The 72,089-nt window shown below is 32.7% G+C and overlaps 1 protein-coding gene across 1 annotated transcript; it reads right to left on the reverse strand.

Annotated features, from left to right (window-relative positions):
• Positions 1-1,020: 1,020 nt before the first annotated feature.
• LOC129224605 (pyruvate carboxylase, mitochondrial-like) lies at positions 1,021-59,419 on the reverse strand. Its single transcript, XM_054859089.1, has 16 exons — positions 59,298-59,419; positions 52,875-53,013; positions 51,965-52,149; positions 44,252-44,417; positions 37,242-37,387; positions 35,166-35,283; positions 34,692-34,798; positions 25,436-25,599; positions 22,381-22,543; positions 20,794-20,976; positions 18,387-18,621; positions 17,446-17,670; positions 5,604-5,760; positions 4,356-4,462; positions 2,977-3,110; positions 1,021-1,275 (listed from the first exon to the last, which is right to left on the reverse strand). The coding sequence occupies exons 2-16, from the start codon at positions 53,005-53,007 to the stop codon at positions 1,021-1,023; spliced, it is 2,478 nt and encodes an 825-aa protein (XP_054715064.1). The 5' UTR covers positions 53,008-53,013; positions 59,298-59,419.
• Positions 59,420-72,089: the final 12,670 nt, after the last annotated feature.

The raw sequence follows: 72,089 nt of genomic DNA on the forward strand, positions 1-72,089 counted from the left end.
AGCTTGAAGAAAATCATTCAGACGAAAGATATATTGCTATTTTCTTTCTCGAATTTGAAGAAGTAAAATTCTTGATTTTGTTTTAAAGGCTTTTCTTGTAATCAGGGGATTTAATTTTTTTTGGTTCAAGCCTGAGTGTTGAACTCGCGTCACTTGACATAACTTTTATTTTCGAGGTGGACCGTGCAAAGCCGGGCGACGCAGCTAGTATAAAATGTAAAAAGTGTTGAAAAGAATGGTAAATTCAAAACGAGTGACGTCTAAAAGCACTTTGAAGAAAAGACGAGCGGCTGCTACAGAAGTGGATGCAATGAGATTTCAAAATTCAGATTTGTTTTTAGAAATTATTACTTTATCTTTGCCCAGGACTCCATGACTTCAGATAATTTTCCATGACTTTGAATAAAAATTTTAATTTACCATGACTTTATGACTTTTCCAGGTTTGAAAAATTTGCTTATTTTTTTTCCCATGACTTTCCAGGGTTTCCATGACTCGTACGAACTCTGAAATGCAATCAGATTTAAAAATTCATACAAAAAATCAGGATGCGCTTATGAACAGCGGCTATAATGAGAAAAACATTTAAGATGTATAATATACAATATATATATATATATATATATTTTAAAGACTGAATGGTTGGCCTTTTAACATTACTTTTTTAAATTTATCCTTCAGGTCATTGTCATGATGAGATAGGGGGAATGGGGGGGGGGGGTGAATGGGTTCTAAAATTATAGGCTACAAAATTTGGTACCTAGGATTTGAAATCTAGGTGTCAAATCAAAATTTTTGGTTGCAAAATAAAAACACCTTATTTCTAACACTGCTTTTCAACATTAACCTAATTTTATAACTCAAATTGAAAAATTTTGATTCAAAACAGCAGTTCTTTTATGGGAACCTTTTACTTCAAAAACAGTTCAGACCCTATAAACTTTAGAAACAGCTTTGTCTTAACATATGCAATATGAATTATATTAACAGCTATTGTCCTACAAATGTGAAAAAACAATTCTAACCAGTATCATAATCAGTGCCTTGAAGGCATGCTACAACTGCTCCCATACTAGGTTGAGACGTCATGCCAGACATAGAATCTACCGCAACATCCACAATGTCAGCCGACGCTTCAGCACATGCTAAAAGACAGGCAACACCAGCTCCAGCTGTATCATGAGTATGAATGTGAATAGGTATGTCTGGATGGCGATCACGAAGTGCTGTAAGTAAAAGTTTAGCAGCTCGAGGCTTCAATAGGCCGGCCATATCCTACATTAAAGTACGATGAAGTAAAGTTAGAATTTTTGGTACTACATAAGGTTAAAAAAATATATATGTTTTATATGAATTGAAAAATGAAACAAAAGATAACTTTTCATAATTTTTAAAATCCTAAGAAGTTTAAAGATATTTCTAATAATGTAAATACAGTGAAGCACCGTTTATACGTTTATGAAGGGACCGTATGAAAAAGCATATAAATGAAAAAATGTATAATAGGTCTATGCTAATGTGTATCAGACTCTGCAGGGACCAATTCAAAAAACGTGTAATTGATAAAAAAAAGTATAAAAGAGAAACGTATTAACGGTGCTTCACAGTATATTATATAAAAAATTTTCCACAATAGTACAAGCAAAACATATTAATTTCTGATTTACACACATGAAAATTGAATGTATAGGATGCATACTCTTTTCTCAAAGGCAAATAAGTTTAGCAAAAAAAAAATTCATGTTACAGGATCAAACAAAGAAACTTCCAAGGGCTTATTTTTACTATAAGTTCTTTAAAAAAATCATTAATAATAGAACCATCAAGTAGTACTAAAAGAGATTTCAAGTGCTTATACCATCAACAATTACATATTCAATTTCTTACATTCCATATACTAAAAAAAAAGACAAAAATAGTCACTGAATTCTGCAACAGATAAAATCAAATTGCAACATCCATCTTTAAAATAAACTTACTCATGCATTGAATGAGTAATACAATCTTTTTCTCACTCCTACAATTTTTCTTATCATTTCTAATTTTACTAGCATATTATTTATTAGATGGCTATAGTTGTACAAAAAATGTTAGTTTTGTGAAATCTATCATACATATTAGTTCTGTAGCCTGTGTTTTTGCTCCCCCCCCCCTCCCTCCTCCCACCCAATATCTTCCTTATTTCTTGATCAAATTCAATAATTTACCCCTCATTTTAAAGCTTATCGTGCCAGCTATTGACACAAAATAGACCCACAATATAAAATTGTTTTTTTACATCAAAAATCCTGTTTAAAAGCATCGGACTGGGTTTCTCGGTAAAATTAATAAGTTTACCTTGCACTGTGACCGACAGAGCCGAGTAGCTCAATGGGTAGAGCATTCGGCTGTTAACAGCTGAACTGGAGTTCTGCTAGTGCCTGGGCGGTCTGATGGCACCGAAAAATTAGACATTATCATGCATTTAACATACAATAAATACCACACAAAGGCAAGAGAATAAATGAGACAGGAATGCTCTCTGCTGTTTTGAAAGCTTGATGCAGAACTCTATGCAGTAGTACTTATCTAATGCATAATGAAATTGAGAAAAGGTGCTTTAGCAGAAGCCTTTTTTTTTTGCTTACGTTCCTCTTTTGTAAAAATGTGCGAATTACAAGTTTTGAAAAAAATGATGTATTAACAACTCATCATGGTTATTTTAAAAGAGAAAATATTATCTCAGAAGAGAATTACATTACAGATAAAACCAAAAAATGACATTAGAATATACCAGAAATGAGTTCAGATAGAACAGGAATTAAGATTTTTGAAGAGTTACATGCTGAAAAATAAATATCACTGAAGAGTCCTATGCAATGAATACATTTTATGAAAAGTCAATTTTTAGCCCCAAAAAAAAAAAAAAAAGACTAAAATCTATGGAGTTTTATGTCTACAAAAGATTTTCTACAATTCCTAAAAAGAAATTCTTACTTTAATGGCAAGTATGTGAGTTCCAGCTTTTACGAGTTCATCAGCAAGTTTCACATAATATTCAAGATCATATTTAGTGCGGTTAGGGTTTGAAACATCACCAGTATATGAAATAGATGCTTCTACAACACCACCTATGATTTAAAAAAATATATTTCAGTAATAGATTAAATTAAATTTACCAACTTCAACTATAACTAAAAATAGTTCGTTCTCAAAATTTGAAAACAATTCCTTAATTCTTTAGGGATACTTCATTTCACTACACAATTAAGTAATTGTTCCTATTCAACTGTATTATTCCTAAAATTTCAACTTAAATTAAGCTTTGCAAAGTAAAACATTCATCATACAAAATATTTATAACAAGAAGCAAAAATGTTTTTGTTTTTTTTAATACATATATGCACAAATATATTATATGTGGTGCCTCGCCTCCTCACTGAGTGAACTCCTCGTGGAATGGTTTAGAGTTGCCTCATGCAGATTGAAACAAGCTTAAATGTAAACATTGCAGCACCATATGACGTCATAACGGATGACTCGCTCAAAGGAACTGGGGTTTGGGTCAAAGTTCTAAGTTCCTAATTTTTCTTAACCAGGTGAGTTTCTTCTGATTTTATTAGTAGCACACTTCTCACCAACCTTTGTCTCAAACCAATAAACAATATTCAATTTTTATGTGATCCACATTTTTACTATTATTGCATATATATATATATATATATATATATATATATATATATATATATATATATATATATATATATATATATATATATATATATATATAATATATTAGAGATAGCATGTCTTTTTCAAACATGATTTTCTTTTTTTTCCATTTGCTCCTTGCAAACCATTTTAGCTAAAATTGTAGGTCAAGCGTTGATTCATTGAAAAATCTTATTTTTAATACAAAATGAGGAACATCAAACAAAACTCAGGAAAGAAATTGTGATTTGAAAACTTGTTCTATGATAGAAATTGCAAACAGAATTTTTTTCTTAAAGCTCTTGTCTTTACCCATCATTTCAGTAAATATCATTTGTTTTTTTGGATAGGGAATGAGAATTCTTTCATCCCTAACTTCTTAAGTGATTTTGAGCTATGCAATTGCTTTAAGAATTGACATTTTAAGTACATTAACACCAGTCAAACATGAAAACAATAATAGACAAAAAGAGTTAGCCAAAAAAAAAAAAAAAAAACTTGCACTATTTGACACTAATGATGCAAAAATCAATAAATAAAATAGAAAATAAATAAAATCAAAATATGTAAAATAAAAATAAATAAAATCAAAATAAATGAATAAAATAAATAAATAAAACAAAAATGAATAAATAAAATAAATTTATACACAAAAAAATATTTACCTGCTTGTCCAGCTGCTTCCATTCCCAATAGTAAATTTGGTAAATAATTAAGAGAATCAAATACTCTGAATATATCCATGCCATATTTTTTAGCCATCTCACAGAATCTAAGAAGTGGAATCTTTGTTACATGCAGGTAAAAAAAGTACAGAAACATAATGCAAAAGATTTTGCTAAAACTTTACAAGTTTAAGCATATACAAGATCAACAATAACCTATAATGTAAAAGTCATAAAAATCAAAAAAGTGATCAGAATATCAATTTTATTAGAGCTTAAATCAGTTTAAAAGGGGATATTCTCATGCATATTAATTTACAGAAAAGGCAACAGTTTTGTTTATGCTGTAAAAAACCTTAACATTTCTATTTTTTTCATTTGCATGCAGAGATTGAAAACCGGTAACTAAAAAAATACAGTAAAATTCAAAATGATTTCCATCCCCTGAATTTGATCAGCAATAGGGACACAAAGAGGAAGGGGGAGGGGGATTAATTTCTATAAAATTACATTTAATTTCTGTGCAATTGAGACATAAAACATCTCAAAATAACTCCAAAAAACATATTTTAGTTTGATAGTGAATCAAATAATTGCTATTATTGGAAGTACCATTAATCAAAACCATCAGTCATTTTCCTCAAAACATGGTTTTTAACAGGAACTGATAATCATTATCTTCTCTCGGAAAGTTGAAATGTAGCAAAAATTAACTGAACAACACAGTCTCCTAACCAATGTGTACTTGTAACAGTAAAAGGGAAGGACAAAATATTTGATTAAGACCCAAACCATTATTAACAGACCTATTTTTATGGTAAAAAATGGTTTTTGGGATTGCATGGTTGGTGAGGATAAATTGCAAGTATAATTAAAAAAGTATAATCAAAAATTAATTGTAGAATTCATTTTTAATTTTAAAGAGTTTATTTTGATTCAAGCCCCCAAGAAAACATCTTTTCCTATCAGAATGGGAAGGAAATTAGTAAATTCAAATATTTTCAATGCTTGAAAAACTTAACTATAAGTTTTTTTCTTTTTCTGCAAAAATATCAAAAACTAAGCACTAAAATATGAGAAGCAAAAGCACACAATATAATTTAAAGTACAAATTAAAAAGAGAGAAAGCAAAGCCAAAATTTAAAAGTTACTTTCAAAAAATATCAGTCTTTCTCATTTGTACTTTTAATTATGATGTATCATTTGGCTCTTCATACATGTTTTAAATGGATTGTAATAAAAGCTTACTTGAAAACAACATTATCAGGATATGATGTATAACCAACAGCATTAGCTCCTCGCAGCAACATTTGAAATGGAACATTAGGAATAAGATTTCGCATAGCTTGCAATCTCTCCCATGGACATTCATGCAAAAATCTCATTGAAACATCAAATGTGGCACCTAAATATTTCAACCAAGTTTTTTTTGATACAGAACATGATTTTAATGACTTAATAACTTACAAGTACCAAATATTTCAGACAAGAAAACATCCATAAGTTAGTTAATAATTTCTTTACTAAATACAGTGGCATTCTTAGGACGTGTATCACCTCCTCAATGGTAAAAAAGAGTGTTTAATAATGTTTATAAACAAGTAGTTTACGGGCAATTGAACGGGTAACTGACTGACATTTACAGAGCAAAACAATAAGTATTTTGAAACATAAACCACAAAATATTAACTTTTAAAAAGATATTTTCCCCTCGCTTATTGTACTTTTTAAGCGGAATTTTATGGTATCATTGAATTTCCAAAACACATATTGGATGATTTTAGAAAAATTGTTAAAAGCTTGGTAACTGACTGACATGAATGCAGCCTATTAGTACAGTAAAAATAGGGGTCGGACCCAAACATCCAAAAAAAAAAAAGCTAAACCTGGTGCAAATTGTTTATTACCCTCCCAATAAGAACAGGTAAAAAGTCCCACCCCATTGTGCGTCGGGTTTTTGAATGGGGGGCATCTAAAAATTGCTGTTTTGGGTATTTTTCCAGAATTTTTAGAGTAAATTTAAAGTGAGAATATTATGTTATACTAAATTTAAAAGCATGAAATTAAAGGTGTTTGACCCCCAAGAGGGATGACATAACCCACCAATGCTACAGAGCCCCCCTATCCCCGTTAAACGAAGCAGTACCCCCGAACCCCCCTCCATACATTTCATATGGAAACATTATTTTATGCTAAGTTAAAGTTAGAAATCGAGTGCGTCCATCCTCCAAGATCGATGGTGCACCTCAAAGCTACAGCACCCCCCCCCCCCCCTCCGTCAAATAAAATAAATCCTCACCCCCCCCCCTTTTATTTCAAGTAGAAGTATTATTCCATGCAAATCTAAAATGCATTAAATCAGGACTGTCCACCCCATAAGAACATAGCTCATCTCCCAAAACAAAATTATATACTAAAATATTATCCTCCCCCCCACCCTCTCTGATGGTGCACATTCGATTAAATAACCAGAAAAATTACGCTGACCTGTTTTTTGCCTTCAAATGATTTCTCCTAATCTTGTAACAAAAAGTCAAGATGTTTTTTGGAATCTAGATCCTCAGCAAAATCGTTATTGTTGCAGCTATGTCTAACACAGTTTGAGCATATAATTGAGCACTTCAGTCCATTTTCAGACTTTTCAAACATTCACTATATCCAATGAACCCTTCAGAGCAAGTACAAGATTTGAGACGCAGAAAGTCTTCTAGAGCAGAAGGCTTGGCAGTTGTAACAGGACGCAGATTATATTTCTGTGTTGCTTTCTTTGCACCTATCAAAAATGACACAAGCTTTCTCATACTTACAAGTTACCTATACACTGCATTGCTGGAATATTTCCTTGAAGTTTACAGATCATTACCAAAAATATGACCAAGCAGGTATCTTCCATTTATTACATATGAGACAGTGAGAAGCAAAGGGATGTAAGTGGCAAAATTAAAAATTTGGAGATAACCAGTACAAATGGTTGGTGAACCTCTCCTCTATCTTGAGGCAAGAGATGGTACTAGTAGACCTGGTAGTTGCTTCTATACAGCATGATTTAGAAAAGAAAATCAGTGAAAGCCTACCTAGGATGCTATCTTTAAACGAGTTTTATTCAAAACTTGAAAATGTCCACTTACATCCCTTTGCTTCTCACTGCCTCATACATGACACCAGTTGTTCGTTCTGTGATGGTGGATGAACCTTTTGCTTCAGATAATAGCACTTTAACGATACAAGATTTCTTTCCTTCTGAAACCAGATTCATCGAATACTGATGGAGGATCAGCGCATAACTCGTACCAGAAGTTTTTAACAATTTGTTATTCCATCTTTACTGTTCATACCATTCGGTGTAAAAGATGGTTTGGGCTTACACATCTTTACAGATAGTAACTACTCTCGCAACAGAAGCTAAAGACATAACTGTTTACCTCCTTTGCAAAGAAATGCCACAAAATTGTTTGCCTTCAATATCCTTTGTACCCGTACGTTAAAGGTCTCATTGCAACTCACCTTATCATCAGCGAGCAATACCACTACCAACTTGAGAGGGAAGAAACTTCTGGGGGCTTTTGAAACGGATTGTGATTTCCAAAATGGGAGACAAAAAGGTGTAAATATTTAGCATTCTATTGTTGTATTGCTCATTGCTCTCATCAAGACTTGTTCTATCGTTGAATCACTACAGGTTCTAGACCACCTGAATTTGTCACTGCATTAGATGGTTGGATAGCTGATGTTTTAGCTGATGTTTGATGTGATCAAATTTTTTTTTATCGCATAATGTACTCAAAAGTTTGAGATAGTGTTGCAAGTATATGTCTGCATATTTAGCATAATTCACATAACCAGCTGCGTAAAAGAGAGGTAACTCGGTGTTTGTCAATGAGAATCCCCACCGACTTAGAGGGTGCAGAATTGCAACATTGCCCATCTCACTATTGGCAATTTTGGTTTGTCCCCCCTTACGGTGATGGCAAAAGATTGTAGAAAAGTTGAAGTAAGTTAATCAAGAAGTAAGGAAACTTTGGTCAATTTGGACTTTTTTAAGCTGCACAGGAATTTTGTTTTCCAGCGCTCTAAACAGTTTAATAATTTCAATCACAAATAATTTGGTTACTGAGCTCGCTTAGATCTTTTAGAATTATCATTCTGACATTACCATATCATTGTGTGGCATTTTGTACTTCGGAAAAGTTTGAATCAGGGAAATTTCTTCGTGAACTTCACTGCAACAGTTCATTTTAGAATTTAAATTCAGGGTCCTCCCCCCCCCCCAAAAGCGATGGCGCACCCCTTAAGTGTGACGGAGTATCCATCCAGAATAAAAGCCCTCAAAAAAGAAAGAAGTACCCCTTGAAAAAACTGCCTTAAAAATTTCAATGACGCAAAGCTGATCCATGAGCCCCCCCCCCCCCCCCCCGCCGGTGCACCCCTCTGTTAATTAGATTTTTTTTCCGGGAGAGTTTATTATTTTACTATTATAGAGTGTGATTTCTGCGACTTTTGAGTATTTTTTTAAGTAATAGAAATTATTTTTATTTAAATAGAGGATTATTTCGTCCCCCTCCCCCTTCCCCCCAAAACCCGACGCGCAAAGTGCTGGGACTTTTTACCCCTTCTTGCTGGAAGGGTAAGAAGTAATTTGCAGCAGGTTTCACTTTTTTTTTTTGGATGTTTGGGTTTGGCCATTTTTTGGCCTAATTTTACTGTACTATATGTGAAAAGTAATACTGATTCAATCAGAATTTTTTCTGGAAGTAAAAGGAATTTTTATTACATTCAAATCAGGATCAAAGAACAATGAATAAACTTTCGGCCTATGGCATTTGAGTTGGAAAATATTGCTACAATAAAGAATTACAGTAATTACAATTGCTTCGTAAATGACTGACATTTCTGAAATTTTCTAAATATACTAATGCAAATGTTTAAAATTAAACAGCAAAACAAATAAATAAGTTTATATAAAAAGGCAAGCAAGGAAAATATATTTGTTAGATTTGATACAGTGGACTCCGGTTAATTGAATCGGTGAAAAATTGAATTAACTGCTTTAATGAATCAAATTGCCAAAAACGGAACAAAATCCAGCTTTATTGAACTAGCCGCTTTATTGAATCAGCCTCTTCATGAAATCAAAACTGTTTAAAACAAACGGGATTCATATACTCAGTGACCAGTGTATTGCTAAAATAAAGATTTGCAGTATTTACGACAAGTTGGTAATTCACTGATTGATTGGCAATTGACTGATATCACAAATATGAAACACAACGTATCTATTAAAAAAAACATTTTCTCCTAGTTTATTGATTTCTTCAAGATGAATTTAATGGTATAATTGAATTCTTAAAATGCAATTTAGATGATTTAAAAAAATATTAAAAGTATGGTAAATGACTACATGAATGCAACCTGCGGGAAAAGTAATATAGATTCAATAAAATATTCTCCTCTGAAAGAAAAAGGAATTATTAATAAATTTCAGTTGGGATCAAAGAAAAATGAATCGCCTTCTGGCATACAGCATTTGATTTCAAAAATATTACTAAAATAACAAAATTAGATCAATTTTAATAGCTTCGTGAGCCAACTGACTGACATTAGTAAATTTCCTATATATCCTAACATAAAAAAAATCAGAATTACTCAGTTAAACATACAAATAAGTGTACACAAAAGCAGAGCTTTCTTTGCCTTTAGGGACCCTCAGCTTATAAAGACCTCAGGGCATATTTTAAAGAAATTTGACTGTGTGGGCAACTCCAACTTCCTCGGAAAGGGGAAGGGGGATTGTAAATGTGCAGTTTATGTTAGTTGAATAATCGTCAGAAAAGAGTTGGGGTGTGAGAATTGGCATTAGGGAAATTATTGCTAATGGTCGTTTTGTTCGATAGGAAAAGAGTGTAAAGAACATAAACGCTGTGACTCAGCGTTTAAAATAGTTCAAACAGCCACAGAGTGTTTGAATTCTTTTAATTTCATTCATTATAATACAACCATTAGAACCATTTGAATCTAGTTTCTTTTTCTTAGGTTCACCAAAAAATGCATCTTTAATAGAAATTTGCTGCTGTGATTTTCTTTTAGCATTCATACTTGCATACTCGATCAAATGCAACTGCAACACAGAATATAATAGAGAGCGTAAAAACGAATGTTTCAAATGACCATGCACTACAAGCTTTGTACAGGACACATGGGGCGGGTTTCACCTAAAAAAATGGCTATGGAAGATTACGTGACGTCAATCCACAAACTCTGTTTATGTGCTACGTTTTGCCATCGATGAGTTTTGGAGTGTGAGACATCGTTGTTTAATAGTTTTATTTATTTAAAAAACTTTTGCTTGTGGGAACGATTAGGGGTCAGGCTTCCATTTTTTCACAGAAAAATAAAAAATATATAGAAACACATAACCGATGGAAACATTTAGGAAAATGTAGGTGGGCAATTTTATTTGACTGTGTGGGCAATTGCCCGAAAAAACCCCATTAAAATATGCCCTGAAAGACCCCAAAAATAATAGACCATATAGAAAATTACTACAAAATATAGTTTTAATATGTTAATTATGAGGTTTAAAAGCAAGGGCGATACAAAACGTATATAAAGATTCATTTTTAACATCAAAATAACAATTTTGTGCTACCTTGTATTTTGTTAAAGTAGTTTACCCCTCAGTGTACCCTAGCTGCAGTATATGAAATAACAAAAACTATAGGCGATTGCAACTCTACAACACTTGCTTCGATAGCATTTTTTTGTAGCATCTATAAATGTGTTTGACTGAATTTCTAACAGCCTTAAACTTTGTAAGTATAAAAACATTTAAAAAAAAGAAAAAAGAACCAACTTCAAAATTGATCTAAAAAATGAAAAATAATTTTATTCTTTAAACTCCATCGATAATACTTTTAAACATAATTTTTGAAGTTGGCACAAAAACAAAAAGTAAAATCCAGTGTAACCATGCTCCATTCATATTTTTTTCAGAAAATCATCCAAAGTTAGGAACGAAACATTTATATTGTTGCTCAAATGTGCTGTCATCAATGCATAATGAATGTGGTAGTGAAGAAACTAGGCCTGGTTAAATTTATAGTTGTAGTTGAGTTATGGCTGTGAATGATCTTATCTATCGTTTTTGCGCCAACTTCAAAAATTATGTTTAAAAGTATTATCAATGGTGCTTAAAGAATAAAATTATTTTTCACTTTTTAGAGCAATTCGAAATTGGTTTTATTTTTTTCCTAAAACTTTATTTCATTCTTTTTAGTGTAAATGTAGGTATTTCAGTAAAAGTAAGAAATTACTATCACGAAACTTCACCATATTTTTTTCATAAAAATGCTCCATACTAAAAAAAGGAAGAAAACTATATGCATGCCTTAAACTTTAAGCGATTGGCACTAAAAATGTATCTTTGTTCCTCTCTGGAATTCATAATTTGTGTGTTAATTTAATTATAACCATTTAAATATTCTGTTTTCCCTAACTAATTTGCATTTCACAGCATACAAGTTGCTTGTGACACAATCCTGTATAGTTCATGTAAACCTAACCTGGTAGTATTGTGAAGGTTAAGCAGATTCTGATTACTGCATCCCCTTGCTTCCAGGTTAGGTTAACCCCCATTATGGAGCAATGACACTGAAGAAAAAGGTGTTAAAGGTTTAATGGGCGAAACTCGTAATTTCAATTTGGTGTAGCATTTTTTCACTTATACAAAAGGTCGAACTCTGCTATGAGAAAAATATACATTTCAGCATACAATGAAAAAGTTTTATTTGCACAAAAAAGATTCCCTTGAGAACTGAATTTTGAAATCTAATACTTTTTTCATGCTTACATTATGCTTAGTGGTCTGAACGGAGTCAAAGCTTTAAAAAAAAAGGTAAGAACACCCTTCGATTAATAGTCAACTTATCTGAATAATAACTGTATCCTGCGTAAAGGAGTCGAAATGCCAAGTAGCATTTATGTCGTATTTATTTTATTGTCTTAATGTGTGCTATCTGTTGTACGTTATGAGTACATGTAATGCGTAATATTAATCTAAATTAGCTATAATGTCGGACAGCCAGGGCCCGAAGTTCAGCTAGTTTATAGCCGAACTCTCTACCGAAAAACTTATCAATTTAAGTGAACAACTAGTCCAGTGCTTTTAAGCTTTATTAAAGAAAAGAAAAAAAAAACAGGTTAATTGTATATTTTTGCCAAAAGCGACGCAAAAAATTAGAAAATTGTACTAAAATTTTGCTTTAAAAAATCTGCATAAGAACAACAGGCTGCATCAAGGTTTTACAACAGCAAATGGCGATTCCGAAAAATTGATTTCTAGACAGTAAGTAAAATTTTCATCATTAGTTGCCCGATAAGCTTTAAAATGAGGCGGGAATTTCTTCAAGAAGTAAGAAAGATCTTGCATACCAACAGAAAAAGAATCAACATAAATAATATATATAATAAGATATTGAAGAGAAGTGTTTTTATTTTTTAAAATTTATACAATTTGTTATCGCAGGCTGCTTGAACCATTATGGCTTAGATGGCAGCACGTGGTCGTCATTTAACAGAACGGTTAAAATACAAAATCAGTTGAACTAAGTTTGTTTTTTAAGCGTAGCTTTTGGAATGTAATAAAAATGTGACTATCTATTTGTTTTTTGCCGAAAGAAGAAAAAAAATATATTTCACCCATTAAGTTGTTAGTAATTTTAATGTTTTACTTCATATTCTAATAAATACTCATAGTTTAACTCAACGAAAAGTGTAATTTCAATTTGTGGTAGAAATTTTTTTATTTGTACAAAGGGTCAAAAACTGTCATTAGAAGAATCTACATTTCAGTATATGCATTATTTATTTTTTTTTCTGAACAAAAAACAATTCCATTGTAGTCTGAAATCTTAAACCTGATACTTACATATTTTTGCTTACATTATGCTTTAGCTTTCTGACCGGTGCCAAAGCTTTAAAAACAAAAAAAGAAAAAAAAATCTACAATTAAGAATCAATATAGCAACATATGCATCAAGTTTTCGTAACAGCAAGGAGTGTATTCATCACATTTATTTTATGGCCTTACTTGTGTTATTTATTGTTTTTATGTGTTCATGTAATGAATGACATTTGTCTAATTTTATGATGCAGATCGTCTAGGCCGTGCCCAAACAGTCGTTATTCTGGTTACCATTCAAACGCTCTGCTGATCGAGCTATTCAGCTCTGTCGGTTACAGCGCTAGTTAAACTTAATAATTTAACCAAAAACCTCAGTCCGGTGCTTTAAAAGTTTATTTTGATAGAAAAAGCAATTTTTAGACCTTGGGTCTGTTTTTCGTCATTAACCTGCACTATAAGCTTTAAAATGAGATGTAAATCAAAGAAATCAATCAAGAATTGAGGAAGATCTTGCATAGGAACAAAAAACAGGCTACAGAAATAATGTATAAGGATACATTGCAGCTATTTTAAAGTTAAACAGGATGTCAGTCAGAAACCAAAAAATTTTCGGTGTTCTGGATGTAAACTTTCAATTCTACTTATTCAGCATTTAAATACTTCTGATGTAGGCAGTAAATATCTGAATGTTAGAAAATTTCCACCAATACATTTCATGCTGAGGGGAAAAAGTGGATTTTTTATGGTAACTGACTGACATTTATAAACTAATCGAAACACTATACAGATATTTATTGATATAAGCTTCAAGTATAAAACTGTATTATGAGTACAACAAAATACACTAACCTTCTTATCTTTTAGCTAGAATTTGTTTTAGAAAAGAATTTGATTACAACACATCAAATTTTCCTTAAAAAATCCCAAAAGAGATAGGCATCTGTTATGACTTATTTAAAATATGAAAAATTATAAATTAAAATTTAGTATGGTACACTTTAAAAAATATATATTTCAAGCTTTTAAATGATAGACAATACTTATAGTTTTTTTAATATTGAGATTTTGATGTTCAGGTTGATATTTTCGTGGAATTGCCCTTATATAACTATCAGAATCTCATTATTTACGTTGTAGAATGGAAGTTTCAGTTAGCTAATGTACATTAAATGGGAAATATAAGTTAGAAATGCATTTTGCACAAAACTTGTCCCAGACCAGCGGTTCTTAACTTTTTTAATTGTGAGGCTCACCAGTTTTGTATAAAACACCATTGAGGTCCACTAACTACTATATATTACTTGCACAGTCAAAATTTACTTTCGGGAGAGGGGAGGGGGCTTCTGCTCATAACTGTCCTTAAGTGAAAATAATAAATCACATTATGTTTGAAAGTGTGTTACAAGAGCTATGGAGATGTTAATGCCCTTCTCTCCTCATGTTGCACCACTGATGTAGATATGCTGTACAAGAACAATTTTCAAAATAATTTTTAAGAAAGAAAATTATCTTATTGCATTCACTTACAGCTGGCATAGCTGTAAGAAAACCAAAACTCAAAAAGAAGACAAAGCTTGCATTTGACGAACCTCACCAGTCGACCGGTGACTAACCACAGCGTTCTATCATCTATCAGTTACCTCACCGGTTACCATTTTAAGCTGTTGATTTAAACACGTGATCATTAGCTGTAACGTGATTGGTTAACCGGTAGCGACCGGTTGAGCTCGTCGAACGCAAGCAAAGTTAAAGCTCCATGGAATTTTTGATGCTGTTTTTTCTCAAGGAGAAAGTTAATATCTGGATTAAAACTGGATAGTTTTAGTCCAAAATAACTCGCAACTATATTATTTTTTTAAAAAATGCAATGAAAATCCTCATTCAAATAGGTAGGTTGTTTAAAAGCCCCTCAGGTGTCTCAATTCACTGATTAGTTATGCTAGTTCAACAAAAGAGGATCTTTTTTAACTTGAAGCTAATACTAGTTTCTTCGACAATTTTCTTTAGAGATGTTTCTGACTCATTCGATTTCATCTCTTCAATTATAGGAGAATGTTCCTAAGAAATATGAAAAATCTTACAAGCTCCTTATTGGCTATAAGTTAGGGAGAGCTTCTGGGTAACTGTATGTCTAATAAGCGAACTTTTTCAAAAAAAAAAAGCGAAATGAAGACTCAAGATTTACCTTGGTTCATATTCTTGACCAGTGTCCACGGCCCAGCAGAACGCTGTTTGCAGCCCATTTGGGGGCCGCGGCTGTGATATAGTAATCACATATATTTTCTTAGATTCGCATTTTAATTCATGCGTTCGCATTTTCTGATTTAATGGCGTTGTTTCTGAGTTTTCGGCGACCATGTTTTCCCTTCTTCCTCCCGTGATGTGGTGTCTCCCGCCTTTTTCGCTCATTGGCCGTAGGCGTGGTCTCGTAGGTGATGTCATTTTCCCGCGTTCCCATTCGCTGTGCTAAGTGACGCCGCGTATGGATATCTGTTTTTCACGCGGCCGCGTGGGTTTTTAGCTTGATGTCTCATGAATGTTTTCGGGAAAAAAAGGGAGTAGTGTGCTAGCCGTGATACGTGACTGAGCGTGGGTTAGGAGCGCGGACGCTTGACCTGAAAATGGGTCATATGCAATGGCGACGACTGCGATGCAAAATCTGGATGCATCTGCATAAAAAATGATGTAAATTGTAAAATAATTGCACAGGAGCCTTAGAGTCCTGTTTCTCTAAAAAAAAATGATAAGTTAGTTACGAATGAGATCCTGTATTTAATCAAGTTTTTCTAAAAAAAAGATTGAAAAATGTTCGCGTCCACGTGGAAGTAGCTCCGATCATGCACGGATGAAAACCCTTTCTTTTTATTCGATGATCATTGCATATGATCAGAGAAGGTTGGTGATGCACCTGTAGCTGGTGAGACCCGAATAGCGAAAGATGTACGCGGTCGACATAAATTTAGTCCTGATTCCCGCTGCATCATTTTCGTCCTGTGTAATTGTGATTTCTCCGTCATCGCCGTGGTATAGCGGCCGGATCCATGTGGTTTTACATCATCTTCCTCGCTGATGTCCCTACGATGAGTTCTTTCACTGCAACAACAGGCCGCGCCTTTTTTTAAGCCTCTCCATGTACAACGCACATCCCTCTGCTGTGACGACATAATTCCCTGCAATAGACTGGACTGTGAACTTAACTTTCCTAAATTTTTCATATTGTAATCTTTTATATTCCCTTCCATGTTTTGATTACGCCGCGGGAGCTCCCTAGGATCTTGATATTTGTCGTGTAAGTGATAATCATCAGAACAAATTTTCACAAGTGACGCGAAAGGAGTTGTGCTTATTGTGTTTCTACTACATGGGGGTAAGTCATACCTTTTCTTTGTATTCCACGTAGGCACCAAGCATTGAGACGTCCTGGAGTTTTGCGGAATCACTTAAATTACGATCGGCCTAAAATTGTTTTCCTCATTTTGTTTTTTTTATTTAAGTTAGTGGTTCATGTTTTCTAACAAATTCGAAAGAATTACCCGCATTTCCACCACAGCGGCACATGGGTTGAGAACCACTGCTCTAGTAACCTGAACTCAATTATCCAAATGCCATAACCACAAAACAATAATCGCTTTAAACCGTCAAATAGATATCCAGAAGAGGAAAGTTTAAAGTTACTATTACCCACTCCAAAGTAAAACAGATCTCTACTTGATTGTTACTTGTTATTCCATTTTCTTGCTAAGTTTCAATCAAGTTAAAGTATTATATATTGCTATCTGGAGAGAAATATTTTGTATAACTCAATGTTGACGTAATTAAACCAATAATCAGCAGTAAGTTACCACACTACAGGGATTGAGAAGACCTGTCACATGTCAATGAAAGAAGCGTCTGATCTTTGTGGAGCTTTTCTTGAGTTTTAAAAGGGATTTACTCTCTCTACTAGAATACATTTTCTGAGTTTAAAGCACATAAAATTGATGCAATGTGATTTTATCAAGTTAAAATACTGGATAATACTATCTTATGCATAATATTAAAATGTTTAAGTTAACTATATTGAAAAAAATATATATAATTCATTTTTTAAATTACAAAAGATTGAAAGAATTACAAATCATTTAAAAGAAACCAAAACAAAATTCAATTAAAAAACATTCTTAACCTCTAAAATAATTATTTCTTACATACCTCCCCAGTTTTCTATGCTGAAGAAATTATTAAAATTATGAGCAACATAAGGCGAGATTTTCAATAAGTCGAAAGATCTCACACGAGTGGCTAATAAAGACTGATGAGCATCTCGGAATGTAGTATCCATTAAAAGTAAACCTTTGTGATTTCTAACTGCTTTACTAAATGCTTCAGGACCTTCTCTTAGTAGAATATCTCTGAAACCTTTAGATGGCTTGAAACCTAAATGGGGGAAAAAATAGTTCAGAATGAATTATTGAAAAATACTTTTATTTCAACATTTCAGAGTATTTTCACCTTAATCCGTTTTTTTTCCCTTTCCAGAACAACTTTACCAAAGCATAAGTATAGTAGGGAATGAAGAAAAATACTTGTACACAGCCAGTAGAGATTTGCAAAGTTCACAAAAATACATAATACCCCCCTTTTTGCCTTTTGTTTCCATTATTATTGTTATTTTTAATTCAAAAAGTAAAAATAAATAAAGTAAAATAAAAATACATAAAATAAAAAAAAGAAGAAATAAGTAAAAATGATAGTTAGCAATCTTCATTTTTTGCTATACAAGATTATGCATTGGAAACAAAATTTAAGAATCATGTTAATTAGTCGGTGAGGCCAAAGGTGCAAGTGGAATTTGATTCAGCAACCTCATGATGTAAATAGATACCCTTAATTGCACTCCCAAAAGACTTCTCTTGCCACATAAAAATCAGCAAAAAAAATTTTTTTTCCATCTTCATCTACTACAAAGTTTTAAGGACTCAAAATCATGCCACTCAATCTGATAACAAATACATAAAAATTAGAAAATGTTTTGCATTGTAGTGTTGAAAAATAGTTCAAATAATATTAAACCTATACAGAAAACAGTGGACTAGTATAAATATTCAACAGAGCAATTTAATTAATTGTTTTTAAAAATTCAATAATTTTACCTGAAGGCACTTCTGGAACAATGGGCTCTAAATCAGAAGGTTTTAATTTTGTAGCTAAAGGTGTTGCAGGTCCATTTACCATCACATCCCCAATGTAACGAAGAAGTTTCTGTGCTCTATTTTGAGTAGCTTCAAAATGAAAAAGGAGAGGATTTTCATCAATGAAATTTGTATCAATTGTCCCACCGAGAAATTTTGGATTTTCTAACACATTGAGAAGAAAAGGAATGTTCGTCTAAAAGCAAAAAAATTATATAAGAAATTAAAAATTATTTTTACATTTATAACACCAATAATGTAAATTTTAGACATGGCAATATTGACCATAGTTTATGAAACTTTAAGGTGCCCGACTGGCTCAAAATTGCCCTATTTGATAGGATTATTGAAATTGTACCTATGATTTAGTTTTGCAACCTGTGAATTACAAATGGAGTTTCAGTTGCATTATTACCAAGTCACAAGCCAAAATCAAGTCTGGAAGTTTCCTTCCACATAACTGGAAGTTATAAATTTACTTAATTTTACTCAGAGTGCATTATAAATGTTCTTCACAGAAAGCACTATATAGATGCACAATGAAGTTGGTTTAAAAAAATGAGAATTTATTAATGAACAAAAAAAAAAAAAAAAAAACATGAAAAACATTCATTTGAGACAGAAGTTTTTAAAAACAATTCATTACAAGAAATAGAAAACAAAAAGCTTATCTTTCAGACATAAGAATTAAACCCATAGCAAAAACAAACAGGAAGAAAACAAATAAGTACAGTTGGCTCTTTGCTTAACAAGGTTCTATTTAACGATTTTCTCAATTTTAGGACGGCTCTTCACAATCCAAGATGCTCCATTGTAGTTGAAAAAGCATTCTATTTAAGGATGCATTTTACTTAAGGATAATTTTTGCGGTCCCTTGAAAGTCTTTTAACAGAGAGTCAACTGTATAAGAAAAAGAAGAAACCAAACATCATCAAAATTCAACTGGGCATATCGTCGCCTCAGAGCAAAATTAAAACATCTAATCCCAGAAATAACACTAAGATGTCCTGCTGTTGCTCTGAGGCGACGATATTAGCTTTCTTAATAAATGCCTGAAATGTTTTTTAACAAAGAGAGTAAGCATTAATCAAAAAAAAAAAAAACTTACTACATTTGTACAGAAGAAAGAAAAAGTACTTTCACAACATTCAAAACCAGAGTTTTCCCGCAAAGGGCATGGTGATTCTCTCACTTTTCAGGGCAAATTGTATCTTGTTTATATGAAATTGATCTACATTGTGTTATTTTCTTCTAGCAAAAACAATGCAGTACTTTATTAAAAAGACTCCAAAGTCCAAAGCATACATTTCATACTACTACATAAACTTTATGGACAAGAAAATATTAAATGCTTTTTAATGTAGCTAATAGGGAAGGGATTCTTTTCCTTTACAAGTAGAAAAATAAACACAAATGTTCTATAAATAATTCTGGAATTTTACTTTCTTTCCCATTAAAAGTAGATTGTTGTTCATGTTGGTATTAGAAATCAGATAATGTGCTTCAAAATAAATGCAGTACAATTATTCTAAAAAGTTGTATAAGTAACACAACAAGTTTCAAGCTTTGATTTGTACAAATATTTATGCCTTAATTAATGATCATTAACTTTTCCAGTTCATGGCCAATTAATGAATTTTTTACATTTCAAAGTGCGACTATAAATGAAGGTCATTGAAATGCACTAAGTCGTTTTTGACATTTAAACAAAAAACATTTTTTCTTGAATGGTAATATGAGTCTAAATTTCAGAATATAATTAAAACTGGAAAAAAGAAATGCAATTAAAAATTACAAAAAAAAAAAATCTAATTTTGGGTTTGCAGTAAATTGACACTATAAACAACTTTTACTTTGGGTTCCTTTTTCTTTTAGATTTGAAACTTCTTTTGCGAGCAGCTTATTTCTTTTTTATTGATGGAAAGATTTTGATCCTAGCCATGAAACTAGATTATTATAACCTGCAAGCATTTTAATTAAGTTCAAGCATTTGTTTTGTTGAAAGATCTGTAACTTAGTAAAATGGTACTTAATTACAATCATTTGTTTTATGAAATTTCAAACAAACAATTTTCAGTTTTCTTAAGAGTAAAAATATAATTTCATCACAATAATTTCATAATTTTCCTTTTAGTTTAAGACAATGAAACAAACTTTATTATATATTTTAGAACTAAATTTACAAGAAAAATTAGGAGCAAACTGAAGTAAAAAATTGCAAATAACTAATCATAATTTTTTTTTTTTCTCATCTGGCAAATATATCCAAACAGTCTTAATACAAAAAATGAAAAGTAGTAAATAAAATTTTAAATACAATATATTATTTCATAAGAGCAGCAATTTGCAATTATACTGACGATCTCACCTTTACGCCTCTTACTCTAAATTCTCGTAGAGCTCGATTCATTTTTGATGCAGTTGCTGTGAGATCAGATGCATGAGCTATTACTTTGACCAAAAGAGAATCATAATAAGGTGAAATAACAGCACCAGCAAAGGCAGATGCTCCATCTAATCGAATGCCAAAACCTTCACCACTACGGAAAACCTAAAGTGGAAAAACAGTATATAAGAGATTTTTACTTTAAACAAATCAAATAAATATGAAATTATGATGAAAGCACAGAACTGATTTTCAAAGCATATAGATGATACAAGAGCAACATAAGCCAGATACTGTAATTGAATTTACCAATAGGTTTTTTTTATTTTTTGTACATTCGCATCATTAGGAGCAAGATCAGACAGTCTAGGAAATGACAAAGGATGGGGGGGGGGGGGGGACATCTACTCTTTTCTTGCCAAAAATTATTCTTATGAAGTATATTTGAAGCTTTGTAACTAATGACAGGTCTTTTGGAGAATGCAATAGAAAAGATGGAGAACAGGTAAGATATCCACTATCTTGCCAATCAGAAACATGCGCAGAAATTTTGGGGCTCATCACAAATGACTTTTACACCCCTCCTCCATATTGTTTATCCCTATGTCCCTACATATATTTCACCCCTCATTTTAAAAATTTCGGGCCCCCTTCAGGCTTGGGCCAACAGGCGCCCCTTCTTCTCCCCTGTGCATGCCCCTGATGCCAATGCAAAAGGTAGGGGCTCTTCCCCCCACCCTAAAAATCTATAGAAAAACAAGAGATCTCCCTCCCAGCAGCATTATGCAACCAAAAGAGATTTTTAAAAAGTATTTATGGACTAATTTGATGAAAAAAAAATGACTTTAATATACCAGAAGAAATAATGAACCTTCAAGGAATGGGGTATCATAGTAAAAGTTCTGTATGCTTTAACACACTGACTTTTCAACATCAGTATTATGGTTCCTGGCCCATAAGATACACCTTTTTGAATACAAAATTTGCCATAGCCTGCCTCTTGTCATTTTTTCAGAGCCAAAAAGGATATCTTTTCACCCATGTGACAGCTCTTAAAAATCATAAAAAATAATAATTTAAAAGGATAATGAACAAAATTTTGCTGCTTGAGAAATCACAAATGTATGTGCCATTTTTCAAGCGAAAAATTCTGCTCATTATACAAAAATTCTGCTCAAATTATTACTTTTAAATGAAATACATGAGCTGTCACTTGCACTAAAACATGGCAGCCTTTTTGTGGATCTGGAATACAAGCTGATTTTCCTGAAAATATTTATAGTAAATATTTTCCCTTACATCAGGTAAAAAATACTATATATGTCCAGAAACAATGTTTTGAATCAGTAGCATGAAAATTGTATGTGATTTTAAAAGTAGTGAAAGAGTGATGAGATTATAATTTTTGGGATTCTATACCGAATAAATATTTAAAATATTAAAGTACTTTTTAATGAAACAGTTCCAAGGTTGTTGCATGAAGAGCTAAAAACCCTAAAACCTAAGTAAAATGATGACAAAAGAGTACATACAATGAAATGCTGAATTAAAAAATAAATTACAACAAACCTCTATGCGACCAGTGTCAGGCTGAAAATTTTTTGCAGGATCTTCAGTTGTTACACGACATTGTAGTGCACAGCCCTTCATATGAATATGATCTTGAATCATTTTTAGCTCTGGTAAACTGTATCCTTCACTTAAACGTATCTGAGATTGAACCAAATCAATACTGAAAATCACAAGTTACAAATCACGTTATAAATAAACCAAAAATTTTAAAATAACAAAACATGAAATATTAGTATTAATGTTTAAGTTGCTTCTTCAATTTATACATAAAATATCATAACATCATATCAATCATTTTTGGTAGATCCTATTGTTGTATTAAAAAAAAAAAATTCATTGTCCCTTTTTTTTTTTTTTTTTTGACATGAAATCAGAATAGGGTTCATACTCTTGTGGTCAAAAAAAAAAAATTCCTTGACTTTTCCAGGTTATTCTTTTGAAAATTCTAGGTTACTCGCCTCATAAAAATTAAGTTTAAGTAACAATGTTTTCAAAATAATCAAAATTGTTTAAAAAAGCAACATGTAAGAATTGAAACTTTTCTACTTGTAGATTTAAAAAAATAATAAAAAAAAACCTTGGATTTTTTAAAATGTTTTCTCTTACAAGTTTTTTTTTAAACATTTTGTTCAAAATTGTTTTTATTTGTTTACTACTTGTTGAAAACAAAGTACTTTCAACTTATTTTAGCGTTTCTTTGATCCCTCATGTCATGTAGATTAGTGTTTTGCTGCAATCGTGCAGTTATCTTTCTCTGCTTTTGGTTTACAATTCTCCATTTTATTTTTTCACTAATGGCACCCGCAGGGCTTTGCCCGTAGTAGAAAATTAAAAGGTCTTTTGGTTCGCCTGTTATTTGCAAAAATTGTATGATGAATTTCTCGCGAATTGGCTTGCCCATGTTACGGTTCCTCAGTATGATAACTTGGTAATTTACTCGTCCATCTTATGATAATTTTGCTCGGGAAAATGTTCTTAAAATTTGAATAGATAAAGAACAAAATCGAATTTTCGAAAACTTGCTTGGAGGTGCACACCCCCAAGCTATAAACTAATTCTGTGCCAAATTTCATGAAAATCGGGCGAACGGTCTAAGCGCGTCACAGAGATCCTGATAGAAGGAGAGATATCCAGACAGAGAGACTTTCAGCTTTATTATTTGTAAAGATTAGCATGTAACACAAAACATATTGAGCAAAGTACAAAACTATTTTTCAGTATAAATATGATTAACTTGTTGCATCACTGGGCATACCAAAAAATGCATAAAAACAAAAACCAACGTCGGTCAATCAGTGGCCTATGCCAATAATCATCATCTTTTTTTTTTCTTTTGCATATAAAGATGCTTAAATTAAAATTTAAAGTTCTAGAAAATAATTAATTTAAATAAAAATTCATAATTAATTGCACATTTACTTTCAATAGTTTACATTGAGATAAACATCCAATTATGTTTTTGTAAATTTATGTTTACTTCCATCTTGCAAACGACGAAATGTGTGTGGCAACTAAGTAAAAAATTTAACATAAGTAGATTTTTGAATTTGTAGCATAAAAGTAGTTATAAATAATTATCCTTAAAAAACTACAATAGAGACAAAATAGTCAGTTTTTAGCACATAAGATTCTAAATCAAAAAGAATAAAAAAACATGTTCTGGAAATAAAATTTTGCAATTTTCCAGAAAACAATTACAAATCATCCAGAAAAAAATGCAGATTTTGCGTTGTTATCAATAGTTTGCATTGCAATTAATATCCAATGACATTTTCGAAAGCTTAGGCACTTAAAAAGTCTTGTGTACCGCCATCTTGAGAGTAAGGCTACCACAAAAAGTATGAATTTGTGAATTTTCTGAATTTGTAGCATGAAAACAATTTAAAAAGAATAAATCTTCGTGAAACTACAATTCAGTTCAGTTGAAAAGCTTTAGCACATTTACCTCCAAAGCAATGAGGACAAGATTAAGTTTTAAGAACAAAATTTTTCATTTCTGAAGAAAATTGCATATTTAAAAAAACAATTTGCAGCACATTTTGCATTATTTTCATTAGTTTTTAGTTAAAGAAAACATCCAATTCTGCTTTGTTTTTGGAAACTTAGGCATTTAAGTAAATTACCGCCATTTAGCCAGGGCTAAATCAGAAATACGTGAAATACACCGCCAGCTCAGTCATTTCCAGCCGAACTGAATATACTTTGCCTAGCGTTCAATCTTCGAGTTGAACCGAACCATTGCTTCGGTCACTCGTCTGGTCTGGTGATTCTATATTAGCTACCAGTTTGTTTCGCACTCTTGGCTTCCTTAAGAGGTTTTCCATCTCCAGCTCAGTCACTTTCCTATGCCGGGCTGATGAGTGCTAATAAGCAGGAAACTGCAGTCCTCGGCTGGAAATGACTGAGCTGGCGGTGTATTTCACGTATTTAAGCTTAGTGTCTACTTTTACCTTTTGAATGACCAAAAATGGCGACTATGTTTCACACGTAGCTGAAAAGACTTTTCGATTAAAAAAAACTATTTTGATCGACCCTACCATCCGCAGGCTTGTGCTTCAGAAACAGTAAATTGTCTTCTCCCGTGTTGAGTTAGTTCATAATTCCTGTTCACTTCAGGAATTTTTTTCTTGGGAACTATTGAGTTGCAAAAACGGCGTCCAAGTTTTTTTTTTTTTTTTTTTGCCCTTTATTGCCAGCGTCATTTTGACTCAAAACTTTGAATTTTTTTTAGGAAACATCGATAAAAACTAATATTAGATCTCATGATACAAAATTATCTGTGAAAAAATTTTTTGGGGCAAAATTGAAAATTTCCTAGACCTTTTATCTGACATTTTTAACTATGTCATTTTCCCTGACAATTCCAGGTTTTCTCCTGGCGTATGAACCCTGCAGAAGCTTTTTGAAACCTATTTCTAACAAACTAATTTTATTTCTAAAAATATATGTTCAACTACCCATAAGAGTTAAATAATTTTTGAAAGGAATGATTGTAAAAACATTATAATTGTAAGTTACATTTCCAAACATACAGTTATAAAGAAATACTAACCCAGTTATTTCTTCAGTTACTGTATGCTCTACTTGCAGACGAGCATTTACTTCAATAAAATAGTAATCTCCTTTCTCATCAACCAGGAACTCAACTGTGCCAGCATTTTGATAATTAACAGATTTCGCTAATCTCACAGCATCTGCCGTCATTTTAGCACGAATCTGAAGAAAAGAAGAGCAATAATGAGGCCTTTATCATTGTTTTAATGAAAAACTAGACTACAGAAAAGCAATAAAACACCTTTTCTTAACGAGCAGAAAAAAGTAGAGACAGAATAGAAAAAAATGAAAAATAGCTATATGAATTTATCTGACTACAACATCAAAGACTCAATTAAAAATAATTATGACCCGAGAACAACTAAAACTGCAAAATAGATGCCATGAACAAATCTAATGTGCTGGACAAATTTTTTCTAGGAGCTTATTAGGAAATTCAGTGCAACATAGCTTCTAAAAGAACTAGTCACCAAGGTAATTTTTTTAAATTTGGTTTTTGCCAGAGGGACTAGGAGGCCGGGAGTTGTTGACACTGTACATATATACAGGGTGCTCTAGAATTACTGGAACAAACTTTAAGGGGTGTTAGAGGGGACAGTAACAAGCAAGAATCATGTTAGAATATATGGTCTCAAACACAATGCTTACATAGTATATGCACACAAAGTGAGAACCTGAAGGATGCTAAACAGATCACAAATTCATTACACAAAGACTACTTTTACACAATATTTTAGCTTTTAAGAAAGGTTTAAAGCAGTAGAAGTTACAGTCTGTAGCTCTCATGCACATGTTGCAACAAAAACGAAAGTTTGTAATTGCAACAGTCAATGCTTTGTCATTGCGATGCCAAATTTCAACTACTTTAAACCTTCCTAAAAGACTAAAATACTGCATAAAATAGTCTTTGTGTAATGAATTTGTGACTGTTTCACATCCTTCACTTTCTGGCTTTGCATGCATGTAGTGCGAAGCATTGTGTTTATGACCATATATTCCATATGATTCTTGTTGTCCCTTCAGACACCCCATCATTCTGGGACACCCTGTCTATATACACACATACAAGGAGGAACAACAATTGGAAATTATATAAAATCTTAGAAACCAGGGAAAACTTTCAGGTGTCAGACAAATTATTTCTCAAGTGTTTAGAAGAAAATTCAGTGTAACATCACTTTTGAAATTTTTTTGCTCAGAAAGAACTAACCCCCAAGATATTTTTTTAGTTGCCCAAGATATGCTGGACTATGATTATGACTAAATCTCTTTTAGAAATGTATGGGCTATGTTTAGCACATTATAGCTCCTTCATTATAAAAATTACAAACAAATAACATATGCAGGAAAGGGGCAAAAATAGAACTTTTGCAATCAATTTTCAATCATCAAGCATTAGAATGCATAAATTTATGCCGTTGAATTAACATTTTTGCAAAAGGATATTTGTGGTGTTGGGAAAATAATCAGATCATTATGTAGATTTAAAGTACTTGAAGGGACCATAATTTTAATTTACTATCTCAGTATCACAAAAAACTATGTCAAACAGATAGTGATTAAGAGTAATTTTATGATCTTTGGAGAATAATTATGATTTCAGCATTAACTAAAGTATGACAACAGCAAAATGTTTACTATATTAAGTAGGGCTTGACCGATGGCATTTTTTGGCCGATGGGCCGATGCCGATTGTTGGCCGATTGTTCAAAGATGGCCGATTGTTTTCCTCCAAATGGCAGATTGCCGATGGCCAATTCCGTTGGCCGATGGCAAAAAAAAAAAAATCAAACAGAAATAAATTGATAAGATTGTCAGGGATTTAAAGGATGATTATTCATTTTACTTTACTTCCTTTCTACGAATAAGAAATTGTAATCACAAAAAAAAAATCAGATTTCGACCTAAATTTCTATTTTACGATTACCCAATTTAAACTTCACGAGTTTTACCGGCACATCTGTATATGCATATGTACCTAAGAACATATAGATGACCGAAATATCAATTTTGAACGCCTCCTCAGTTAATTATTGCAAATTCTCTTGTGATGTCTTCATGCGCGTAAACTTGCAATGATCAAAAACATTATGAAATAGTAAGTTGAAAACTCATACGTACGTAGTATGATTTAAAAGTTCGAGGACAAGTTGTATAAAACCTTATCCTAATAGTTCGCATCACCGAAGCACATCTATCAACAAAATAGTCACCTTGAACGACTATGCACCAGGCCAACGTTCGTATAGCCTTAGAAGCACTCCTGGAAGACATTTTTTGCAACCTCCTGTCTTGTACTGCTGCTTTAACTTCATCGTGGGGAAGAAGGAAACTTTCATGTTGAGGAAGCAAGGTTCGATTTGTCAATATTCTGATATGACAAAGAAATAACATAACGTTTCGTCGGATTTAGCTCCGTGTGACTTTTACCTGCTCCCAGCAAAAAAAAAAAAAAAAACATTTGCATGGACACCGCTTTCTTCCTTCAGGAGAAGATAAAGCTGCATCATAGAAGGTAGCGAAAAATAGCTTCCAGGAGTGTTTCCAAACGTTATATGAACACTGACAGAAGTACACAGTCCCTCAAAATGACCTTTTGAAGGTGGATGTGCTTCGGTAATGCGAACTATTCTGGGTAAGGTTTTATACAGCTTGTCCCCGAACTTTTGGATCGTACTGCGTTCAATCTGTATAGGGTGTAGTTATGCTTCTCCTTTTTTGACTGCTGTATGATGAAAGAGAAAGAACAACAGCCAAAAAAAAAAAAAAAAAAAAAAAAGAAAGAAAGAAAAGGAAGAAAAACAAAGAGACTGTTTAATAACCAATTGATTTTTTTTTTAATTGAACATATAACTAAGATTTCAGTAATATTGTAATAATGCATGGATTTAGGTACACTAAACATAATTAAAAAACATTAAACTATGTTGTTTAATCATTCAAAAAAAAAAAAACATTAAGAATAAAACTATGAAACCGTCCACAAATTATGCAATTAAAGTGGAAAGATTTCACGTAGACATTTTTAGTCATCAAATTAAACAAAAAAGGTAACAGATAAATTGCAATATTAAATCATAATAGGAATATTTTTATACTTATTTAAAATTTATGAATAGAAAAGTTTCCATTTTTCATAAAAGCTATAACAGTGACATAAATTTTGCTGAAAAAAGAAATAGTTATTAAAAGAGCGAAGTTCTTAAAACGCAGCTACAACAAAACACCTCGATATTTACATCAAGTTAATAACTGAACACATATACTACTTGATCTGATGTTTGCACACATAATATTGAACCATTTGATTGTTTGATCTTTTATGAAGCTTTACAAACAAGTTCAAATTATTTTTTTTTAAATTTAACAATAATTTTCTGAAATTTAAAAAATTGCATAATAGAAAATCCTTGAAACTTTTCTATAAAAACGAAAAAACCTTATTCATTGATTTTATATAAATACATCAAAATCGTAACTTACAACAGAAAAAAAAATCGATCGCTATTAATAACGCAAAAAAGATGGCGCATTACGAAATATAGATGAAACAAATATGAGAAATACGCAAAATGACATTTCTTGACCAAAATAAATAATCACTTTTTTTTAGTACAGATCCGCTACCACCAACGCCTCGGAAGAATTTCTGAATCTATTTCAGCACTTCCGAAAAAAATTCAAAAGTCTCTTTGATTTCCGAATTATGTCACCATTCAAAACGTCTTTAATCAATTTCTTACGTTAATGCTCTAAATTCTTTCTAAACAATAGATAAAGTTTGAAAGAAAAAATCTCTAATTTTATGAATGGTGTTAGTTTTAAACAACTCAGAAGTATAACTAGAGTTTAATTTTAGAAATTGAGGGAGTGGGAGGAGAGGCACGCAAGTGTTCTCGGAAGTTCAAGAAATAGTCGTAAAAAATAGAGTACAAAATCATTACAAACATTGAGCAGAAAAAAAACCTTTCAAAACTTGCACCCGGGTTTGTTTTGAAGTACAGTGGCGGATTTAAAATATAGCAAATGTTACAATTGCGCGAGAGGCCATAGGAGTTACAAAAATGCTTATGATAAATGCTTTACAACTTCTGTGATAGAGAAATAGGGCCCCAAACTTGTAACTCCGCCGAAGCGTTACAGAAAAGACTGCATTACTGTGATTCATATTACAAATATCGAAAAATTAAAAATTACAGTCGGTTCAACGGGAATGTAACAAAATGACACAAAAAACCGGTTGCGCCATCTCATATTTGTTTGCATAGTCTCCAATTCGGCAATATATCACCAAATGATCGTCAATATGAGACGCTATATTAGTTTTGCATTGAAATAAGTAATTAATAGCCAAAAAAATGAGTAAACAGGCTTTTCAGAACACCCGATTGAAAACAAAAAGAGAAGTGCACAACTAGAACGTACGCACACCCCACATGCAAAACTTGATCCTTCTACAGCTTACTATTTTTGAGTTATTACTTATGAGAGATACATACGTACATCCAGCTGCTAGAAACAACGCAATAATTAACTTGTTTGGTACCTGAATGCAGTATTAAAAACTCATTCAGGGTTGACTAAAATAGAAATTCATACTGAAACTTAAGCAAACAATTTTATATGAAAACAATAACTCCCTTTACTTTGTATTAAAAAATAAAACAGCAAAGCTCCTTTATTTTCAAAAACATCGGCCAATTCCATCAGCTTTTCGATGTTTTTTAAGGCTGATGGGCCGATGTTCCCTGCAAGTTAGCATCAGCCGCCGATGCTGATGGCTAAATTGTTGAACCATTGTCGGCGATGCCTCGGTCGAGTCCTTATATTAAGCAGATTTTATTTTCTTCGCTTAAAAGCAGATATATTCCTTCTCCTTTTTTCAATTTCATCCTGTTTTAATTCGATCATCCATTTGTAATGTTGCAGTTAAGTATGCAAATTTTTCATCATGTATGAAATTAAAGGGAGAAAAAGCATTAATTTACAGAAATTTTTAGTCTTATTTTATTTTGTTGAGAAATCCAGAATGTAATGAAATATTAATTATTTAGATGTTTACATTTTTATCAAATTTGAAGTTCCCTCCCCCCTAAAAATATCAGCATAATGTTGATCTATGTGCTCTCAAGTTTTCTGAAACTTTGACAGGAAACTCTGCTTGTTATAAGACAAAAAGTTGCACAGGAAATAAACATTATTTCCTGTGCAACTTATCCTTCCTGTTTATAGGCCACCTAATTCAAACCAGGGACAAGATGAACAGATGTACCGTATTATTAGTGACATGTCCAGTAAGGGATCCGTTATCATAATGGGGGATTTCAATTTTCCGGGTATTGATTGGAATAATTTTTATCCTGGTAATGGCAAAGAAGAGGAATTTTTAAAAGTAATTGGTGACTGTTTCTTAGATCAAGTTGTAACTCAGGGAACTCGAGAGGAGGCAATTTTGGATCTAGTTTTTTGTGACATAGGTAGTTTTGTTCAGGGGTTGAGTGTAGGGGAGCACATTGGAGATAGTGATCATAACAGCATTAGGTTCCGGGTTAAATTTGAAGTGTGCAAAGATGATAATTTTAAGTTTGTGCCCAATTTCAGAAACACTGATTTTGTTGCACTTAGGCAGAGCTTGAAAGAGGTTTTTTCGTCAGGGTTGGAAAATAGCGACGTAGATCAGCAGTGGACGGAATTTAAGGATAAACTTGCTAAAACGGTTGGGGACTATGTTCCATTTAGGAGAAAAGGTGTTAGTACCAAAATTTGGCCCATGTGGTTCTCCAGGGAGACTAAAGAAGCTCTTAATTATAAGCAAGCCACTTTTCGTAAGTTTAAAGAAACTGGTAAGAGTGCGGAGAGGCTCCAGTATGGTAAGGCAAGGCGAAATTTTAAGTATTTGGTACGGATTCAGAAAAGGGAATTGGAGCAAAGGCTGGCAGATGACATTGATGGGAACCCTAAGAGGTTTTTTGCTTACGCTAATTCTGGGAAAGCTCGAAACAGTCAAATTGGGCCTTTGGTTGATGAGCATGGAAACTTAATACAAAACGACAGGGATATTGCAAATGTTCTAAATAACTTTTTTTCCAGTGTGTTTAACGATAACTGTATCTCAACAGTTGACACTAACAAGACACAAGCTATTATACAGCTTGAGGATTTTGTATTTTCCAGGGAGGAGGTTTTATTTCATTTGAAAAAGATTAAAGCAACTAAAGCTCCGGGACCAGATAATATTTATCCAAAAATTTTAGTTGAATGTGCAGAGGAATTAGTGGATGTTATTTTGAATATTTTCAATGCTTCTTATAACTCGGGGACGGTGCCAGAGGACTGGAAGCTGGCTAACATAACGCCACTCTTCAAGAAGGGGTCTAAAGGTATTGCTGGGAATTATAGACCTGTAAGTTTGACTTCGGTGATTTGTAAGATTTTCGAAACTTTGATCAAAATTAAGATCATGATGTTCTTAGAGACTAATAGTCTGTTGACTAGTTTGCAGTATGGTTTCAGGAAAGGTAAATCCTGTACTACTAATTTATTGCATTTCTACGACAAGGTTACCTCAGCTTTAGATAACAAAAAATGTGTGGATGTTGTTTATATTGATTTTCAAAAAGCTTTTGACAAGGTACCGCATGTTGCTCTTCTCAGCAAGTTAGCTGACATTGGAATAGGAGGAAAAACTTTACTTTGGGTTAGAAATTGGCTTACTGGTAGGAAGCAAAGAGTAGTTGTGAGAGGAAATCATTCTAATTGGAGTGATGTTTTAAGTGGGGTTCCTCAGGGATCAGTTTTAGGGCCTCTTTTGTTTATTATATTTATGAATGACATCAATGAAAATATTTCTGGAAGCATGAATTGTTTTGCTGACGATGTAAAAGTTATGGGGATTGTCGAAAATGAAGAACAAGTAAAACAGCTGCAAGAGGATTTAGATCATATTACTAAGTGGGCAGATAAATGGGGTATGGCAGTTAATGTAGGGAAATGTCAAGTGCTACACTTAGGTCATGGAAATAAGCGTATGAGATATCGTTTACAGGGTTCAGTCATAAATCAGGCAGAAAATGTTATGGATCTGGGTGTCTTTATAAATCAGGACTTCAAGTTTAGTCAACAGTGCAGTATTGCTAGTAACAAAGCCAACAAAATGCTTGGGTTCATCAATAGATCTATTTCAAACAAATCTAAGAAAGTTCTTCTGCCTTTATATAGGAGTTTAGTAAGACCTCATTTGGAGTATGCTGTTCAGTTTTGGTCGCCTTATCTGAAGATAGATATTTTTGTATTGGAAAGGGTTCAAAGAAGGGTAACTAAATTAGTAAGGGGACTCTCAGATTTAGATTATGATACCAGACTTAATAGGCTTAACATGTATAGCCTGGAGCAAAGGAGAGTCAGAGGGGGACATGATTCAGTTATTTAAATTTATCAAAATGAAAGATGTAAATGGATTAAATTTTTGCGGGGAAAGCAGGACAAGGGGTCATTGTTTTAAGCTATTTAAATCTCAGGCTAACTTGGAAATCAGGAAAAACTACTACTTTAGCAGGGTCGTGGGCACTTGGAATAGCTTACCGGAAGAGGCGGTAATGAGCAAGGGAGTGGATAGCTTTAAGAGGGCCATTGATCTTCATTGGGGACTAATTAATTGACTAGGACCAGCCTAGCTGGGCCCAGAGCCTGTTGCTGGTCGTCACATTTGTATTTGTATTTGTATTTGTATTTGTATTATTCAGGGATCGCGCTAAGGATTTCGAATTGTTCTCCAGTAAATTAGCCAAATTTTTAAAGTGTTAGCCAAATTTCAAAAGTCTTAGTCAAAGACTAAGTTTTACTCATTTTAATGTATTTTTGTCTGCAGAAATATTTAATCAGAAAGTGAAGTATAACTTAATTTTTGACAATTTTTTGAGGATAAGGGCAGGGGTATATCCAGGAATTTTTGTCTGTATTTAGGAATTTGGTGAGAAAAAAAATGCAAATTAAGTAGTTTTTTTCACAAATCATATGTAATTTTTCAAAGGATAAATGGCTAAAAACAACTTTAAGTGATATTTATCATCATTCTTTAATAAATTTGAGAGTAGAAATAAAAGCTTTTAACGAAGTAAAGACTGCATTCCTATCTTACTCCAATGTTTCAGACATTGAACACAATGAAACAAACGCGCCATTCAACAAGGCATCCGCCAACACTTTCGACTCGGTAGCCACGCTGTGCACTCAATATCCAATCAGCGAGAGGCGCAAGTACAGTGGTGCAAAGAGGCGAGAGGCAAACATCATCCTTCCTCCGATCTTCGATCCGATGGACGGTAACGCTCCGATCCGATGCTAATGTGCGTGCGCGCACCTCAATCTGCTCGGAATGGTCCGAGGAAAAAACAACTTTCAGTGATTGCTAGTCTGGGAGTTTTGTGAAAGGTTCGTTTTTGGGGTCGGAATTTTGTGAAGGGTCCGTTTTTAGGGGTCCAAATTTTGTGAACGTATCTAATTTTTATCTAGATTGACATCTGAAGGGAGATTTTTTTTCCTCTGTGTATATTTTAGAAAATTTTCTGTTCGCCAATAAATTCGCCAAATTCGAATTTTGTTCCCCGATTTTACCGCATTTGGCGCATTGGCGAATGCTTAATGCGGTCCCTGATTATTGAAAACAAGGTTTATATTTCTGTGACAATAAGTGATATTTTACAGAAATCAGTAGAATAGTTGTACATAGGATGCAAAACTAATTTGCAAAATTTACAAATTATGGCAAGTTCTTTATGAAACAGGATATAAACTACAGTCCAACCTCGAAAACTTAAAGGTTATAAATCAAATATTTCTTTATCTTGAAGTTTTCATCAGGTCTCTAACTCTTGAAACTGTTGTGGAAACTTCCTATAACTCGAACTACCGATAACTTGAACGTTTTAGCCGTCCCTTAAGACTTTCGAGTTATCGAGAGTTGACTGTATTTTGATTTTTCAGTTTGTTGTTGGTCCCTGAATGAATTTGCGATTGAATTTTTACTGGAAACTGCATGCAGGCTATAGTACACAGCAATACATGCATTGAAAATATGCTAAATAAAATTATTTCAAAAGTTAAAAAACAATTTTTAACAGGTAAATGCAAAATTTACACAGAGTATTAGCATCATTACAGGCGATTACAACATGGTAACAAATGTTAAGCAACAATGATGAAAGTTTGATATTGATGTAATAATTTCAACAATTCAAAAACCTTTTTCAACTTACAGCAGGGCTAAAGTTTGGGGCGGGTGCAATTTCAACAACTTTTTGATGCCGTCTCTGAACAGAGCAATCTCTTTCAAATAAGTGAATAATGTTACCATAATTGTCACCTATAAAATTACAAAACAAAATTTAAATCTTTTATACACTACAATACAAAGTGTACACGAAACAATTTAAATAAATGCAAAAAAAAAAAAAAAAAACTAAATTTGTTTCTGACAAATTAAAAATACTTTCTACAATTATAATAGAACTGAAATTAATTTGGACATATTTAGCTTTCTTTCTTTTCATAAACAAAACTTCATTTCTTTTTTAAATTTACAATTAAGATAGGTTTATAAAAAATATACTTTTTTCAGCAAAAAATATTTAAAGTTCATAAATGAATTCAAGTTTTGGATACAAATAATGAATAAATAACAAGAACTCTTAATTCACTGACCGTAGCAGGGGGAAAGAAAAAAGTTTTACCAAGTATCTGAACTTCTACATGTCGAGGTTTTTCAATAAATTTCTCAATAAAAACTGCACCATTGCCAAATGCTGATGTAGCTTCAGACACAGCTCTTGTAAAAAGTTCTTCAAATTCCTAAAAAATAAAATAATACAGTGAAACCTGTGTATAACAATATTGTCTATAATGATAACCTGTCTATGCAATTTTTTTTTTTTTTTTTTTTTTTTTTTGCCTCAGCAAAATGCAGCATGAATAATCAAACTGTCTATAACGATAACCTGTCTATTACGATAATTTTTTAAGGTCCCAACAGTATCATTGTAGACAGGTTTTACTGTAACTAACATTAATAATAAAAATATTCCTAGCAAGAAATTTGTAAATACAAGTTTTCATACCACCACAAAAGGGGGAGGGGATGGGGAAGTGAACTAATGGGTGAAATAATACTTAACAAAAGGTTTTTTTCCCCCTCCAAGCAAGAAATGAAGTTGTCACACTGGAATATGTTCACATTACAGGTAAAGTTAAACAAAGTGGCAATTGAAAACTTTCGAAAAAGTTTTGAACAGATAAAACATATTCTATATCTATAAACAGGGTGAATTTGACCTCATCTGCTAAGCAAAAAGGAATAATGAAAGAGCCCGTGTAGAGCCTAGAACTAACCATTATCTTGTCCGATCCCTAGCCATATCTGAGTTATGGGAGACAGAAGAAAAATGAGTTAAAAACAAATTTCTGAGAGAAAGACTGATTTCCAGAAAATCCTGGCAATCCTACACACAAAAGTATGCTTGAAAAGAACAGACAAACCCCCATAAAATAGAACTTTTTTCAACAAGAGGGTCTAATTTTTCAGCAAGTTACTGGTTTTGAAACATTTGAAATAGTCAAAAATGAATTAGTGTGAAAAAAATCTGCAATCAGCATTTTCAAAAACAATTGCCTGATTGCTGAATGTGCGCTGCTTGATGCAACTTTTATTTTGGAGGTAGAAGAGAGTCCACATGCTTGCTATTGAGCTAAACTTACTTTAATCACCAGTTTGTTGGCACTCTGCTTAAATGAGGTGACATTTGTTTCCAGCTCAGATAATCACTATTCCAGACTGATGAGTCCATAACAAGGACAAGACAAGCAGTCTTGATCTGTGATAACTGGGGTGTCGGTATATTACATACATATGCCATAGCCTTAAAAATCGGCTAAACTCTGAACATTTCAAATTAGTTCTAAATATTTAACATATTTTTACTATTTGAGGTTAAGCAAATAAAGTCAACTGTTCTTTTATTTAACAAAAACTCATAATCTACAACTTCAAGATGTATTCTAGAAAAAAAAAATGTATTTCATGGCTGGAATAATCAAAAGAATCTCATTAAGAGTTTGTAACGTCCAGGTGTTATTGCCTTTAGTGATTTTGGAGAAGATACGCAAGTTATTTTACCAGAAAGAAAAAAAAACGGTAATACCCGGCATGAGCACACAAACATATATATAGATAGATACAGTTGAGTCTCTATCAGTGTTTTTTATGAAACTATTTATTTTGTATGATAAATATGGAAAAACAGTGCATGGGGATGTGGGGACTCCAGGATCCAATCTACAAACATCACTCCAGTCTTTTGGCAACTCCATGAATTTATCAGTAATCCGAAGTAGCTGCTGTGCGCTGCTCAACTTGGCAGCAGAGAAGCGAGAGAAAACATTTGTGCGCTCAGTCGAAAGCGAAATTCTCTTGAAGCTTACGTGCACCATGGTGTTCACTCAACATCAAGATTTCCGAAATGTTATTTTAAATTTTTTTAATTCTTTTAACTTTTTTGTAGCATTTTGTTATTTTTAATATTGTGTAGTTTTAGCAAGAATAAATGTGTTATTTAAAGATAAGCATTATTTGTCCTTACGGATCAATATATTATTGGTGTAACAAGAGCATTAAATCAAAATCATACACTGGTAAACAACAAATGTGGGAACACTGGATTGAAGTTTCACTGTACCAACTTTAACACAATATATAAGAAAAGGAAATTAAGTGGACATATTGAAAAGTTTCAGATTGTAATAATTTTACTTACTTCCATTTTTTTCACAACTCGCATTCCACGACCTCCACCACCATATGCTGCTTTCAAAATGATCGGGAGACCATGTTCTTTCACAAAATTAGCAGCCTCATTTATGTCAATAATTGCCTTGTCTGTCCCAGGCACTACTTTAACATCTAAAAAGACACGTTTTCCATTCTTCATTTTAGTTTTACAAAAATTTTAATAAAATGAAGAAAATAAGTAAAATAAATTTGGAAAAACAATAGATAAAATATCTAATTTAAAAACACTTAACAAAAAATTAGTAATTAAGCATATGGGGGGGGGGGGGAATTGAAATACGAAATTATTCAGTTACTAGATATATCTGGGTTTTACTTTGATGGCTTGCTATTTGAATATTTATTGATCAAATTCCAACACTCAATATTTAGTTAATCTGATAAGGCTTTCTGAGAGCAATATTTTCCAAAAAATTAAGAGCTGAGCATTTTTTATGTTGAATCATAGCATGGTTGTTAGCAAATCATTTGCAAAACTTGAAGCTGAAAAAAGAAAAAATAATCTTTTTTGGCAAATTTGAAGAGTAATTTTTGGGTTTATTGCGTAAGTAATTGAAAACTTTAATCAAATTTTTTTGGCCTAAAAATTAATTTGGTCTAAAATCTGATTAATGAAATAAACTTATTTCATTAATAAATGTTTTTAAAATATACTAGATGATCTGTGTGCAGCATTCACGCTCGACAGAAAGGATTCAGAAGCCATTTTTTCAAGCATAACAATGTTTTGAATAACAGCCTACAGTTTGTTCATCTATTTTTTTTTCTTTACAGCAGTGAAAAAATCTTCAAAATGACGTCTTACTTTTGAAGTTTGATGAAGTATTAAGAAAATTACGGTGTGGTCACAAAAAAACACCTTTAAGAAATAATGCACATGATACTGCAATTTACCATGCTTAAGCAAACGTTTTCTAATTTTAATACGACAACACGACTGTGGTTCAGAAAATTTGATCAGAATTCAGCTGAGGAAAATAAATCTTTTAAAAACTAAATTTTCTGGCCCATGGGAGGATCGATACCATGACCGCCTTTTTTGCAAGGAAAGCTCTTACCAACTGAGCTAATAGGCCTCTATCTTGGGCTGTGCACTAAAGAAAAGATAACAAAACAGAAAAATAAGGTGATATAAGCCTCTACATTGTCAAAATATTTTTAAAAAGTTATGATGTGATTTCCATGATAAAATTAATGTTTTGTTCCCCGATTTTAACAGAACTGTTCAGAATTCTACAATGATGCTACACAGTGGCGCACACAGAAATTTTTCAAAGGGGTTGGGGGGGGGGGGGGTCTAGGATTAAAGGGTCCATCATTCTCATATTGTACTCCAACGTGCATCCAAACATATTTTGACTTTATAGCTTGACAAAAACAAAAAACTCTTTTGAATAATTGATAAGAAATAATTAACTAAAATACAATGGAAAACATTTAGCATGAGGCTTAAGGGACTGAAATAATTTTTCATGTTAAAAGATTTGTATTATTTTGAACAGTATTTTGTCTGAACCGCTACATCACTTCGTGTTAACTGATTTTTCATGTTAAGCGTTTTTGTGTTAAATGTGTTTCACTATACCAGAAAGCACAAGAATGCACGTCTTTACTTTTGTCATAATTAAAAATAACAGCGAAGCAAAATCATCTTTATAGAACAATTTAATTTTCATATACAGTTCAATTCTGCAGGGGAAGACAGAAAAATAAATTTTATTTATTCATTTATTAAATCTGAAATTTTTGTTACCTTTGCTTAGAATTATTTTACGTACTACATACATAGGAGTATAGACAATCAAAAAAACGTGGAGGGTGGAGGGGGAGAGGGTCCAACCACCCAGAACCCTCCCTTTGTGTGAACCACTGATGTTACATTATATATTCATAGAACTTCAGAACAGAAGTCTTGTTTTCTCCTGAAGAAAATAGGTCGTTAAAACGACATTTTATGGGCCATGGGAATTCAAAAACCAGGCATTTGCATTTTTCATACTTGCCAAACTTCGAAGAAGAAAAAAACAAAAGATTCCACTTGACGTACATAGATGATTCACCAGCGACATATTTCAAATCAATATTATATTATGTTTTTTAATGCCATGAGCATTAAATTTAATATAAAATAGGAATTTTTCCAACATTTAAGCTAATTAGTACAAATACAAGAAACTTAAAAAATACTGCTAATGAAAAAGCAAATAATAAGGAGTGCATTTGCATAAAATTTGGTACATTCCCCAATTTGGCCTAAAAAGCAACTGTAAAAATTTAATTACAAAAATCCGGGACAAATATAAAAAAAAAATTATTGAAAAAAAATGTAAAATAAGTAGGTATAGGGTAGTACCATTGAGAAAGAATACTAATGGAGGGAGCGACAGCAAATGTCTCGGTGAGATAAGCTTGGAACCCAATGTTTCTCAGGTCAGGTGACTAGTTTGGCTGAGAAGTTGTCACGTTTTGGCATGCAATCGCTCTTTTGACATTATTTTTCAGACGATGGCATTAATTATGAAGTTGGGGCTACAAATCAGAGCTGCAGAGTTGTAGCGAAAATGAGACTTTGGCTCCAATTCCTATACCTAAAATATAGTCCGACTCCGATTTCAACTCAGAGTTTAAAAACCTTCGAACTCTGACTCTTAGCATCCAAATCAGTCCGGATCCGAGTCCGACTCCGCAGCCCTGCTACAAATTAAAGTTGCAAAGTCGGAAGTAAAATGACCGACTCCGAGAATTTTTGAGCATTCGACTCCAACTCTTTCTTCAAAATCAGTTCGACTCCGACTCTGCAGCCCTGCTACAAATTACGGTTGCAGAGTCAGATGAAAAATAACCGACTAACTTCAAGAATTTTAGATCATTTGACTCTGACTCCTTTGCCCAGAAATACAGTTCGACTCCGACTCTTGCTCCTGATGCCGACTCTTTTATGCCAAAATCAGTCCAACTTCAACTCTGCAGGCCTGCAACAAACTAGGTTTATGAAGTCGGAAGAAAAATGACCGACTCTAAAACGGGGAATTTTAGAGCCTTCGACTCCATCTCATTTACCCCAAAATTAGTCTGACTCCGATTTCGACACAGAATTTCAAAACCTTTGACCTCCGAATATTTTACTTAAAATCAGTCCGACTTCGACTCTGCAGCCCTGCCACAAATTAGGGCTGTGGAGTCGGAAGAAACTGGCCGACTCCGACTCAGGGAATTTTAGAGCTTCCGCCTCAGACTCCTTTACCCCAAAAGCAGTCCGAGTCAGATTTTGGAGTTTCAAAAACTTTGGTCTTTGAATCCAACTCTTGAACTTAAAAATCAGTCCGGCTCCGACTCCGCAGCACTGCAACAAATTTGGGTTGCCGAGTTTGAAGAAAAAGAATAGACTCCAACTCACAGGGAATTTTAGAGCCTTTGACTCCTACTCCGACTTTTTTACCCCAAAAGGACTCCGACTCCGATTTTGGTTCGGAATTTTAAAACCTTCGAACTCCGACCCTTTTACTCCAACTCCGACTCTGCAACAATTTAGGGTTGCAAAGTCGGGAGAAAAAAAGGCAGGCTCCGACTCCGGGAATTTTAGAGCCTAAGACTCTGATTCCGAACTCGCAAGACTAGCAATCAGTAATTATACACCAAGCTTACAAAAGTAGTGATAACATACAGTGCAAATCTTTTAATAAGGATTGATTTCGGACGAATTAGATTTTGAATTGTTTCAGCACATAATGTAAATATTTGATTTGTTGATATTAATATTTTGAATTTCAACTCCTAAACATTGATTGTTTACCAGAAGGTTTTTAGAATAAAGGTCTTTCTTCCTGTTTTAACTATCTACGTAAATAACTATTTGACAGTTATTAACATTACTAATTTATGTATAATTTTTGCACACATTTGTGGTAGATCGAGACAATTTGTGAAAATTAAAAGTATCTCTTTTTTTTGGTAAAGTCTGCCCATCTCTGTTCAATTCAAATGAATACGTATTCTGAAAAAATATAGTCTGCTTTCGAAAAACAATATTATTAAAACAGAAGATTAAAGCCAAGCCAAGTAAAAAGAAAACAAAGTAGAATAATTCAACCGCCCTATTTTTTAATTTATCTCTGCATAAATTTATTTTTATTATATTTTGGAAACAATTAAGAGTTGTTTTTTTTCTGAGCATATTAGATCAACCAAGTGTGTTGTGAGTAAGCGAAAGTTTTCAGCCTTTATTGTGATAAGTTTTTATGTTGTGCATCGGTGTAGTTAAATTGAGCGCGGGTGTGCGCTTTTTGAAAAATAGTATTGAAACTTTCTCCATGATTGTTATTAGAAGATTAGCAGAGTTTTGAGCAATGTTGAAACATCAGTTCTAAAAGGCAGAGCCGTGTCCAAGGGGAGGGTTTTAGGGGTTAAACCCCTCCCATTGAAAAAAAAAAATGAATCACTAAACGATTTTCCAAAACGTATTTTAAGTTTTAATTAATTTTAGAGTTAAACTCCGATACAATATTCACCCTCTTTAATATTTCCCCATGTTTAACAATTACCATTTTCCTCAATTGTAGGATTCCCAAGCCCCTTTGCTTCTAAGTGCTTGAAAAAATGGAATGGCTGGAGAGCCCGGCAATGCTGTAAGCATGCAAGGGAAAATTACCTAAACGAATATTGGACAATGACGTAGCCCCCCCCCCCAAAAAAAAACTTAGGGGGCTTGGAAAATGGTTACTTTGCTTACTGTTTTTTTATGGTACGCCTTTAGTGTTGGATGAATTCGTCGTTTCACACATAAGAAAAATGTTTCTATGCGAAACAGCAATTTTTATTTTCATTAAATTCCTGTTCAATGTTATTTGATGGAAAAACAAAAGAAAAAAAAAGGAACTAGAATTAGGTAGCATAAAAAAAATGTGTGCTTTTACAAAATGTTCAACTATACAAATAGGCTTTCATTTAGAAAAAAAACGTAAAACGTATTTAAAAAAAAGCCTAGTTATCGAACTAAAATGAACTATTCAACACGCGTGGTTAGTTTTCCTTTGACAACGTAAGTTACATAGGTAAAGTTTCAACCCCTATCTTTATGAAATCCTGTACACGGGCCTGCTAAAAGGTATCATTACTGATTATTGTTACTAGCAAAGGCAACGCTGCAAACCTTTTGCCAGTTTTAAATAACGAATACAAATACAGGCCTGTCATTCAAACTCTCCCTCCCCACTTCTTCACGGATTTTAAAGTATGATGTAACTGCATTTTTCATGTTTTTGGTGTTTATTCCTTGTAATGACGGTCATGTACAAATATATGTTTAAAAAGTTCTCTCATTGACTGAAAATTTATGGGATCTTGTATCTTGTAATCAATGTTTTGAAATTATTTCATACGCAGGCACACTAGTATCTAAATTAAAGCATAAAAGTAACAAATATTTATATTCAAATCTAAAACTTGTTCTAAATGCATCTGCTGTTCACAGGAGCTTGGCGAGAAGATACTCGTTAACAAAGCAAACGTACACAAATTACTCGAGAGCCGTTAAAATAATTACTGGTTAAGTAAAAAAGTTTTTTTTTTGGAACTAAAATGTTATTTGCACTCATGACATACAATGTTTTATTACATTTATAGGTAAAAGCAGTACAAAAATTTAAAAATTATAGGCAACTGTAGGAAATGTACTCGTTGAATGCATATATATGTTATTTTTTTCTTTATTTAGAAGTAAAAAACATTTGTACATACCTAAGAAAAGTTACTGGATTTCCTGGTATGGCTTTTTCTTCACATTTTATAATGAATGCTACAATACTGCACTATTGCTATAAATATAATTTTTCCCTTCTATAGTTAAATGTTTTTATCATTCATGGCTTAAGCTAATGAAAACTTCTTCAGCAGTTACGGTCAACTAGAAATTGCTCCCCAGGTCACATGGTATGGTTGCCGTATCGGTATAGTAGGGTTGCACTCTCTCCATCTATTCCTTCTCAATGGGTAGCACATGCTGAAATAACTTCTAACTTACAAAATAATTAAAATATTTTCAAGATGCAAAAAAGATGGAAATCGGCTGCAATTTTCGGCAAAGCACATTGCTTTGTTGAACATGCAATGTGGAAGGCTTCCAAAAAAAATTTTTAAGGAAATGAGTTAATAATTAGAAAAATTAAAAGCTCGTAAACAAGCCGATTCCTCCAGTGCACACTAAATGAAGCGCCAACTAAAAAATAAATTTTGAAAAAAAAATAAAAATCGGAAATCATCCGATTTTCCAAACAAACAAAAAGTTTTACAGCATACAAATAAATACGGGGGAAATAAAGTACTTAGCTGGTACTCTTTTCTGGCGTTCCTACATATTATGCTTAGGGAAAAAATGGCACAGGATCGCCCATAATGTAGCTTTGTTGCAGGTGCAGAAAAACCTATTTCGGCCTTCTCTAGCCTAATTGTCATAGAATTCCTATTCATGGGGGAAAAATTCGTTTCAGATCTTATTCTTTTGCACTATATGGAGTTATACTCTCCCCTGGCATTGATAAAATAGAAACGGGCGCCATCTATTGAGAAGAAATTGAAACTTTTTGATGACTGATTGAAAAAACTATAAAAAACATGAGAAAGTGGTAAAAAACGTGAAATTGGGAGATAGACGCAAAAAACGGGAGTCTCCCATTAAAAACAGTAGAGTTGGCAAGTATGTTTTCACATCATGCTCTAACCAACTAAACAAATAAGCCTCTGTTTTGGGATAATACGCAAGTAACGCGAAATAAAAAACACAATAAACTCTGGTTTTTTCAGCAAAGCAACCAAAATATCCTTTGATTTTCGTCCAAAGCAAAGAAAAAATTCTTTAAAATGATGTCTTACATATGAAGTTTAATAAGTATTTAGAAAATTATGGCATTTACAAAAAAAAAAATCATCTTTGAAAAAAAATTTATGATAAGGAAAAACTTCATGGAAAAAGTTAAATACCAGCAGCAATAGCTGACTTTCGAGCAGATACTTTGTCACCCATTTTTTCCATAACAACTGGCGACGGTCCAATAAATCGAATTCCAGCAGCAATACAGGCTTGTGCAAAATCAGCCCTTTCAGAAAGAAAACCATATCCTGGATGTATTGCATCAATACCATTCTCCTATAATAAAAGAGAATAGAGTGAAAAATTTTAATTTAAATTCAACAGAAACATCAAAATACAATGCAGGTAGGGGTCGAAAATTCGTTGAAAAAGTGAACTGTTGCCCTATCACTAATTTACATTATATTCCGTGACATAGGTGGATTGGCCAGGAGCAGAAAATAGAGGGAAATACCTCCTGATTTTTTAAAGTAAAAGGATCTCGCTTCTTCACAATAATAATTTACAAAGCAGACTACTACTTTGAAAGTCATTTGATATACAGTGAAACTTGCTTATAATGAGTAATAATTTGACGAGAACCAAGTTTTAGCGAGGAAATCAGTTTGATTTGGTTGGTACAATGTTAAGTCTATGGGACTGGCTTTTAAGGAGCAAAACCTGCTTAAAGCGAGCAATATTTTTGTGTTCAGTAAGTTACCGCCCTATAGCCAGGGCTAAGGCAGAAATACATGAAATACACCGCCAGCTCAGTCAATTCCAGCCGAGGACTGCAGTTTCCTGCTCATTAGCACTCATCAGCCCGGCATAGGAAAGTGACTGAGCTAGAGGTAGAAAATCTCTTAAGGAAGCCAAGAGTGCCAAACAAACTGGTAGCTAATACAGAATATTCTGTAATAGCTACCAGTTTTCGGTTATAAATTGCTACCTTTAAATTGCATAAAAGTAATTGCTTAAACTTTTCATACTTCATCAAATTTTCAGAATATTCTGTATTAGCTACCAGTTTGTTTGGAACTCTTGGCTTCCTTAAGAGATTTTCTACCTCTAGCTCAGTCACTTTCCTATGCCGGGCTGATGAGTGCTAATGAGCAGGAAACTGCAGTCCTCGGCATTGACTGTGCCGGAGGTGTATTTCAAATATTTTTGTGGTTTGTCATAGCACTTCTATTGATACGACTTACAGCTCAGCTTAGCCTTTCTTAAAAAAATTTCTTTGACACTCTGAAGTCAACCGAAAGTTAGTGGTGAGGTGAGTCATACATCCTGAGAAAAAGTGATGACAGTCCTTCCTTTTCATTTGTCGAGTAGAGAAACAGTTGAAAACTTAATATTTGTTGACGACAATATGTTGTCACTTCTGAGGATATTGTAGCTCGAAATTCAAGCAAATGCTGATGAAAAAATACAACAATGACAAACGTGAAGAATTTTCAACTGAAATACCTACAGCGTCAACAGCTGTTGATGTGCAGTAAAATTTTAACCTTATTTTGAAGACAGAGGTGTGAGTTTCCATTGTTTTCAGGTGCACTAGAAAGATACAATCAGACACTAAGGTAGTTTAAAGCAAATTAACCAGAAATAAATAAAAAAACAATCATAAGCAAGTGTGCATTGCATTTTTGTGAATTTTTCAAAAACTCATTTTTTACGAGTAATATTGAGCAAACATTACAGACCCTTTGTGCTCGATATAAGAGAGTTCGACTGTATTTGAAATTTTCAAGAAGGGTTCATTCTTGGATTTAAAAAAAAAAATTAATTTAAAAAAAAAAACAAATCTTTCTTTGAAGGATTTTGGTTTATAAAACATAGTTTTCCATCATTCCCTACCAAGCTCAAGGAAAATTTTACAGCACAGAAGAGAAATGCAATATTGAAATTTAGAATAAAAATATTAAAAATGAGATGAAATATGAACGTTTAAAGCATTTCACTGAACGTGTCTAAAAAATAACAATTTGTAACCTTCATAAATTAAAACCCAAGTGAATGTAGCAATTCTTAAAAATACCAGTTCAATATCTTAAAAATTTAGAAAGATGTCAGCAATTTAATGAGCTGAATTTCAAAAATTCTCAGACAGGTGATGAATTGTATGGCATTGTTTGCAAATTTTTAACACTTGCATGCAATCCTCCAGTGGGATTCATGATTATTTGTGAACAATCCCATATGATTTGTTGCTCTTCCGAGAAACATTAAAATACAGCTCACTGAATTGCTGATATCTTTTTAAATTTTTAAGATATTGAACTGGAATTTTTTTATGAGTTGCAACATTTACTTGGGTTTTAAATTATGAAGGTTATAAATTGCTACCTTTAAATTGCATAAAAGTAATTGCTTAAACTTTTCATATTTCATCAAATTTTCAATATTTGTATTTCAAATTTTAATATTGTTTTTCTTGTATACTGTCAAATTTTCTGAGAGTTTGGTGAGGGATGACAGAAAATTCAATCCAGAGTTCGTACTCAGTTTCAGAAATAAAATGAAGGCGTTTTGGAGGAGTTTTGAAGGAGTAAAATAAGATTTTGAAGGAGTACTAATGGAGTGTCATTAAATGATGTCACACTTTTTTTCAATATATTTGACCATTAGCATCCTTTATCACAAAGTGTCACACTTCACCCCAAACTTCTCCTCTTGTCATGTCATATTTTTTACAAACATATTGTTACAATAACTGTGTGACGTCACTTTTTGTCACCCTCTCTCTTCCCCTTGTCACAATTTTATGAGCCCCCCTCAAAGCACGACATCACTTGTGGATGACCCTTTTTACAATATCATAACTGCAATGAACTAAACAATTGTTTTTTTTTTTTTAATGCAATCACTTAATGTAGTGTATTTACTTATGTAGTTTTAAATAGAGACGTACCGAGTAGCACTTTCGCCGAGTAGCCAAGTATCGAGTACTCGGCCTTTCACTACTCGGCCGAGTACCCAGTTACCGAGTACTCGGCCTTTCACCACTCGGCCGAGTTACCAAGTACCAATTATGTTTTAAGAACCACCGACACACATGCGATGAATTTTGAACTTATTGTAATAGTAGTATAGACCTCCTGGTCCATATAATAGTTTTTAAAACTAAATTCCTGCTGAAATTTAATTACGCATTACATAAACAATTTTGTTTGTGTCAAAAATTTTACAAAAAAATTATTTTTAAAATTAAAAATAAATAAATAAAAGGTATGATTAATCAAGTTGGAATTAAAACAAATAACAATAAAATCCCTCTAATGGCGACACTAACAGGACACTTTTTTTTGTCCGCAATAGAGAGGTGTCCGCAGGACAGGGGTTTAATAATGTTATTTTCATTGGAACTGGGGAATTAAAAATTGTCCGCATAAGAGGGGTGTCCGCCTTTTGAAGGGTGTCTGTTAGGAGGGGTTTCACTGTATACCAATCATAGTTCTAGTCCGCCAAACATAAATAATTCTTAAAAGCAGATAAAACAAATGTGCAGAAACACTGCAGACACGTGTTTCTGCCCCCCTCCCTTCCCGTTACAAGGAACATCTTTTTCAGTGCATAACATGTGAGTTAAAGAATGTAAAGACATTTGACAAAAAAATCTGACTTTTGTCGGATGCCTTTAAATCCACGAGCTCCCATTTTGTGCATTGAAAAAGGAATTCCTTGTAACGCCAAAACACATGTCTGCAGTATTCATGCACTGTGTTTTTAAAGTTGTTTTGTTTCCTTTTATTTTTTAAGCAAAGGTATTTTTATATTTTTTATAACTAATTTTTGTTTGTAGAAAAATCTATTTTTAATATAAAAATTCCATATTTTCTATACTTACCTTTTTTGCATAATTTCTAATAAAAAGTTTTATTTACTTTGGGGACATTAAAATAAAGATTTATTCTATTGAAGCATTACAAACTGCATTACACTCAAAATTTAAATTTGACTTACAAATTTTAATTGTAAATGATTGCAGAATATAATGCTTGCTCTTTTTTTTAGACATTTTAGTATCTGTCTTGGACAATATTCAATTTTTTGCAACTACTCGGTATTGGCCGAGTTTCTGATCAGAATTTGGCCCAGTACCGAGTACTCGGCAAATTGGTCGAGTACCGAGTAGTTACCGAGTACTCGGTACGTCTCTAGTTTTAAATATTTAAATAATATTTAGACAACTTGACTTTTGCTGCTGAGAGTGGTGGAGGAAAAAACAATAAAATCATAAAACTTGAAAAAACAGCCAAGCACCATTTAAGCATGTTTTACTCCACTTGTGAAATGTTTTAGTCTTCTAATAAAAATTTCACCTTCAACTTTTATGAATTAACTATGATCAATTTGTAAATCGAAAAAAATAAATACACGAAATTACTACATTAAAATCACCTTAGTGACGAAGTTAGTTGTTAATCGAAGTATTTTAAGTTTCTGTTATAGAGGTAGACTAGCAAAAATACCCAGCGTTGCCTGGGTCAGTAATAATTGTGAGAAACAATCGCTACTTTTGTTTTCTGTTTTAACTGAAAGAACTCAAAACACACCGCTTTGATGTCATTAAAAAATTGAGCTTCATCCTTACCCATAAAAGTAAAACAGCAATAAGTATAAAGAACGAAAGAGTATTCATTTAGAAACGAAAGCGCAAAGTGAAGCATATAAAAATTTGAAGAATTTCCAAAATATATCTAACAAAAACAAAGATCACTAAAAAAAACTGTGCGCTTTATTTACTTAAATAGCACACACACACAAAAAAAAAAAAAAAAATGCTCTCTACTATGTTTACCTAAGTGTGCAAAAAGTGAGTTTCCAAATGTTTAAATGACTTTAGACTTATGTTTGCTCCGGAGAAGCCTTGATTCAAAATTTACATTATGATTACTTTTAATGCTGCTGTTGTTAGGCAACGAATTTTCGAAACAATGGGTTTAATCTTTAATCATTTGATGTGGAAATTACATGACATTCAGTTTTCGATCAAAACTAAACTTTAAACTAGGATTTTTAGCAATAAATTATAGCCTAAGTTGTTCCCCGATTATGTAGCTATCTATGGTGAAAAAAATGGTTAAAATCCCTCAAGTAGTTTTGAAGTTTACCCCGGACATCCGGACGGAGATTAGCCCCTTATGTATAAAGATAAGGATGCAATTCCTAAGAAAGCAATAAATATCATGCTTGCTCCAGAGAGGCCTTGATTCAAAATTTACATTATGATTACTTTTAACGTTCCTGTTGTTAGGCAACGAATTTTCGAAACAATGGGTTTAATCTTTAATCATTTGATGTGGAAATTACATGACATTTACTGTTTTCAATCACGACATTCTTAAACTAAGTTTTTTAGCAATAAATTATAGCCTAAGTTGTTCCCCGATAATGTAGCTATCAATGGTGAAAAAATGGTTAAAATTCGTCCAGTAGTTTTGAAGTTTACCCCGGACATGCGGACAGAAGTAGCCCTCTATGTATAAAGATTATGAAGTCATGAACTAAAAAAGAAGGAGTTTTGAAGGAGTTAAAACCAAAATGAAGGAGTTTGAAGGGCCCTTCAAAAATTTTTTATAAATGAAGGAGTATTGGAGGAGTTTTGAAGGAGCGTACAAACCCTGCAATCTTTATGAGCCAGAAACCTTCAAATAAAATTCATATTTTTGAAAGAAATGCTTATATTATTGTGAATATAAGTAATACTTTCAAGAAAATATAAAAACTAACTGTACATAGTGAGTAAACTTATTTCTAAAATTCTTAGATTATACAAGCTATTTATAATGAAAAATGATTAAAAACCTTTTTTTTTAAATTAAATTTAGCCGGTCCTAAGTTATTTCTAAAATGTATAGCTTATTTGCAGCTATTTATGATGAAGGACATTCAAAACTCCCTTTTTTTTGGCTGCTCAATTAATTGCTAGGGCCCCTCAATGCATGGGTGATTTAATTTTTATTAGAAAATGACAGCTGGAGCATATTTTTTATGCGACAAAAGTAACGAAACAATCGAGGTAGTGAGAAGCAAAGGGATGCAACTGGCAAAATTAAAAATTTGGAGAAAACCAGTACAAATGGTAGGTGAACCCCTCCTCTGTCTTGGGACAAGAGATAGTACTAGTAGCCCTGGTAGGTGCTGCTATACAGCCAGGGCCGGATTTAGAGGAGGGCAGGCGAGGCTACTGCCCTGGGACCTCCACAACAAAGACCCCCCCCCCTCACAATAAAATTTTTGCAAAATATCCTAACTTTGGCAGGACAGCAAATTTTACGTTTTTTCTCCCCTATAAATTATAATAATATTAAAATATAAATTGCAGTAACTTCAGGATGTATTTACGATTAAAGTGCTGATCGAAAATATCTGATATATACATATATATAAAAATATTCAAATATATATCAAAGTATTGGATATTTTCGAAAATATGATGATCTTTTTGAACTCTGATTAGGGGTCTCCACTCCTTCGTAGCCCCGTGGCCTCCACACTTCTAAATCCGGCCCTGTATACATAATGTGACCAGATTTTTCAAGCTAAAAATCAGGACACATGACGGGAAAGGGGGGGGGATAGAGTAGTTTTTTTTTTTCCACAGGCTTAATATTTTACGTAACAGAAAAATGTCAAGAAATAACTCAAATGTACCAACAAAGAACTCAAGTTAAAAATAATTTAATAGTATTGATGTAAAGAACATTGCATCACACAACAAATTTATTAATCAAAATTATTATTTTTAGTTGTACTTGCTGTTAGAAGCAATTTTCAGAAAATCGAGGAATTTCTTACATGAATAAGAAAAGTTTATTTTAGTTAAAAGAAGACTTTTTTGTTTTCAGGAGAACATAATCATTGTGTAGGGATGTTTCAAGTTCAGAGTCAAGAAAACTATTTTCAGACAAAAAATCCATTGAAGCTTGAACCTCAAGTTGGACACTTTTTTAATGAAAGCCATCCAAAGAAGCTGATATTTTTAAAGTAGTCATCCCATTCACCTAAATATGTTGCAGCTGTCTCATAAAATTCTGAAGCGGTCTTTTCAATATCCTTTTTGCAGACTAAACCCTCATCGTCTAACCTCCTCTTCAATCCAAATCATAGTGGAGGTAGTTCAGCGTATTAAACATTAAAGAATAACATTTTAAATGGCGTTCTTACGTTTACCAACAGCAAAAAAATCGAAAAAGCGTTTAAAAAATCTAGATTGTATGTTATATTTCTTGTGTGACGGAATATTACAAAAAAAAGCGGGACTTTTTCAACAAAGCGGGACACTTTGGCCGGACATTCCCGCAGTGGGACAGTAAGACAAAAAGCGGGACGTCTGGTCACATTATGTATACAGCATGATTTAGAAAAAAATTTCAATGAAAGCCTACCTAGGATCTGATCATTAAGCGCATTTTACTTGAAACTTAAAATAGTCCACTTGCATCCCTTTGCTTTTCACTGCCTAAATTGGTCTCGTTTTTCTCAAAAAATCTGTCAAAATATGAATTTTTGAAAGTGTCCCCATCCTTTTGGTTATATAGTGTATAAGCTTTCATAATGAGACATCATGGTTAAAATACTTTTATGTCAACATGAAGAACTTTTAACATTAGTTACAAAAACATTTTTAATCAGTTTATCTAGGGCATGAAATTCAACATTTGAGGCATTAGGAACAAAAGTGGATGAAGTCATGAACAAAATGATCCAGTTTAACTCTGAATGCTTCATTTAACACAAAGCAGTTCAGGCTCTTATATGAGGCATTTAGAACTAAAGTGGATCATAAGTCGTTCATGAACTACTTTAGCTCTGAATGCCACATTTATAAGTTTACTTACCTGTGCTATTTTTATTATTTCAGCAATATTAAGATAAGCTTCAACGGGAGGCAGCCCTTTTCCAATCAAATATGATTCATCAGCTTTCTGGCGATGCATATGCATTTTATCTTGCTCAGAATAGACTGCAACTGACCGTATCCCAAGTTCAGTGCATGCTCGAAAAACACGAATAGCAATTTCACCTAGGGAACAGTTCCCACAAGGTAAGTTTAGAAATTTACTGCAGATTAAAAACATAATGAAAACTACTTTTCTAAAAAAATAAAAAAAGAATTCAAGACAATTTTAAGGAGATTTAAGACAAATCAACATAAAAAAGAATATATATTCAAATATCTTTAAATTTTTATTATTTTTCTTGATTTTACCAGAGTACCTGCTCACAATTTTATGAAGACATGCTGTGTACATACATATACAAGTAAAATTAACAATTTTATTTTGTCTGATTTTCAAATCCTCCAACCTCTTATTTTCATCTTTCCTATAAGTGTTTTACAAAATAGTGATCATCTCTTCAACTTTAATAGAAATCATAATGGCAATTAAATAATGAATAAGAGAATTTAAACAATTATGTCCTCTTTTCAATTAATCATGTGCTTCTATTTTTTTTTTTTTTCCTCATTAGGAAGCATTTTGGGGAAAAAATTTAAGGTAACAAACAGCTTTTCTTTCTAGCACTCTTCAATTTTATCAGTTGACTAAGAACATCCTAAGGAGGTTCAGATTCATAGTTCTTGTCCATTATTGATAACAGTTAAACACAAAATGTAGTACATGGGACAGAGTGAATTTTTGGAACCAAGAAAAAAATATAAATAAGAATTTTTATTTTAGGCAAGTGAAAAAATAATAATAATGGAGCAAAAAGCTAAAAAAAACTGAAGAGAAATTAAAATTATACCTCTGTTGGCAACAAGAATCTTTTTGATTGGTTTATGTACTGGAGCTCCATGATTCTGTCGAAATTGGTAAAACACAGATGGCCGTAACACAATGGACTTCTTAAGGCAATTCTTGATAAATACCAGCTGCATTTTTACCTTTGATTAAAGGGAAAAAAGTTTAATAAAAATACAAGAAAAATCAAAGTAAAATCATAAATAAGTTGTAATTTTTAAAGTAGTATTGTTTCCAATATCTCCAATTAAACTAATATTTTTTAATTCCTGAATATTTTCAATATTTTGCAAGTAAGCTTATCAGGGCTGGATTTAGCGGAGGGCAGGCGGGGCTACTGTCCCGGGACCTCCACAACAAAGGGGCCCACAATTAAATTTTTACAAAATATCCTAACTTTCACGGGTCAGCAAATTTTACGTTTTTTCTCTCAGACATTTTTTTTTTTTTTTATTTCTACAAAGAATGCTTGCACAAAAATATTATTATTATCGATATATCAGAAAGCCTGATTGCAAGTATCCATTTACTATCAAGTTTTTATTTGATCAAGCATTTCAGTGGCAATATATTTTTTTTATTCATTTAATTTGTAATTTGTACCTATGAGTTAAATAGATGATGTATTGTAAATATCATATGAAAATAACCTTAAAAGTACATAACTTTTAAAATGAAATGTATGTTTAGATATTGTTACGCGTTCGGTGCACTTCACACTTTCTTTGATTGACGACACAGTTCTTGAGAAAAACACTGGAGATTTATTTAAAACTATGTACAAGAAATATAGTTAACAAATGCTAAACTCAGCATAGCAATTAGGCAAATATCAATTAATACAGTATACTCAACGATGGCACATGTATTTACATCCAAAAACGCAAAAACACAGCGAAATCCCTCACAATAAAGGGAGCAAGGCTTAGATGAATCTCAGACAACTAAAAACATAACTGACTCTCCTTCAAATGCCACTCGGCTTTTTATACTGCTTTGGAAAGCTTGAAAAAATTTGAAATGCTTCTCCTATTTTCTTTTTATTCCATTCAAATCTTATCAATCAGAAATGTGGACTGTATACTTCAGTCGAATGTTATGGGGTTGTATGTACATTACAAGAAGCTATTTACAGGTTACGTTACTAACATAATTTTAGATGCAAAATAACGGAACAAACGCCTAATTCAGCCAGATTACAACAAATTAATCACAAAAATAATTACTATTGACAGAATTTGTAACAATATAAATAAGAAACAGTAATTTTAAGTCTATAAATTACAATAATAATATCAAAAAATAGTAACTTCAGGATGTATTTACTATTAAAGCGCTGATCGAAAATATCGGATATATGTATATATATCAAAATATTTGGATATATATCAAAGTATTAGATATTTTCGAAAATATGATAATCTTTTCGAACCCTGATTAGGGCCTCCACTCCTTCGTTGGCCCGGGGTTCTCTACACTTCCAAATCAGGCCCTGAAGCTTATGAAAAACAATAACAACAATCATGTATATACAATGTATCAATGAGGCAGCTAATATTGACATATTTAATGTATTATGAAATTAATCTTAAGAGACCTTAATGGGAAAACACTGCATCATGTATATACAATGTATCAAGGAGGCAGCTGATATTGACATATTTAGTGTATCATGAAATTCATTTTAAGAGACCTTAATGGGAAAAAACAGCAAGTGAAACAACCGGACATACAATAGTAAAGAAAGTGCTCCGAAAAACCTTTATGCCTTTACAATGCACCGAATTCATCAAAATTAAACTGTGACTGTGTAAGAAAAATATCAAAAGTTATGTATTTTCTTATGCTATTATATGTTTATACCCCTTGTAATAAAGCTTTCTCCCAGAAATGCATGATGAAAGTTACTTTTGGAATTAGTGATGTGGATCGGGTAAATACCCAGCGGGTATTTACCCGATTATGAAATTAATCTTAAGAAACCTTAATGGGAAAACACTGCATCATGTATATACAATGTATCAAGGAGGCAGCTGATATTGACATATTTAGTGTATCATGAAATTCATTTTAAGAGACCTTAATGGGAAAAAACAGCAAGTGAAACAACCGGACATACAATAGTAAAGAAAGTGCTCCGAAAAACCTTTATGCCTTTACAATGAACCGAATTCATCAAAATTAAACTGTGACTGTGTAAGAAAAATATCAAAAGTTATGTATTTTCTTATGCTATTATATGTTTATACCCCTTGTAATAAAGCTTTCTCCCAGAAATGCATGATGAAAGTTACTTTTGGAATTAGTGATTTGGATCGGGTAAATACCCAGCGGGTAGGTAAATATTTTTTGGGTATTTACACAAGGCCTGGGTAAATACCCAAAAACTGGGTATTTTACAAAAAATTCAAAAAGTGAATAAGAAATCTAAATATGAAATAATTGGTAAAACTGATACATACATATGTATTACACAGTTTATAATATTTTTTATTGAAAGACTTGATGAAATTATGAAAGAAACATATTGTGTGAACCAAAGAATCTTTCTTTTCAATGTCATAATTAGAGATGTTTGCTTTTTTTTTTTTTCTTGTAACCAGTTAAGCTTTTTACTTTTTGTAGAAAGGCTTTTTATATGCGAAATTTGGCTATCAACATTGATTAGGCATATCCAACACATTTAATGTGAATATCATTTTAGCTTGCTGAGTTGTTTCACACAATAATTCTTTAAATATGTGATCAAAATACAAATTTTAGGGAAAAATTTATTGTTTTGTATATGGTTGGTTATACAGGGTGTTCTGTTTTAACCTGCAGGACCTTTAGTTTTGCAACCGTTAGTCCTAGATGCATACTTCCAATTGCAAAAATATTCAAAATCAGATGCAGAGTAAAGATATTAAAAGTTTGAAGTAAAAATAAAAATGAGTCAGAAACTACAAAATTTAACTTTTTATATGGTCCTAGGTCTAACTTATATTTAGAGAAATGATCTGCATTTAAAACTTACCGACATAAAAAAACTTGACATTTGTGCAATCAAAACTCAAGGAGATATTCCATTTGAAAGTTTCAAGGGACCATGCAGAAGATGAGATTCGAACTTATTATCCTTTCAGAAGAATGATAGGTTGGCAAAGTAAAAAGCACAAGGTATTTACATTTTTCATTTCTATTCAAAAATTCATGCAAATATTATGCCGTGATATGCAAAACATGCTGCAAAACCTTGAACAATTTGAAAAACCACTCTACACACATATAATTTTATATAAACACTTATTAACTGCTATATTTTCCCCCAAAAGATGTTACTGAGGACGAATGTAAAGTGGTGTAAGTCACAAAACGCTGCGTTTCATATCATAGGGAATAGTGGTCGTACTAATGTTAAACTTTTTTTGTAATTGTTTTTCAATGGAGATTATTTCCCTAAATATAAGTCAGAGGACCTGGGGCCCGTGTAAAAAGTTAAAACTTGTATTTTTTTTACTCATTTTTATTTTTACTTCAAATTTTCAATATCTTAAGTCTGCATCTGATTTTGAACATTTTTGCAATTGGAAGTATGCATCTAGGACTAACGGTTGCAAAAATAGAGGTCTTGAAGGTTAAAACAAAACACCCTTTATATATACATAGTGGAATACATACAGAAAAGTATTTTAGTTGAATATAAATTTTTGAAAAAAATACCCGGATAAATACAAATTTTGGGTATTTACCTGGGTATATACCCTGGGTATTTACCCCCAAAAATAAATACCCAGGTATTTTACATCACTATTTGGAATGTACTTTGTTGTTGCAAATCTCCGGTGTTTAGCAGCGCTAAACCAGGTTTATGAAATTTGTCACTCTCAAAAAATCCAACATCAACATTGGATCCGAAAAAATATCCAATCTTGAAAGTCCTAGACAATTCAGTATATGTTCGGGGGTGGCCTGATGGCCGGCACACTTCACACAGGTTGGAAAAGTCTTTTTTCCACTGCAATAAGTCAATGATTTTAGGTGTCCACTAATGAACCTAGTGATGGTCGTCTGATCTCGCCTACCACACTTGAGAGATAATGCACCTCCCGGGCACTTTGCCTGGTACCAATTATGGGTAGGAGGGACAGTCCAGGAAGACTTTGCATCTCTTTTAGCCTTAGAAAATAGCTCCAAGTAAGTCAAAGAATCAGGTGTATATAATGGCTCACCAGTCCCTTTTTTAGCCAAGATATCGGCCATCTCGTTACCGTGTACATCAACGTGAGATGGAATCCACTGAAAATGCACCTCTCGAAAAGAAGAAATATGCTCCAGTTTGTTAATAATAGAAACACTAGTACCATCACCCACTTTATGCTAATTAGAGAGGTACTGGATGGAACTTCGGCTATCTGACAGAATTCAAACGGCTGAAGAGCCGAAGAAGACAAAATTGAACCGAGCCCCTCATCGATAGCAATAAGCTCGCTTCTAAAAACTGAGCAACAGTCTGGATTTCTTCTGCTTAATTTTGTTGCTCACATTTGGAAGAAAATATGAACACCACTACCAGAGCTGTTACTTTCATCCTTACTACCATCCGTATACATAATAATCGAGTCCTCAGGGATATTGTTTATCACTTCTAAAGCCAATTGTTTCAAATAAGTCGGTGCATCTGATTTCTTGTTCACCTGGGAAGGAAGATCCGTGTGGAAGTAGACTTTGTTTAAACCAATTGAGGGATTAATGCTCTGTTTCAAACTATGCTGAATTACATTTTTTGGGATCAAGTGTCTGAGTCAGCCAAGCTTAAAGGGCTATTTTTCTTTAATCTTTTATTGTTGGTCCACCCCAACAAGAACTCAGACGTTCGATTCTGGGTCCCATAACTGGTGAGCTTTGAGAAATATTTCACCAAATTAGTTTTTCTCCTAAGGCTGAGAGGTTGCAAATTGGCCTCATATAGTACTATCTCATTTGGGCAACTATTACGAAGTCCTGTCATAATATGAGCCGCACTAAGCTGTACCCTTTCAAGCTTTTGTAAGTATGTACTTTGTTAAAAAACACAAATGAAGTCTAGCTATATCTTTTTTGTAATTGATTCACTGGAATGAATTGATTCAAACTTAGCCGTGCTGAAATTTCCTTTTTATGTTAAATGAGTTACTTCAGTCTTTTAAGTTTTTACGTCTGAAATTATTAAAAGCTTACTACAGAATAAATATTTAAATCTTTATAGAAAAATCAAAGAAAAGGGCCTTATATGACAAAAACACTGAACGACCAATGGGGAATAACTTACTTCAGCACTACTATGCACCTTTTCATTAATACTTTTACAAGAAAACCCAAATGCTATATTCCTTAACCTACAGGATTTTGGACCAGCCTGTTTTTTAAGCCAAAATTTGTATGCATGCAGTTTAAATCTTAACATTTTTGAATAAGCTTAATACACTAAGACTTAAAATACACAAATGTACTCATTGAAATACATATGTATCTGTCTTTTGGCTTTTGTCATACAATGGCTTTTCATCAATAAGCTCATTCCTTTTGGTATTGAAAAAGGCATTCCCTGTAATGCCGAAACACGTCTGCAGTAATCTGCAATTTGTGCTGTTTAACTTTGTTATTTCTTACTTTAGCATTCCAGTGTTAACATAAAAGTACTAGACCCATAAACTTCTGGTCACAGTGCTTGGTTCAATTGGGCTACATGTTTTTTCATTTTATCAATATAAGTGCAAAGAAAATGTTTTTGAACTTCATCAATTTAATACAACATAAGATGTGACAATGTTTATATTTAGAAAAAATTCACACAAAATTGTAGTGTAGTAAACAAACACAAAACTAAAACAGGAATTAGTACCCCCAGCCGGTGGGAACCCTGGCCAAGTGCTGTACTTGTCCTTGAAAAAAGCAGTGTCTGTATTTGCACCCCCTTTACTTTATACTCAACCCTTGTATTACTTTCAACAATTAAAAAACGCATTTAATTATACAGTATTTCATGTCTATTATGATAACTTTTTTTTCAATTACAAGAAAACTGAAAATTTTTATCTAGGCAAAATTGCTTTCTGTATTTTATGACTTGCGAATATAAAACTCGACATGCTTTTTAAACAACTAGTCTGACATGCTTAACATGGCCATGGTGAAAGGTAAGAATTGCATAATTTCAAAATTCGGACTTACTAGGTAAAGAAAACAAAACAAACAGAAGCAAATGGCTAGAGAAATGAAAAACGTAAATACGGAAAAGGAGGAAATGACATATTTTATCTTCTTTCAATTTCTTCCTCAATAATGAAACAGCAAATTCAGGTAAACAATTTACTTATCCATTTCACAAACAGAGCACTTGTTTTTAATTTAGCTTTAAGCGTAGAATAAACAAATTTGAGATAACCTAAATTTTAGATAAACATACAATTATCAGTCACTGAAGAGTACGAAGAACATGTAGACAGGACTAAAGATAAATAAGCCGGAAGATTTGAATGCGAAGTAGAGAATTTTCGAAATTTCACGTGTATGTACGCTTGTGTGTATGATCCTAAGGACTTTGGCAACAGCTAGTAAAAACTGTGTTTCCATGGAAACAGTAATTTGCGTCTCCAAATGGTACGCTCGAATAGAGCAACCATGGTTAACCGATGTTCCATGACACTCACCACTGACGTCATCAAATGAACCAACATTCCAAAATGATATAAAACAGAAACGGGGTGCACGACTGAATTTTTCAGAAAAGGGAAATTTGAGGGGTAATTTTCACTGTTAGGAGGTCTTCACGATATTTAGGGGGGGAGGGGTGCGCCATTGCTCTTAGGTGGTGGGCACCCCTGTATGAAAATATGTTTCTTATCCAAGCTTAAAATAAAACTAACTGCAGGATTTATTTCCAGAACTCTTTCCGTTTCTGTTCCCACAAAGGGAAAAAGAAGCTAAAGAGGAAGGAAGAAAACAAAAAGGGAAGAAAGGCAGAAAAATTTAAATTTTTGAATTTTCTCTCACCTAACCAAAGTGGATAAGTCATCTTGGTAGAATAATAAGAAAGAAGTTTGTCAGAATAATGAAAATATTTGAAATACTTTCATTCAAAACCAGAAAAGGGAGTGATAATATACCGCTTCCACGTTATGAAAGTTATTTATGGAGCTCGTGCGTATTATTTCGGACTTTTTTGAGCTATGGATTTATAAAAACTGCTCTGTGATGAAAGTTCTCGAAATTAGCAATTAATAATTTTCTTTGACATATTTTTACTACGCGTTGTTTGGATTCTTTTTTTTTTTTTTTTGATACGGGGATTTGCATAAATAAGTACATTATTTATTTCAGAAAAAGAATTTTACAAGGCACTACAACTAATACTGATATTTCTGGCAATCATGGCGAATGTTTTGGTGTGATGTTTTCATACGCTCAGGGTCGAACAGTAATCAGGTCATCCGCATTATACGACGTTTTTTGGCTACCAAAAGATGATTCTGTTGAATATATTAATTGAAAAAAGGTTTATTTATGATCTGAGTCGCTTTGCTACTCTTGATTATTTTATACAATCTGGTATGTTGCTTTTATAATCATATATTGTTCTTATAGTATATTTTAATATTTTTAAGGTTAATATACTTTGGATTAGAAATTCCAACCCCCCGAACACCTTGTAAGATGTTTTTCCTTTTACATTTTCATACAATAGTATTCCTTCATTTTGCTACTCTATTACCATATTACCGTAAGTGTTCAGCCTTTCCCTTGATGTAATTTCGGTTTTCTCAAATTAAACTTCCAATAAAAGTTATTTAACTAATATAGTGTTTAGTTTCGCGATCTATTACTTTTCATGTAGTGATTTTTATGCCTAAAAATTCCTTTTTCAATCCTAAAAAATAGTATTAATATTTTGAAATGTATTTGTATTACGGCTCTGATGTTTTTTGATAACAAATCAGTAGTATCTATGCTGGAAAAAAAATTCAGTGTTTAAAAAATGCTCCCCGCCTTTTTGATATTAGAATATAAATTTGGATTTTATTAAAATTAGTACTTGTAGTGGAAGCTAGGGTTGGGAACTGTAATGGATTTGAACTCATTTTTATTTATTTATTTATTTATTTTTCGGTTTAGTCAATAATTGAATGAATACATTAAGCAGTTACCAGTAGTAACTAATGTTTATATCAAAATATAGGTTGTATATAGTTACCATTATCTGAGTCAGAAAAGTAAACAGTAATATTTACAGGATGCCATAATTTTGTCAAATCAACGAACTGTTGAAATAGTGGGTTCTTTTCTGTAATAAGAACTTCACTTGGCTTGGTGATTTGTTTACTTTCTACATTGGCAGGGCATCTGCTCAGGATTAAAAATTGTTAGCCACTAAATCAGCAAATTTTGAAAGTATTTACGAAATTAAACAGTCCTAGGCACAGATCACTTTAACAAATTTTTCTATAGAATTAATATCAGAGAGTAAAGTATTATTTTATATATAAAATACAATCAACTACTTACTTTAAAGATGCAGCATTCATTTTAAGTAAGATACTCAGAATGGATTTTTAGAATTTTTACAAGTAATTTTTATATCTTTTGACACAATTTAGAGGATTTTGTTGGGATTTTTTTTTTTTTTTTTAATGTGGAAATTTTAGATCATTTTCTGTTTGCCAAAACATTTGCCAAATAACAGTTTGTTTCGCCAAATTTACAATTCTATTGCATTTGTCTTGATTGCAAATGCTTAGCGCGGGCCCAGCCTTAGTGAAAAGTGAAAAATTACATTTATATTGACACCATGTTTGTTCCTCTTTTCAAATTTTATATTTTAATGACACTTTTAATGTTTTATTTATGACTAGCCGCATGCGGTGACCAGCTGGTCCGCCTTTTTTACGCCATTCGCCTTTTTAGGTCAATGTTGCCGCCTTCGGCGGCTGCTGAAATAAATTTTGTGGCGGTATCAATCATATCATTACTAGTTCGAATAAAATATTTTCTAGATCTATCTCCAGTTCAGTCGTTTGAAATATTTTTAAAGAAAGGGGAGAGGAGACACAAATGGCGTACTCTTCATGCAAATTTTGTCGAAAAATAACAAAAAGCACTTCCACTTTTATGTGAAAGCATTGTTTTTTTCAAAGTCATGGTGTGTGGAGGGAGGGGGGCATTGACATCCTGGGTTGAAGTTCTTTAAATGACGGGCATGTCTCTTTCTTGCTGTCCATCTACTGTATCAACCTCTATATTTGTCTATCTATCTATACGATCTATGCTTATCTACCTCTGACAGTAATTAACAATCTTTTTTTATTTATATAAGTATTAATTTGAAAAAAACCATTTTTTTGTCCACTCAATCTCTATCTATTTCTGTACCTTACCTAACCGCCAAACCGTAACAGAAACAAAGATCATGCAAAAAATCGTGGGCTTTATTTATTTAAACAAAATAGCCCCCTCTAAAAAAAAAAAAGCTCTATAACACCCCCTAGTGCGCAAAAAGTGGCACCTGCAAAAAGACAAAAGACTTTTTTTAAAAAGGTGAAGAGAAGGCAAACGATTTCAGCTGTATTACGTGATGAATTAAGTTCAGAACTCAACCGGCAAACGAACAGCTCGAGTTGTGTTCTGCATTAAAAAAATTGTTAAAAAAAAAACCATTGTGTATTTTAAAAAACTTTTTTCTTCTGAAGGAGACAGAATGTTTTTACTATTACCAACTAAAATTTTAGAATTGAGGGTTCAATACTTTTCGCAAGATGGGTTTCACAAAAACTAAACTCAGAAAAAAAATGTAAAATAAAGGTTTTTTTCAAAAATCTATAAAAAATACAAAAATTGCTCTATCTTCAAAATTTTTTCATTCATCGTATTTAAAATTAAATTTCCTACACTATAGTACAAAAAAATATTCATCTGGCGCGATTGGTTCGGGATTTGTGAGGTTAAAAGTACTAAAAAGTGATAAAAATAACATAAAACATTAACTTTTTTTCTAATTAAAATATCATAGATCGAAGCCCAAGGTGCACATTTTTGGCAAAAACTGCACCGTCTGTATATCTAATTTCATCTTTCTAAGCGTTACTGTTTTCCTGGGATTCGCTTCGCACACAAACACACACACACAAACATCTTATTTTATTATATGTATAGATTTTATATATTTATTAAGCCGATTATTTTACATGTTAAGGGAATATTTAAAATTGATTTTGCAAATTATTTTGATGAGATTCTTTGTGGGATGTAATACCTTACTTTTTTCTCTGATGAATAGTTTAACTCTTACTGGCTCAGTTTTAATTACTTACTGCAAGGGTTCTCAAATGTTTCTGACTCATGGCACTCTTTACAGAATTAGAATTTTTTGATGTCACCTTAGTGTATTCTTTATTATATACATATATCAAAACTTGCTCTGGGGTTCGGAAACCAGGATTCGTGATCTTTTTTATTCTTAGACTTGAGAATTAAACTGCACGTTTTGGTTCCAAATTGTTCAATACATTTTCTTTCATATTGCGGCAGATATCAAGTCTCAAGTCTAATTTTTGTTTCATTTGCTGTAACATGTGACGATCAATCTTAGAAAATGTGGTTGTTATCTTTTGGCGTAAATCTCTCAAATTATGTGGTCCATGGGAAACCAACTCACGATCTTTGATGTAACGCTATAACAATATTTTTAAAAAATGCTTTGAGTTTGGTCTGGAGAGCAAGGTGGCCATGAAAGAAGATGATTGTCTTTATCAGAACCTTGTCAAATCCAATGACTAAGAAGTTTGTTTTTGAGAAAATAAAAATAGGAAACGTATGTTAGGTAATGGAGTTCCCCATCTTGTTAAAATGAACGACTATATTGATTGGGACAAACACTGCTGCAGCAAGTGAAACCCCCCCCCCCCCCCCCCAAGAATTAGACTTGATATCTGCCACATCACCAAAGTTTCACATATCGAACATTTGGGAAACAAAACCTGTAGAGTTTCTGTCTCCAGTAAAGTCCATGTTGTTGCCATATTGATAATATGTCTTCTTTAATAAGTCTTCCAAGACCTGGGGGGAATTGTCACAAAACTGATACTTTGTGGTACCCCTCGCCAATTCTTGCAGCATCCCAGAGTGCCGTATTAACCAGTTTGAAAACCCCTGACTTAGTGAATTTTTTTTCATTTCATTGATAATTTTAGTCCTGTTACAAGTCTCGTTTTGTTTAAATATCATTAGAATAAAAACAAAAATGTATAATAATGCCAATTGAGTAGTCCAATGGGCCCTTAGGCCAAACATGGCGACAATAAGCAAAATGAAAAATAATCACCATGATTAAGATGCTCTGTGACATACCTATAGCGTAAAGGACCAAGTAATGTGAATGCTTGTGTTTGAATCCAATAAATTTTTTTGGTTTAATAAATGGTTGCAATTTTTTTTTTTTAACTTTAATTTTAAATTCTTTTTATCAATAATTCTTGAACATTTCAGCTTACTAATTCATCAATATCTTCATTTTCGCAAAAATAAGTGACTTAACAGTATATTTTTTGCTTGCCTTTTCTTTTTGATATGATGGGTTACTTTTTCTGAAAAGTAACATTAATTCATAGTGTTCCCCCTCCCCCCAGACATTTTTAGGGTTGTCTTGTCCCCTTTAAGGCAGAGGTTCTCAAAGTTTAAGCTACCAGAACTTGCCCCCCCCCCCCTAAAATTAGGGCTTGGATTTTCAATGAAGAACTTTGGATTTTGTCTGAAATGCTTGAGTTTCAAATTTTGTTGATGAAAACAAAATATTTATAAAATATTTTAACAATAAAACATTTTATTTTCACTAAATGTAAATATTTTTTGACTGAACAATCTAGAACAATACTTAAAATACACCGCTAGCTCAGTTATTCCATCCGAGGACTGCAGTTTCGTGCTTTTTAGCACTCATCAGCCCGGAATAGGAATCACATGAGCCGGAGGTGACAAATCTCTTAAGGGAGCCAAGAGAGCCAAAGAAACTGGTATCTAATGCAGAATTAGCAAAACAGATGAGCGACCGCAGCAATGGTGCGGTTCAACTCAAAGATTGATGGCAAAGCTAAGGTATTTTTGTAGTAAGTTACTGTCATAAAGCCAGGGCAGTGGTTGGAAGAACTAAATTTTTTTGTAGCGAACTACAACTACAACTACTTTGTTACAAATGTAGTTAACTACAACTACTTTTTTCAAAATGTAGCAACTACAAACTACTTTTGATATGTAGTCGCTACTTCGCTACTTTCCAAAAAATAAGTAAATAAAAAGCATGCACAATAGGTTGTCCCTCAAAAAATGTAAGTCAATTTTTCAGGTCGCATACACTCTTGTATTTTTCCTCTTGTGTCAAAACAATCATGAGAAAAAGTTTCATATAATTTGCACAACGGCAACACGTGCCGACTTGCACCTGAAAGTGTAAAACTTCTTGTATGCTAAGCCAAATCGGAAAAAAAAAACTTTTTTTAGAAGCTCGAAATTTCTGTTGATAAAACGTTGCCCCTGTACCCAACCCCCCACATGTACCACAAGAACATTTATCAAATTAAAAAACATTTAGATATGCCACACTTGACCTAAAATTAATAATTTTATTTAAAAAATTGATTTTTTTCCAGTTATCTTTTAAAAAATTACGTATAAAATTTAATAGAATATCAAGTTCAAAAATTACTTGCGAACACATTTGCAGATCAACAAGTACAAACGAATAATTAAAAAAATATATATTTTAAATGAAAAATTTAACTCAACCTGAAAAAAAAACAGGTCTTTGAGTACTATGTCGGAGACTTAAAAATTGCAGGAAAACAAAAATTTATATTTAACGCTAATTAACTACTTTTCTACTTTACTGTATATTTTTCAGCTTGTTCATTTCGTAAAATCTTACATTTCTGAAAATATGTATCAAAAACTTAATTTTTTGAAGAAAATTATAAATGTTAGACACGTGTGGGATATCTAAATGGTTTTTAATTTGAATAAATGTTTTTGTGTTGCATATGGGGGGCATAGGAGCAACGTTTTATCAACAAAAATTTTGAGTTTCTAAAAAAACATTTTATTTCAATTTGGCCTAGCATTACACAGCAAGTGCTGGTTCACTTTCAGACATAATCGGCACTTGCTGCCGTTGTTCAAATAATATGATTTTTTTTTTGGATGTAAAAGGATAAAATATAAGAGAGTGTGCGACTTAAAAAATCAACTTTCGATTTTTTTTGAGGGGGGATCCTGATACACACCACACACACACCGTAAGAGAATTGAACAAAAAAGATTGATAAATTAGCTCATCAGAAGACATTAAGAAAAATGTCCGTTATCATACTCTCACACACTGTAATGCTCGTATTTATTGTAAGTCCAGAACAGTTCAATTTCATTTTTTTCTATAACATTTTAAGTAGCTTCTGTTTATTTGGTGAATACTGTCAAAAATTTAAGCCTCACTAAAATATTTTTGTTTTTTTAATCTTCGGTCAGTTCATATAAAATTCACCAAATTTTCAACTCCCAAAATCACTGATATCTTTATTTTCGCGAAAATAAGTGCTTTTTGCAATATGAATACTGGTGAAATATGAAAATTACAACGGCAAAAAAACTAATGGCGTCAAAAAGATAGAACTTGTGGCATCAAAATGAAATGCCTGAGGTCAACTCGTATTTTTATGAGTTTTACTTCTCATTGCATCCGCTGATGTACTTGTGTAAAATTTGAGCCAATCAATTTCGTTTCAACCTTTTTTTTTTGTTTTCAGTTTATTTAAAAGTAGTTTCCAGAAATCGCTACAAACTACTATTTTTTGTAGTTAACTACTCACTACACTACTTTTTTAAAAAAGTAGTGCGCTACCCTACAAACTACTCAAAAATGTAGCTACTACAGTAGCGTCGCTACTTGTAGCACGCTACTTCCAACCACTGAGCCAGGGCTAAGGCAGAAATACTTAAAATACACCGCCAGCTCAGTTATTCCATCCGAGAACTGCAGTTTCATGCTCTTTAGCACTCAACAGCCCGGAATAGGAATCACATGAGCTGGAGGCGAAAAAAGGCTCTCTTAAGAGAGCCAAGAGAGCCAAACAAACTGGAAGCTAATGCAGAATTAGCAAACCAGATGAGCGACCACAGGATGACAACTGAGCTGGCAGTGTATTTTAAGTATTTCTGCCTTAGCCCTGGCTTTAGGACGGTAACTTACTACAAAAATACCTTAGCTTTGCCATAAATCTTTGTGTTGAACCGCACCATTGCTACGAAACTGCAGTCCTCGGATGGAATAACTGAGCTGGCAGTGTATTTTAAGTAGGGATGCACCGGATAGTGATTTTGCCGGATACCGAATACCAGATATCCGATGCCCCCTTACCTGCCGGATTCAGATATCCGGCATTTCGATTGCATTGCATGGTCGCATGTTTTTCTACAACGCCGTTTCAAAACAATAAATCAAACTTATTCCACATATCATTTCTTTAAAAACATGTTAAGTACATTCAAATGTACTTTTTTAGAGCCTCTATATTTTAATTTAGGAATTGTGCTATATATAAAATAAAAAATTAAAATATTGTTTTATTTCGACAGATTTTTTCGAAAGAGACAAACTTTCAGCAAAAATTAATTCTGTATGTAATGTACACATGGTTTAAACTTTTAATTATTCATAGTTGAAATCTTAAAGGTCATATAATGAGTAGTATTTGTTATTAGATTTGCATGACGTGTAGAAATTTTTTTAAACTTCATCATAAAGTAATACATTTTCTTGTTTCCAATTTAGAAATAACAAAAAATAAAACTTTGCTTTGAAATCATTTTTATTACAGATAATACACGTGTAAAATTTTTCTAACATACAAGTTAAAAAAGAAAATATTGAAACAGGGCCAGTTTGACTCAAAAAAAAAAAAACTTAAATAATCAACTTAAAATTTTACTTTAATTCCAGAAATAAAGGTACATTTTCTACAGAGGTGCCCCCCTAAGAGCAAGGGCCACCCCCTAAAAACCATAAATACCCTCCCAATTAGAAAGCCCCCAAAAGAGAGAAAAATACCCCTAAAACATCCCCCCCCCCCAGGTGGGCACCCCAGTTAACAAATTAATAAACTTATGCTAAAATAATCAACTGAAAATTTTACTTTAATTCCAGAAAACAAAGATTCACTCTCTTAAAAGATGCAAATTAACATCTTAAATACAGTATTAAGAGTCATTCTCAACGCATTCACTTTTTAAAAACAAATTAATAAACTTACGCTTAATCCATTCCATGACCAGCCCGAAACCCCTTAACGCGCATGCCGCAGATAACGAACGGAGTTGCTTTTTGCTACGTTGTAATAGCGCTTTTCTCCCCATTTTGCTCTCGGGATTTTAATGTTATTTTTGCTGTTCAGCTTGCATTCGAAAATCGCTTCGCTTTATTAGTTTTTTGGCCCTGAATTAAATAGTGCAATAAAATACAACGTTGCTAATATGTGCTGAAATATTCATTAAATTTACAGAGTACATAACGGGAAAATAATAAACAATAGAGGATAGGACGAAAAGCAATTATTTTTATAACACTAATTATTTTATTGATTTATTTTTCTTTTTGCTTTTATTTCAGTATATCATTCTTTTCTTTTTATACACTTAAGAAATCAAAACTGTTAAATGTAAGATGATCTACCTTTCAAAAGGGCTCAACAAAACATTCTTCAAACAATTGACTGATCGATCCAACCTGTGAGAAAGGGATTTGAATGGACAAAAACGCTTTAACTGTGGGAATGATTTTCTAAGCGGATAAAAAGTATTCTTCGGTGCCTTTTGATACATTGTGACCCTTCAAAACGACCAATAAACACAGAGACATCTCTTTGCTTTTCGGTTCTTTTATCGTAATTGCGATGACTTTTAAATCCCTTCTGAGTGTCCAGATATCAGTTGCTCAAGCGTGGGAAGTATTTTAAAGATAAATGGTTACAAAAGATCAAAACTTGCGGCTAATCCCCTATTTCCCTAAAGGATACTTTTGTGCATGCAACTAAAAGCCCCCAGCTGAGAGAGAAATAACAGAGACTGCCTGGACGGATTCCCTAAGGAGATGTCCCCCTTGGTGTCTTGCGGTCAACCCTTCCACATTATTTCTTACAACAAAACAGTTTGAATCAGAAAGGAATTTCAAAGCAAGCTTTACTGCTTGTATTTGAGAACATGTCTTCAGAAGAAAAAAAAAAGAAAATCTTGCTTGAAATCGAGTCAGATTGTTTTTCTTATTTTAAAACATATTTGGATAAATTTTAGTTAGTTTCATAGGATTATTTACTAATTAAGGCAACTTGATTATTGAAAAGAAACCAAATATTTTATTTCTATTTTTAAAATCTCATAAAAGAAGGTGCAATTAAAACATTGGAGCTATTTTAAAACAATAAATAAAATCTGAAAAAGAAAGGGAGAAAAGGAATGTTTCCTTTCATATGAGTAAAGCGAAAAGAACTCAAGATATTATAATTTCATTTTTACTGTAGTATATATTTTATGTTTTGCATGGTGAACTATTACGTATAATCAATGCGGTCGTCATAACTTTTGTTTGAAATTAAAAATATTCAAAACTGTATCACTAAAAATCCATCAAAGGATGTCGCGAATATAAAAAGTTAAAATTTAAGTTTGAAAATATCACGATTTAAAAATAAATAAATAATAAAAAATAATAATAGCATACAAATAAATAAAAAGCGTAGTAAACACATTATAATTTAAAAAAAAACATACTCGTACAAAATTAAGATGTGTAAGATACTTTTAAAAAAATGTTGTGTAAAATAAATTATAAAATTAGAGGATTTTGAACAATTTAGTGAAGGTTGCTTGTGTAAGAAGGTGGATTTTTGATAACAAGAAAAAAAAATCTGTTTATTTGCTTTATTCAGGCATAGAAATATTGTTAAATGTGTAAGGAAATATTTTCACACTTGTTCATCAGGAGTTCAAATGCCAGAATGCTAAGAAACAAAGCTTCCACGAAAAGATAAAAATATAATGCTTGATTATTTGAAGCATTATACGTGTCCCATCCAGGAGTACTTGAAAGGTTAATATCTTAGTAAAATAAAATAAATTACAACAAGTTTCGGGAAATACTGTAAGTTACATCCCTTTTGTCTAAGGAAAAGAGCTTGATTACCGCTCCCCTAAAAGCACCAGAACCCAACAGAGAAGCGCAATAACAGGGTTCTGCCCCTGGAAGGATCGCCGACACATATTCGGCCGAGACAAAAACTGCTAGAAACGCCGTGACGACACAGGTTCGTCGAAGGCAGTTAGGAACCATTTTCTTGCGACGAGCCTGAATCGGCCGGAGCAGTATTAACACAAACTGCGCGGCCGATCCTGTATCAGCCGGGGCAAAGAATGGGTTAAATAATCAACTTAAAATTTCCCTTTAATTCCAGAAAATAACGATTCACATTATTAAAAAATGCAAATTAATATCTTAAATATATTATTAAAAGTCGTTCTCAACATGTTAACAATTTTTTTTAAACATAAAGAAACATATTGGTTTCTTGAAGGTTCTTCATCCTTTTAGTATCACTGAAAACGGAAGTTTCCACACCGTACTACTCTAAACATTGCCTTGTTTCAGTGCAACTATTCCGCATTTTTCATTAGTTTCTTTCATTCTTCGTTTTAATGTTCATGAGATATAATGGCACCAAAGCGTGCATTATTAAATTATTAACTCACTGTAACTATATTATTGTTTTATTTACATGTCTCTCTCCCATTGACCATTAATTTTGTACATCGTAACAGAGTTTTATGTTGAATAATACAGCTTTTTTTGTACAAGAAAGGGTAATATATAGTTAAGAAATGGTTCAAAATAGTGTGAGAGGTGTTTACAAATGCCTAAAATTTTTTAGTGTGTCTCTAAAAATCTGAATTCATATATTTTTCTACTACGCTAAATTTCAACTTACGCAAGAGGAGTAGTGGAATGCATTCCTCCCGCAAGTCGGAACTTGACTGTATTTTAATTTTCAACACGGCCGCTCATCCAACTTCAAGTGCTTTGATATGAACCATTTCAAGGTCGACTTTTCACTTCAGCGTGTTAAAGCAGAGGGAGAGAGGGGGGGGAGAAACTATTGGCAACATACCGTCAGCAGATTCGCGAAGGAGGGGGGGGGGACTCGGGGGAAATGCCAGAAGCTAGATTTGAAGAGGAATGGTCGTTTTTGAAGCAGCAATTAAAAGAGAAAGCATCATCGAAAAGTTTATGAAACAGTGAAAGCTTTAACTGGAATTTTTGCAAAAGTAAATTCAAAATTAAATCCTCATTTCGTACCGGATAACTGCCCGGATATCCTTCAAAATACTGTCGGCTATCCGGATCGGATACCTCATAGTTCCGGATAGTTAAAAAATCAGCCGGATAGTTACCAGATATCCGGTGCATCCCTAATTTTAAGTATTTCTGCCTTAGCCCTGGCTTTAGGGCGGTAACTTACTACAAAAATCTAGAACAATGTTTTTTTCATACACCAGCTGTGATTGTATAAAAAGATTGTGTTGGGATGTTGAGAAGAAATAAGAAAAAAAAATCTTTTCTTTCCAGCTCTAGCCCTGGATGTCATTTCCTCGTAAAATATGTACAATTGTCTCAAAACGTTAATGAAACTTTTGCTTTTTTTTTTTGCAGCAAACAAACTATTTTTTCTCTAAGAAATTTAGTTCTTTCACTATGAAATTCCTTTTTTAAAAATGTTCCAAAGAAATATATATTGGGAGTTACAATAGTAGTGAATTAAAAAGAGACATTAATAAATTTTAATGATTATCATCAGGGTCATTTTACGGTATTTTTGACATTTATATAGAGTCCGTAACATGATCTTCTTTTGGCATAACTTTTTAATTTACAGTTTGATTTGCAAATTATTTTAATTTAAGTTGGTGTATTGATAGGAAAAGCTCAAAATTAAATAATATGCTAATCAAGCAGTAAATTAAAAGGTTATGGCCAAAAAAGGTCACGTTATGGACTCTACATAAATGTCTAAATTACCATAAAATGACCCAGTTACATTATCTTGAGTTTTCTTGCCCAGGTGTTGATTTTACGAGTCCAATCTTGAGTTTTGCCAAAAATCCCAATGGCAAACCT

This window comes from Uloborus diversus, chromosome 6 (assembly GCF_026930045.1).
Source record: "Uloborus diversus isolate 005 chromosome 6, Udiv.v.3.1, whole genome shotgun sequence".
Classification (NCBI taxonomy): Eukaryota; Metazoa; Arthropoda; class Arachnida; order Araneae; family Uloboridae; genus Uloborus; species Uloborus diversus.

Coding starts and splice junctions, on each gene's coding strand:
- LOC129224605 (XM_054859089.1), bottom strand. CDS start 53,007: ATGCAGCTGGTATTTATCAAGAATTGCCTTAAGAAGTCCATTGTGTTA. Junction 18,622..20,793: donor TTAGAGTAAGAGGCGTAAAG/GTGAGATCGTCA, acceptor TTTTGCTTTTAG/ACGAACATTCCTTTTCTTCT. Junction 5,761..17,445: donor CAGCATAGAAAACTGGGGAG/GTATGTAAGAAA, acceptor TGAAATATTTAG/GTGCCACATTTGATGTTTCA.